We start from the raw sequence: 65,709 nt of genomic DNA on the forward strand, positions 1-65,709 counted from the left end.
CTTAAAGATACTTTCCCTTATCTCGATAATATAACTATTGCAGGGAAAGACCAAGCTGAGCATGACGAAAATGTACAATGGTTTTTAAATGTTGTACATTCTAAAAATCTAACATTAAATGAGGCAAAGTCAATAACGTCAGTATCATCGATTAATATTCTTGGTTATTGGGTTGGAAATTATATAATCAACCCTGATCCAGAAAGACTCCACCCACTCCAAGAGATACCTGTTCCAGCAACATTAAACTCTCTACGAAGGGTTCTTTGTATGTTTACATATTATGCCAAATGGATACCAAATTTTTCTGACAAAATTCAACCTTTGATTAGAGCAAAATCTTTCCCCCTTGACTCTACAGCAATTGGTGCCTTTACTTCTTTAAAGAAACAATTGGAATCTGCGACATTACACGCCATCGATGAGGATCTCCCCTTTGTTGTTGAATGTGATGCCCCTGATTTAGCAGTATCAGCTACATTAAATCAAGGAGGGCGACCAGTGGCTTTCATGTCTCGTACTCTCCAAGGTAGTGAATTGCACTACCCACCCGTCGAAAAGGAAGCTACAGCAATTATTGAAGCAGATAGAAAATTGAGTCATTTCCTTGCTCGCCAGCACTTCACTTTGATAACAGTTCAGTGTTCAGTGGCTTTTATGCTGGATAATCGGAAACGAACAAAGATTAAAAATAGTAAAATTCATGAATGGAGGATTGAATTATCCGCATATAGTTATTCAATTGAGTACTGCCCTGGTAAGGATAATGTTGCTCCGGACACATTAACCCGAGCATTTTGTGCCTCTGTTCATTCTTCTGCACTCACTGATCTTCACAATGGGCTGTGTCATCCTGGAGTCACTCGTTTGTTACACTATGTTCCTTTGCAAAAACTTACCTTTCTCTACAGAAGATGTGAAGATGACGTGTGCTTCATGTAGAATCTGTGCTGAATTAAAACCAAGGTTCTTCCGTCCTGAAGAAGGAAGATTGATCAAAGCTACTCAACCTATGGAACGATTGAGTATTGACTTCAAAGGGCCTGTACCATCCTCCTCTCAAAATGTTTATATACTTACCTTAGTTGACGAATATTCGAGGTTTCCATTTGCCTTTCCTTGTCCAAATATTTCAGCTGCTACTGTTATCAAATGTTTAGATCAACTGTTTTCATTCTGTGGATTTCCAAGTTACATACATTCTGATAGGGGCACTTCATTCATGTCAAACGATTTAAAGGACTACCTTTCTAAGAGAGGAATTGCAACAAGTAAAACAACACCATATCATCCTATTGGAAATGGTCAGGTTGAGAGGTATAACGGAATCATTTGGAAAGCAGTGAAACTGGCTTTAAAATCGAATGATATACCAGATCAGCAGTGGGAATGTGTTCTACCAGATGCATTACACTCCATCAGATCTCCACTGTCAACTGCTACCAATACTACTCCACACGAGCAGTTCTTTAACTTCAAACGGCGTTCTTCTAGTGGTACTTCTCTGCCATCATGGTTGAATAGCCATGGGCCTGTGTTGCTTCATCGTTATGTCCGATTAAATAAGAATGAACCTATTGTTGATGAAGTTGAACTGACTGATGTCAACCCTTCTTATGCAACTATCAAGTATCGGGATGGACGTCAGTCAACTGTCTCACTTCGTGACCTTGCACCATGTCCATCTTCTCCATCAGCTCCGTCACTTCTTGATAACACTAATCGGGAACTTCCTGCAATACTTCCCGCATCCTCTATGGAAACTTCTACAAGAAATTCTAAAATTGAAAATCTAAATAACAATATGAGTGAAGTTGATGACCAAGCAATATATCTAGCCCCAGCTATTGAAACACCGGTATCTCCTGAGGCTCCAGTGCTGCGACGGTCATCAAGACGTATTAAACCTCCTGACCGTCTCAACTTATAAATAGGAGGGGAGAATGAAGTGAGCGCATGTGCGCATGTGCGGAGCTCTTCTAGAGTGTGCGCATGCGCAGGACATTTCTAGAGTGTGCGCATGCGCAGGACATTTCCGGAGAGTGCGCATGTGCGAAGTATTTCGGGCGGGAAAAGCCTGCGGAATCAGCCATGTTTGCCAGACGTTTCTGAGTTTGTGTATTGCAGAAATAAGTTGCTTAAAGCTTAAATAAAGTTAAGTTAATTACGAGTAGTGAAAGTTTCATTTATCTCACAACACATGGTATTATATAGTGTTTTTTTGTCACCTTAGCACATTCCACAAACATTAGTCATGGTCAGAGGTACAGAGAATAAAGATTACTACAGGATGCACCCGAGTGGTCTCGTCACATCAAAGGCATCTTGTCATATGGTACAAGGACTTTACATATCAAAGGTATCGGACATTTGGTGCAAGGCATCTTACATATCAAAGAGATCTGCCATTTGTTATTGCCCCTTAATGAGATCAATCTAGCTTCTTCTCTGCTTCCTCTCTCGTCACTTGGGAGACAAATGTTATAGTATTCATTATCTCAAAACACAGCAACCCGAGGCGAACCTAAACTTGACTTTCCTACAAAATGTTATTCAAAGCACAACCTTTTTTACATATTCCGGTAGAGATTTACCCCCTGGTGTCAAAAATCAGCTTAGCTGAAAATGGTGTGCTTTATTTCTTGAGTAATTAATAAAAATGTTCACAAATCCGATCCAATTTTCAATTCAAAACGCCCATTTGTTTTTAGTTTTTTTCGCTGATGACTTGACAATGGATCTTCCTGCCATCTGTTCGCGCTACGATTGGCGTCACCTCCCACCCCTCCCTCCTCCCCCCGTTGTTCAAACATCGCCCTGTTGACTGAAGATGTTCGCACGCTCGCGACTCAGCTCGGGCCCTGTACCCGGGAGCTTTGGTCAACGTCCGCTACCGCCCTCCCGCGAGCTGCCGCCCTCACCCCCATGAGCTGCCGCCCTCCCCCCCGCATGCTGCACCCCAACGCGAGCTGACGCCCACCCCCCCCGCAATATTTGAACATTACAAAATCCAGCTGCCGTGAGGAGACGACCCCCCCGCGAGCTGCCGTGCAGTCACCCCCCCCCGCGAGCTCTTGACTACAGGCCACCCGAAAATTAAACCGCGAGCTATGACAATTGGGGCTGTCATAGATTGTCGTAGCTTGTCGCCAGGTTAACGTAACTTGTCACTGGTGCTGACTTTGGTGAATTCCATTGTCCTAGTCGCTGGCAATCACCTAAAAATCACCTAAGTGTGACAGGCCCAGTGTACCAGGCCCCAGGCCCAGTGTGACTGGCCCAGTGTGACAGGCTCAGTGTGACAGGCCCAGTGGGTAGGCCCAGTGTGACAGGCCCCAGAGTGACAGGCCCAGTGGGTAGGCCCAGTGTGACAGGCCCAGTGTGACAGGCCCAGTGTGACAGGCCCAGTGTGACAGGCCCAGTATGACAGGCCCAGTGGGACAGGCCCAGTGGGACAGGCTCAGTGTGACAGGCCCAGTGTGACAGGCCCAGTGTGACAGGCCCAGTGCAGTTTGACAGGCCCTCAGTGTGACAGGCCCAGTGTGACAGGCTCAGTGTGACAGGCCCAGTGACAGGACAGGCCCAGTGTGACAGGCCCAGTGTGACAGGCCCAGTGTGACAGGCCCAGTGTGACAGGCCCAGTGTGACAGGCCCAGTGTGACAGGCCCAGTGTGACAGGCCCAGTGTGACAGGCCCAGTGTGGCAGGCCCAGGGGGACAGGCCCAGTGTGACAGGCCCAGTGGGACAGGCCCAGTGGGACAGGCCCAGGGGGACAGGCCCAGTGGGACAGGCCCAGTGTGACAGGCCCAGTGGGACAGGCCCAGTATGACAGGCCCAGTGGGCCGGCCCAGTGTGACAGGCCCAGTGTGACAGGCCCAGTGTGACAGGCCCAGTGTGACAGGCCCAGTGTGACAGGCCCAGTGTGACAGGCCCAGTGTGACAGGCCCAGTGTGACAGGCCCAGTGTGACAGGCCCTTTACTGAAATACAGATGATTGTTCACTATGAAAGGTTTGGCAGTAACTCTGCATTCTGCTGCTTCATAGAGCAAAATTATTTCTGAAAAAACAGGATGTCTCCTTTGCTGTTACAGCTGATATGTTCCACTTAGTATTCAACCCCCTGTTGCCATAATTGTTATTTTGTCATTTGGTTTCAAAGAATCAGCGCTCTAAATCACTTTTTGCAAATGGTTCTTCGAAAAAGAAAAACTTAAGGACACCGACTGGTTTGAGGCATACTTATGTGAAATGTCACGTATCATTGAAGCTGAATGCTCTGCACACCTTGCACATGATGTACAACCGAACCCCCAGCATGTGAAGAGGTCTAGAGCTTGCAAAAGCAGCCACACAGGTTTTGGAGTGACTTGGCAAAGAAATCCAAGCTGCACGCAACTATGGGAACTTTTGTGCCGTGTAAGATGGCATAGAGCAATACCATGTCCAAAATTGCTTCTCTGAAATCTGCAGACCTCACCATCATCACTGACAAACGAAGCGGGTGGATCACTGTGTCGAACATCATTCTCAGCCACATTCATGCTAGGCTGACATCTCCACCGCAGCTCTTGATGCTCTCCCTCAGGTGCCAGCGATGAGTGAGTTTAGATTGAGAAATAGAGAGGGAAACAGGCCTCTTCGGCCCATTGTCTAATGAAGAGCCTGAACTCTGAATATGCAGACACATACTGCAGCTCACCTACAAATATTGGGGTGACATTGGTTCTTGAGTGGAAGTTGTGAAGGTTGATAGTTTTTCATCAGCCCTGTGGATTAGTAACATTCCAGTGGAATGCTTATTATTTGCCCCTCTGATTCCATGCCCTCCCATCTGCTTTGGAGACTTGGACTAGCCACAGCCGCCATCTAAAACCACTGGTGAGGGACCACTAAAAATGACTCCACAAAAATCTTCCAATGAACAGTTTTGGGCTTCATATCTGAGGAAGGATGTGCTGACTTTGGAGAGGGTCCGGAGGAGAACAATCCCATGGATATTCGGGTTAACAGAGAAGGTGCGTTTGAAGACTCTGGGCCTATACATGCTGAAGTTTAGATGGATAAGGAGGGATCTCATGGAAACCCACTGGATCGTGAAAGGCCTAGATTGAGTGGATGTGGAGAGGATGTTTCCAGTAATGGGAGAATCTAGAAGCAGTTGGGGAACAGCCTCAGAATAAAAGGATGGACCTTCTAAATGGAGTTGAGGAGGAATTTCTTTAGCCAAAGGGTGGTGAATCTGTGGAATTAATTGCCATAGATGGTTGTGGAGGACAAGTCATTGGGTATTTTTAAGGCAGAGATTGATAGGTTCTTGATTAGGGAAGGCATCAAAGGTTATGGAGAGAAGGGAAGAGAAAGGGGTTGAGAGGAAAAAAAATAGATCAGCCATGATTAAATGGCAGAGGAGACTCAATGGGCTGAATGGCCTAATTTTGTCTCTATGGTTTTATGGTTTTCATCTATCGGAAGGTAAAGCCAATTATTGTCTACTCTCAGTATTTTTGGTATTGTGGTCCAAGGTACACCTAGTCTGCTCCATCAGATAGACCACATTGTACAGAAGCCTGACAATACACTCTCAAACCAGATTAAAAATTCTAAGCTCCGTCATAGTAAGAGACACTGAGTTACACAAAGGTTCAGGGATGGTTTTCAAACTTGCTTGAAAGGATGCCACATTTCCACTGATTCCTGGTCCATTAGTACTCAAGGTGGAAGGGATTCCAGATGATCATATAATCCTTGAGTCCATGTGTTGGGAGCCTCTATGAGCCCAACATAAATGATGGACAGAGCACATCACCTCTGACACTACACACTCGCTGGTCCCATTAATCCAGAAATGCTGCCTGACCCGCTGAGTTACTCCAACATTCGGTGATTTCTTCGGTATAAACCAGCATCTGCAGTTCCTTCCTACATACTCACTGTGGTGGATGTTAATTTGTGTTTATTGTGTGTTTTGTTGTTTATTATTATATGTATGTCTGCAGGCAACGATATTTCGTTCAGACCAAAAGGTCTGAATGACAAATAAAGGATCTAATCTAATCTAATCTAAAAATCTAAACCTGGTGCGTAGGGAGTGGATGAGAAAGTGGGATAACATAGAACTAATGTGAACGGGTGATCATTGGGCGGCATGGACTCGAAGGGCCAAAGGGCTTGTTTCATCTTAAGAGAGTGATATTCTGTGAGTGGATTAGCTGTCTGATCTGTTCCAACCGGTTCTGGCTGTTGAATAAAACAAAAAAACAGCCTTTTGTCGAATTAGAGGAACTGAAATGAATCTTCTGGGATTAGTAGAAATCTTGTAAATTACCCATAGATCGCAGAATTCCCCTTTGTATCTGCTTCAGATTTTACAGTAAATGGCACTCTGGTGCTTTAGAACTCTGGTCTTTAAGGCAGTAACAGTTAGTTTCTATACTAACTTTTCATTCTTCTGAACATAAAATATACAACACTACTCTGCAACACTGATCTGAATGTGGGCTGAATTTATCATGCTGTAGGAAGCAACCTAGACTTTAATAGAGTCGGGCCAAGTCCATGGACACTTTCACCAGGTCTTTCCTGCTTATTTGCTTGTGTTGAACAAAGGCCAATAACATTTTATAATGCTGGATTTATCAGCAGTAATCAGTTTGATAGTACAAGAGCTGCTGCATTAATCTGTGCACTGTCCATGAAGGTCCAAAGCGTTTGCATTTTTCAGCTTAAATTGGGGCAATCTGGTGCAAACTGTGACAAGTCTTTTATCTTAAACTTGAATGCAATATTTATGCTTTAAATTGGATTAGCTATAAATAAGATTAGGCTAAATTACATTCCTAATTACATTCCACAGTAGAGCCAGGCTCTGATCAACAGGTGCAGCACATGAATGATCTTAGTGTATTCATAGATACATAGAAAATAGGTGCAGGAGTAGGCCATTCGACCCTTCGAGCCTGCACCGCCATTCAATATGATCATGGCTGATCATCCAACTCAGTATCCCATCCCTGCCTTCTCTCCATACCCCCTGATCCCTTTAGCCACAAGGGCCACATCTAGCTCTCTCTTAAAAATAGCCAATGAACTGGCCTCAACTACCTTCTGTGGCAGAGAATTCCACAGATTCACCACTCTCTGTGTAAAAAATGATTTTCTCATCTCAGTCCTAAAAGATTTCCCTCTTATCCTTAAACTGTGACCCATATTTCTGGACTTCCCCAACATTGGGAATAATCTTCCTGCATCTAGCCTGTCCAACCCCTTAAGAATTTTGTAAGTTTCTATAAGATCCCCCCTCAATCTTCTAAATTCTAGCGTGTACAAGCCAAGTCTATCCAGTCTTTCTTCATATGGAAGTCCTGCCATCCCAGGAATCAGTCTGGTGAACCTTCGCTGTCTTTCCTCAGATTAGGAGACAAAAACTGTATGCAATACTCCAGGTCTGGTCTCACCAAGACCCTGTAGAACTGCAGTAGAACCTCCCTGCTCTTATACTCAAATCCTTTTGTTATGAATGCTAACATACCATTTGCTTTCTTCACTGCCTGCTGCACCTGCATGCCTACTTTCAATGACTGGTGTACCATGACACCCAGGTCTCGTTGCATCTCCCCTTTTCTTAATCGGTCACCATTCAGATAATAGTGTACTTTCCTGTTTTTGCCACCAAAGTGGATAACCTCACATTTATCCACATTATACTGAATCTGCCATGCATTTGCCCACTCACCCAACCTATCCAAGTAACCTTGCAGCCTCCTAGCATCCTCCTCACAGCTAACACTGCCCCCCAGCTTCGTGTCATCCGCAAACTTGGAGATGTTGCATTCAATTCCCTCATACAGATCATTAATATATATTGTAAATAGCTGGGGTCCCAGCACTGAGCCTTGCAGTCAAGAGCGGAACTCGCTATCAAAACATGGAGGGGACGGGGGACACAATTTTTTGGGGGCCACGCGTGCATGCGCACACTCACACACACACGCGCGAGGCTTCGGAGGCTCAATCCAGCGCGAAAAGCGGAGATTTTAAAATTGGGATCACAAAAACTTGGGGGCGATGTCCCCCACCTCTCAAAACATGGGGGGGACGTGTCCCCCCTGCCCCCCCCGGGTTTTCTGCCCCTGCTTGCGGTACCCCACTAGTCACTGCCTGCCATTCTGAAAAGGACCCGTTTACTCCTACTCTTTGCTGCCTGTCTGCCAGCCAGTTCTCTATCCACATCAATACTGAACCCCCAATACCGTGTGCTTTAAGTTTGCATACTAATCTCTTATGTGGGACCTTGTCGACAGCCTTCTGAAAGTCCAGATATAACACATCCACTGGTTCTCCCTTATCCACTCTACTAGTTACATCCTCGAAAAATTCTATAAGATTCATCAGACACGATTTACCTTTCATAAATCCATGCTGACTTTGTCCAATGAATTCACCACTTTCCAAATGTGCTGCTATCCCATCTTTAATAACTGACTGCAGAATTTTCCCCACCACCGATGTTAGACTAACTGGTCTGTAATTCCCCGTTTTCTCTCTCCCTCTCTTTTTAAAAAGTGGGGCTACATTAGCTACCCTCCAGTCCTCAGGAACTACTCCAGAATCTAAAGAGTTTTGAAAAATTATCACTAATGCATCCACTATTTCTGCAGCTACTTCCTTAAGTACTCTGGGTTGCAACGTATCTGGCCCTGGGGATTTATCGGCCTTTAGTCAATTCAATTTACCTAACACCACTTCCTGGCTAACCTGGATTTCACTCAGTTCCTCCATCTCATTTAACCCCCGGTCCCTTGCTATTTCCGGCAGATTATTTATGTCTTCCTTAGTGAAGACAGACCAAAGTAGTTATTCAATTTGTCTGCCATGTCCTTGTTCCCCATGATCAATTTGCCTGTTTCTGACTGCAAGGGACCTACATTTGTTTTAACTAATCTTTTCCTCTTCACATATCTATAAAAACTTTTGCAGTCAGTTTTTATGTTCCCTGCCAGTTTTCTTTCATAATCTATTTTCCCTTTCCTAATTAAGCCTTTTGTCCTCCTCTGCTGGACTCTGAATTTCTCCCAGTCCTCTGGTAGGCTGCTTTTTCTAGCTAATTTGTATGCTTCATCTTTTGTTTTGATGCTATCCCTGATTTCCCTTGTTACCCATGGATGCACTACCTTCCCTGATTTATTCTTTTGCCAAACTGGGATGAACAATTGTTGTAGTTTATCCATGCAGTTTTTAAATGCCTTCTATTGCATATCCACCGTCAACCCTTTAAGAACCAATTGCCAGTCTATCTTGGCCACGTCTCATACCCTCAAAGTCACCTTTCTTTAAGTTCAGGTCCCTTGTTTCTGAATTAACAATGTCACTCTCCATCCTAATGAAGAACTCAACCATATTATGGTCACTCTTGCCCAAGGGGCCACGCACAAAAAGACTGTTAACTAACCCTTCCTCATTACTCAATGCCCAGTCTAGAATAGCCTGCTCTCTCGTTGGTTCCTCTACATGTTGGTTTAGGAACCTATCCCGCATACATTCCAAGAAATCCTCTTCCTCAGCACCCCAGCCAATTTGATTCACCCAATCTATATGTAGATTGAAGTGACCCATTATAACTATTTTTCCTTTGTTGCATGCATTTCTAATTTCCTGTTTAATGCTATCCCCAACTCCACTACTACTGTTAGGTGGCCTGTACACAACTCCCACTAGCATTTCTGCCCCTTAATGTTTCGCAGCTCTATCCATATCGATTCCACATCCTCCAAGCTAATGTCCTTCCTTTCTAATGCGTTATTCTCCTCTGTAACCAGCAACGCTACCCCGCCTCCTTTTCCTTTCTGTCTATCCCTCCTCACATATTCATGTATGGAAATCAGATTATAATCAAGCACTTGGCCCATGTTGACCAACCTGGGTCTCACTGCACTACTGGCACTACTCCTGACCTTGACTGCAGTTGCATGCCTTCTCTCATTCCTGACCCTGAGTCCAGCCTTACACCTGGCCCCCTATTCTACCCTGATCATAGCTGCTTACCTGCTTAGGTTCCCAGTGCTGAACACTCCCATTGTCCCAGCTTTGACTGCACATCTAGTACTATTCCAGACCTTGACTCTGGATGCACACTTGGCCTTGCTCCTATCCCCTCCACACTGACAATATATCTGGCCCACACATAAAGCTCAATTTCGGACCCCCTGGACTTAACTTATTACGTTAAAGTCCACAGGTGCTTATCTAATGCAGTAATCTTTTATGAATCACTTCACGGACCAATTTTTTATGACAAAATTTGCTCCATCCATTGACTTCCTTGGTATCTAACATGCTAGTTACTTTGTCAAAGAAGTCATCAATTGGTTGAACACAATTTCTCATCCATAAAATTTTACTCACTCAGCTGTATACGTATTCTGTTACCACTTCCTTCATTTTCCTAACAAACTGTCCTGAAATCATTTTCACCCCCAATATTTTCAGTATTTTGCTGTCTTCCTCTCAGCTGGGACTTTTCCGAAATGCAAAGTCTAATAATTATATATTTAAGCAATAATATTCTATTTAATGTGATCTTAAGAGTACATAATATTTTCTGTGGTATTCATAGCACAACAATGATAAAAAGATCTTTGTTTTGAGTGTACCTACCAACATGCGTACATTATTATATTACAGTTAATATGTACTGAGGGCAAATTTTTGTTCCAATTCTCCCCATTCCCAATTACATTTACATTGAAGTGATTGAAATCCAACTGAAGTTTAAATGACATCAGAAAATTAAAACCTCCGGATGGATGATATTCATTACGTGGTTGGTTGGAGTCAGTATCAGCACAATTACTATATTAAACTTTGAATCATCAGATGTCCTGGTTCAAGCTGAAACTAAAGAGAAATAATAACCACCTCACATATTCCCCTACAAGTATCTCTGTCATTCCTTTAAAATATGCCCCTTCTAAAATAAATTAACTTTTCCCAAATGTCTCACCCATTTGTGATAAATGTCAGTCACAAGAAGCTACCATAGCGCACTCTTTTGTTTTTTGTATAAAAATCCAAAAATTCTGGAATGAAATATTTGAAATCTTCACAAAATTATTAAAAATAAAACTTGTACCAAAAGCAGAATGGATCATTTTTGGAATATCGGAAGGTAACACCGAATTAAACGTGTTTCAAAAGAACTTACTTAATTACGGGCTAATAATGGGAAGAAAGCTTATACTCAAATTTTGGAAAAATGCTCCAATACCAACAATAAAAATGTGGATTTCAAACATGTTCGAAACACTACACTTGGAAGAGATGAGACTCCTTCTAGCAGGCAAAGCAGACCACTTCCAAAAGACGTGGTCTGCATTTATGGAACTATTACAAGTATAAGGTGCTATAGTAATCTATATTACTAAAACTCTGTTCTTGACCGGTTTCGGCTTTCTGTGCTGCAGTTTCCGAGAGTACGCCGCCACCTACGGCCGTCATTTTTGGCCACCTCACTCAGAGCCCCCCTCCGCCGCAGGTGTGCCGAGGATATTTCCCATCGATGAAAATTGACAAAGATATTAATGTTTTTACAACATTCCCCATTCTCTCTGCTGCCCCTGCTGGAGGGAGGGGGAGCGACTATAAAACCAGGAAGTGGTGTGCCTCAATCAGTCTCTGCAAGTGGTGGTTGCCTCACTCAGAGCTTTGAATGACACTGACAAATGTCTACAGCACTGCGAGTACCCTTAATTTGGTTTGAAAATGAAAATATGGTTAGAGGTAAAAAAGCACTGCCTGCAAATAGTTGTTTGGGTTCGGGTTGAAGTAAAAAGGCACTCTTTATATAAGGGTTTTAGGCATTTTCTTTCCTTTTTAGTTCTAGAGAACTATATGTTTTTATAGATTATGTGTCTTCTGTGTGTCTTTTTAACTTGACTTGACTCTGAACAACCGCACAAGAGTTCCTATGTGTGTAAGCACAAATGGCAAATAAAGTTTTTGACCTTGACCTTTGGAACCGGCGGGGGGGGGGGGGGGGGAGGGTTGGGAGAAATAGGCTTTTTGATTTGATGTAAACAAAGAATAATAGTTGAGTGGCAAATGACAAATAGTGCTACCATCCCCCAATATTTAACTGAAGGACCAAAATAATGAGTTGTCGGAGCTGTATGTTGTGACAGACAGCCCGACACATTGCATGTCATTTTAATATTACACTTATTCCAGCTTGCACTGAGGCTGCTCCATAGCTGGAGCTGCAGTGAGAGACTCGCCAATCCGGCAAACACTCACCAGCCCCGGCTCCCCACCAACATCTACCCCGCCGCTGCTTCTGCTTCCATCCCTCCCACCACCCCGGACCATGCAGTTGATATTAGTTTTGAAATTCTTGTTGATCACAGAATTGTTGGTCACAGAGCGCGAGAAATTTGTTACAGCATGAGAGCGTGAGCATTTGGTGAAATGCATGATTCTCACGCTCAATGCGTGAGAGTTGGCAGCCCTGGTATATTCAAAGACGACCTCCATGCCTGTCTAGGGCAGAAAATTCCAAAGATTCACAACATTCTGAGAGCTAAAATCTCTCCTTATCTCACACGTACTTGTCTGACCCCCTATTCCTGGCTGGTGATCCTGGGAATAATCTTCAGTGTGGAAATAAACACTATCCAACTAGTCTAAATAAACACAAAGACCTCAAAACGACTCTACTCCTCAAATGTTTCCACTCTGTTGTACTTCATAATCTTTATAATTGCATTATCAAATCATTACTTTATTTTCTGTTTCCTCCTCCCATACTCTTTTTTTAAATCATTGGTGATATCCTATATACACGGCCTTTGACCTATATGTGTCAGTAACTCATTTTAAATGATAAGAATTTTAAAGGCAGTCATTTCGGTCTAATTGATATTCTATATCACAATTTCTTTGGGATACCAGGTTCCCAAGAGGTTGTGCAGCTCGTATAGTTTATTTTTGCTGCAGCTCAAAAGTGTTTGTTAAATCAAAGTTGCTCTCCATATATTAAATTTCATAAACGTAGAAGATTTAGAAAGCTAAACTCTAAACAAATAAACTTGTCACATTTACAGTAAGCGCTTTGACTGAACCTATAGAGTAACATTGCTGTGATTATATTTAAATCTCAGACCATCAGGAATCACAGACTATCATGAGAAAGAGCTCAGATAATTATACAGTTTATTAAAACCCGCAACATTAGTCAACATAATCAGTAGTACAAGTGTCCACACAAGTTCTCAGATATTCACTCGCTTTTAGAACCAGCCAAATCATTCATTCTAGACATGCAATCTTTCCTGGACTGACAGCATTGCAAAATGTACTGGAACTGAACTTTATTTACAATAGTAAAATTCTAATTGTGAAAAATCTTTGCTAATATTTTAAATTACTTAATTTGAGAGGTGTATTCAGTCAAAAAATAAATACTATTTTAATGAATTTGTTTAGTCTACATTATTGCAGGAAAAATTATTGAAATAACATGTGTGGACAGTAATGCAAATTGAGTTTAACAATAGTTTAGTTCAATGAGTACAATTCATTTGGTTTGGATTTCCGGTTCCAGCTTCAGAAAACGGAGTCACCAACCAATGGTCCTCAGCTGAGAGTTCAGTACCTAAACCAGCACACAGTTCCGAGATTCAGCCACAATGGAAGATGTCCCAGTTCAATGTGTAGGGAATGCACTGCAAAAGTGGTTCAAATGTACTGGGAAGAACGCAGAACAGTAAGTGTAAAGTGCCTTGCTCCTGGCTCACATATTGCCTCCCATTACCCACAGGGGAAGGATGGGATCAAGTCCAGCACCATTTTGCATCTGAAAAAACTAGATCTGTTTCACTGAAGAATGCTAATAGTTTGAATTGTTCCTGGCACATGGGAGAGAGATATCAAAAATGGATTTGTTTAGGCCAGAGAACTTTTTGAAGTGAATTGTTTGTGCACTATTTCCTTAGCTAGGTACTATTCCTTGCAGAACGCCAACACATTCAAATTACAGAGTAAAGTGCCCTAAGTTTGTCTACTGTACACTTTTTAGATAGCAGCTGTTGGTAATGTGTTGAATCGTGTTATAACCCAACACCTTTATTTCCCAACTCCCTGCCCCTAGCAGCACAGTCCCAGAGATTGATCGGTGCTAGAAGTGTGAATGTCCATTACTTCGATCCTTTGTTTACACTTCACAGTATCTCTCCTGCTATTTTGTAAGATTTTATCAAGTTGCTTCTGCGAAAGGCATAAAACAGAGCAGAACATATCAGTCCTGCTGATACAAGTGCGGCTCCTATACACACTGCTTCCAGAACACCCGCAGGATTCTCGGCAGGAGTTGCGATATCAGGTATTTTTTCTGCAAAGAGACAGAAGAATATTTTTTAAAAACAATATCAGTAAAATACATTCTCCACACAACAATTCTCAATCTATACTTTTTTTTTTCACTTAAATTTTTATTGATTTTTCAGTGATATATACAAACCAGTGCAACACCATCACCATAAATAAAACAAAATAAGAAAAACAGCAATCAATATAAAAAAATAAGTAGATAGGGGGGGGAAAAAAGTAAATAAATAAAAAAAATGGAATAAGACCGAGTGATTCACTTACCAAATAAAAAAAGAAAATACATTACATTGATTAGTTATCTGGAGATAATTCAATATTCATACAAACATACCATCTAGTCATATATAACACAATCTTCCCATATCTAGCTTGGCATTTATCTAATTTGTGTCATGGCTCAAATAAATGGTCCATTTTCCTCAGATCTTCTCAAATGAATTATCCTTGACTCTCAAGGAATATGTCAATTTCTCCATATTAAAGATATCTCGCACAATTTCTAACCACTGTTCCTGTTTTGGACTTTTTTCATTAAGCCACTGCCTGGTAATGGCCTTCTTACTTGCTGCAAGCAAAACTTTAATCAAATATGTATCTTCTATTTTTTACAATATCTTTAATACGCCCCAGATACTTCACAGGGCAGGTCAATCTATACTTAAACTTACCGATAACTTGTATTTCCACAAATCCTGTCTGTTTCCCAAGTTTATTAATCGCTTTGACCTTACAAAGCCCAGCGTCACTTGGTGTATTTTTCATGGATTGTAAAGTTATCGTTACGGAAGGACAGCACATTTTCACTTTTGTTCACTAGTTTCTTCCAGGTGAAATTGGCTAAGTGGATGTTATGAATGGTGCAGCCAATGGTGACCTTTTCTCCTTCATCGACCAGTTTGGAAGGATGAGCCCAAACAGTGAGGTCTGGTGATGAGGGGGAAAATACATTTCCATTGACTCTATACATCTACCTGATCTATACATCTCATGATGTCTATTAATGATTGTTACAATCATAGATTATTGCAATGTATAATAATCGCCATGACTTGTCAGCTCAAGTTTCTGTTCAAGGAATTAGGCACAAAAAGCTAGAAAGTCTCTCCAGTCCTGTGCCAAAGGATGGTAGCAGTTAGTTACACTTTCACATACGTTGTTAAATTAAAGCCTCCTCTAGTTGACATAAAAGATTTTGTAACACAATTTTAAATTTAAAGTGCCAGAGTTCTGCCCAGTTTATTCCTGCATCCTGGTCAATATTTGTCACTAAACCAACATCAGTCTGAAGAAGGATCCCAATAAAATTTGTTTTTCTTCATCATTACAACTAATTGGTTTTCCTCACATTGCTCTTTGTGAGAATGTGCTGCACCACATTTCGTTGCTTCACATGTCAAAGTAACTTTATTGGTGATAAAGTGTTTGCGTAGTCCTGAATGGTATGAACGTTCCCCCATAAATCCAAATCATTCTTGTCCCCCCTCGTAGTAATTCAAGTGAAAATACTTTTCACATTCAGTTCCTGTAAATTTCTCATTAATTTCCATACAAACCTTGAACCTGGAGTTTGGTGATGTTGATCTGCTTCCCCAGAGCATTAGTGGCCTCACATTGATACAGCCCTGCATCAGCTGGCTGGACATCACGGATTGTCAATGTCCCATTCTCAGAGTCTAGCTTGCTCCATCCGCTCGATGACTGCCTCCTCAGTACAAGGTGGGCAGGGGGGTTGGACTGGGTTGTGCAGCTGAACGTGACCCTGTCTCCTTCCTTCACAGCAGAGGGGGTGATGGAGAGAGTGGTGTCCCTGGGGCTACCTGAAACCAGAGGCGTGAGAAATTAATGAATTGCAAAATGTTTAGACAAATCCGTGCGAAAAAATTGTCATAAAATGATACAGTGTTGAAACACGTCTTTCGGCTCAACTTGCCCAAACCAGCCATCATGTCCCAGCTACACTAGTCCCGCCCGCCCGTCTTTGGCCCATGTCCCTCCAAACCCATCCTATCCATGTACCTGTCTAAGGTACACAGGAATGCTGGAGAAACTCAGCGGGTGCAGCAGCATCTATGGAGCGAAGGAGATAGGCAACGTTTCGGGCCGAAACCCTTCTTCAGACTGATAGGGGGTGGGGGAAGGCGGGGAGAAGAAAGGAAAAAAGGAGGAGGGGCCCGAGGGCTGAGGGAGAGATAGGAAGGGGAGGAGACAGCAAGGGTTAACAGAATTGTGTGAATTCAATGTTCATGCCCCCAGGATGCAGACTCCCCAAGCAGAATATGAGGTGCTGTTCCTCCAATTTCCAGTGTTGCTCACTCTGGCCGTGGAGGAGGCCCAGGACAGAGAGGTCGGATACGGAATGGGAGGGGGAGTTGAAGTGCTGAGCCACCGTGAGGTCAGGTTGGTTAGTGCGGACCGAGCGGAGGTCTTCGGCAAAACGATCGCCAAGCCTACGCTTGGTCTCACCAATATAGATCAGCTGGCATCTAGAGCATTTGGAGGAGGTGCAGGTGAACCTCTGTCACACCTGGAACGACTGCTTGGGTCCTTGAATGGAGTCAAGGGGGGAGGTAAAGCGACCAGTGTGTCGCATCTCTTGCGGTTGCAAGGGAAAGTGCCTGGGGAAGGGGTGGAGCGGGAGGGAAGGGAAGAATTGACAAGGGTGTTACGGAGGGAGCAGTCTTTGTGGAAGGCAGACGGGGGGGGGGGGGGGGGGAGATGGGAAGATGTGGCGAGTGGTGGGGTCACGTTGGAGGTGGCGAAACTGACGGAGGACTATTTGTTGTATGTGCCAGCTAGTGGGGTGAAAGGTGAGGACCAGGGGGACTCTGCCCTTATTGCGAGTGGGGGGGCATGTACCTGTCCCTTAAATGTTGGGATAGTCCCAGCCTCAACTACCATGGGTGGTATGAATGTTCCCCCATAAATCCAAATCATTCTTGTCCCCCCTCGTAAGAATTTAAGTGAAAATACTTTTTACATTCAGTTTCTGTAAATTTCTCATTAAGTTCCATACAAACCTTGAACCTGGAGTTTGGTGATGTTGATCTGCTTCCCCAGAGCATTAGTGGCCTCACATTGATACAGCCCTGCATCAGCTGGCTGGACATCACGGATTGTCAATGTCCCATTCTCAGAGTCTAGCTCGCTCCATCCGCTCGATGACTGCCTCTTCAGTACAAGGTGGGCAGAGGGGTTGGACTGGGTTGTGCAGCTGAACGTGACCCTGTCTCCTTCCTTCACAGCAGAGGGGGTGATGGAGAGAGTGGTGTCCCTGGGGCTACCTGAAACCAGAGGCGTGAGAAATTAATAAATTGCAAAAAGTTGAGCCAAATCCGTGCAAAGAAACATAATCATAGTCATAAAGTGATATAGTGTGGAAACAGGCCCTTCGGCCCAAATTGCCCAAACCAGCTACACTCGTCCCACCTGCCCGCATTTGGTCCATACCCCTCCAAACCTGTCCTATCCATGTACATGTCTGACTGTTTCTTAAATGTTGGGATCGTCCCTGCCTCAGCTACCTCCTCTAGCAGCTTGTTCCATACACCCACCAACCTTTGTGTGAAAAAGTTACCCCTCAGATTCCTACTAAATCTTTTCCCCTTCACCATAAACCTATGTCTGGTCATCGATGCACCCACTATGGGCAAAAGACTCTGTGCATCCGCCCAATCTATTCCTCTCATGATTTATACACCTCTATAAGATCATCCCTCACCTGCTCTCCAAGGAATAGAGTCCCAACCTGCCCAACCTCTCCCTATAGCTCAGACCCTTTAGCCCTAGTGACATCCTGGTAAATCTTCTCTCATCCCTTTCCAGCTTGACCACGTCTTTCCTATAACAATGATAGTAAAATTACAATAGTGAAACAAACGCACCTTGAACGTGGAATTCCACCTCCTTGGTGATTGTCCCCAGTTTATTGCCGGCTTCACAGCGGTACATTCCCGTGTCCCCGAACAGGGCCGGTGACAGGTGCAGAATCGCTCGGTCCTCGGCCACGACTGACCAGTTGCCGGCAGATAACTTGCTCCACACTATCGTGGCAGCGGGGCTGCTGTCTGCAGCACAGGTTAGCCGAACATCCTGACCCTCTCTCACTGTGGCAGAGGGCTCTGCAGTAATGTCAATCCCCGTGGGAGCATCTGTAGAAGGAGATGGGATAATTCACTACATTAAAGGCGGGCGACTTAAACCATTGCCCAGACTACGTCTATGACTGTGATTCCGTTCTCAATGTTATATCTCTGTCTCCATACTTACAGTGAACCTGTAACGTTAGCGACCCCTCGGCCTTGCGTGGTTGGTTCTCCGTGAGTAATTGCACTCGGCATGTCAGCTCTTGTCCCGAGTCTCGCAATTCAGCCGTCAGTTCGTAGGTGAAGTTCATCGCCGTTTCTTCCTCTGTGTAGTCACGGAAGCTGTCGGTCTTCAGCAATGTTGTTCCTTTCAGCCACTCCACCTCCACTTGAGCGGGGTAGACTTTGGGGACCGTACATCTCACGGAGCCTCTCTGACCAACTTCCAGGCTGCCCACAGTCTCCACGATGAGTGTGTCGGACAGAGCTGCAACGACACGTGGATTCAGGAATCAAACAGGGAATCAGGGTGGAATGTACAGCGCCCAAGGTGCCCATCGATTTAGTCAGAGGGTGGTGAATCTGCGGAATTCATTGCCACAGAAGGCTGTGGAGGCCAAGGCAATGGATATATTTAAGGCAGAGGTAGGCAGATTCTTGATTAGTACGGGTGTCATAGTTTATGGGAGAAGGCAGGAGAATGGGGTTAAGAGGAAGAGATGGATCAGCCATGAGTGAATGGCGCAGTAGACTCGATGGGCCGAATGGGCGAATTCTGCTCCCATCACTTATGATTTGTTACTAAACTCTCGTTCCAATCTGCAAAAGGACAACTTTCATGTCAGAAAACATTCATGAATCTGTTAACTAAAATATTTGTTGAAGACCAAAACAAAGGCAATCGTTGGAAGGCCCTGAACAAAACAGCATGTGCTGGAAATACTCATCTGGCAGGCAGTATTGGTGGAGAGAAAACAGAGGTGATTCTTGTCGGTTAGAGATCTTTGCTCTCCCCAGATGCTGCGCTACAATGAGTGAAATCTCCCCAGAACAATAACCTTTCAGTGTTAGGAAAGAACTGCAGATGCCGGTTTAAACCGAAGATAGACACAAAAGGCTGGAGTAACTCAGCGGGACAGGCAGCATCTCTGAGAGAGAAGGAACGGGTGAGGTTTCGGGTCGAGATTCTGTTTCTCTCTTCGTGGAGGTTGCACGAATAATTGAGTATTTCCAGTATTTTTTTACTTTTATCTGGACGGCAAAGTTGCGACAAGTTTCCATTCAGGAGATGGGCTAATACTAGGTATGTTACAAAACCTAGTATTAACATGGGGGGAGGGGGGTTAAAATGTGTTTTTTCTCCTGCCTGTCCTGGATATATTTTCTAGGAGTGCAAGCTTTTGCTGAAGAATTGTTCCGACGGCCATTCTGTGAATTTTTATTTTTTTAATTTTATTAAATCGCCCAACAATTTCAGCACTGGAGTAATTTAAAAATCAGCTTCTAAAGCCGTCAACGCCGACAATGGGGACGGATTTCAGGTACAGGACAGGTAAAGGAAAGCCGTTTATTTTACATATAAACGTGCTTCTTAGGATGATTACGTTGCGAAACGGTGATTTAGGCCCCATACGAACCGGCAGTATTTTACCTGCTGATATGGGGTGTAAATTCACCGCAACCGCAACGTTCCAAACGATCGCGTTCCTCAAAAACCCACTCGCAAGATGATTAAAATGGCCATTAATTTATGGGAATTAAACACTAAATTTGGCCTATAAATCCATGACAATGAGATTTAGAAATCATGTTATGGTGTGAATTCTTGTGTGAATGTTATTTGGACACTTAGGCTATTTAAAAATGCTAATCTTTTCTTAAGAAATGGATAGATGTTTAGATCTAGTAATGAATTTTGTAATTAACTACGGGTTTAGGCCCCATATGACACCGGCAGGATTTTACGTAGATTAGGTAGGTGCTGATCCCGGAGACCGGGGAGAATCATTGCATAAATGTTAGGTTAGTAAATTCACCGCAACCGCAACCGTTCCCAATGATCGGCCGCGTTAGCTCAGACCCCGGCAACTCTACCCTGGCTGCGAGGGCGCTCCAAATCCAGCGCGGCCCGCGGCCGCCGGACGTCCCAGCTCCATGTCTTCGCAGATGGGATACCAGCGGGGAGCGGGCAATGCCTTACCGGGTCGCCGTATTTCCGGAACGCTGTGGGAATTAAATTCACTAAATTCTTCCATTTGGCCTATAAATCCATGACAATGAGATTTAGAAATCATGTTATGGTGTGAATTCTTGTGTGAATGTTAGGGGTAGAGTTGCCAGGGTCGGATCTACAAACGGCGCCGCCCGCAGCGCCAGCATTTACTGCACGGCGACCCGGTAAGGCATTGGCCGCTACGTCCCTCCGACCAGGTAGGGGGACTAAGAATTTAAAGTTTACCCTTCACATAAAAGCCCTCCAAACTATAACTGACTAACATTTAAAAATGATTTACAGATGTTAAGCGTCTTCCGGTTCCAAGAAATGGATAGATGTTTAGATCTAGTAATTGAATTTTGTAATTAACTACAATTGGGTAACTAACTAATTATATGCTTTAATTTCAGGTCATCCAAGTAAACTTGTTTTATATTTGTTTCAGAATGCTTCAATCTATAATAACTGAACATTTCTCTCAGTTCTCTTAATTTTTAAGAAAGTTATGGGCTTTTGACTGTCCTTGATCACAGCTTTTGTGCTAAGTCAATGGAAAAGCAATAGGCAGTCGGGTCACGACCCATGACTCTGTTGCTACGCTACTCCAAATGGAGTACACGCGATGTACTACAGGTAGGCACTTACCATTGTTTCCAACGTAGCGGGCCCGTTAAAACCCGCCAAAAATGGCAATTTTTGCGCTGCAAATAATGATGGAAATCGGGATAAGCGTGTGAGACATTTAGCCTACTTCAGAATTCCAAAAGTGAGGAGAAATGACGGTAGATGGAAGTGAGAGCTGAAGGGACAACAACAGACAGAGTGCTTAGCGAACATTGGCCGTTTGCTCACTGCATTTCATCAACTAAGGCATTATTTGTGTTTTTTCTTGATTTCTTTGGCATCTAAAAAGTTTCAGAAGTGATAAATCTCGTGGGGTTTACATACAAAATGAAAACGCATCTGAAGGAAAATTTACAGCCAGATTGATCACTTCTGAGACTTTTTAGATACCAAAGGAATCAAGAAAAAACACAAATAATGCCTTACTGTTGATGAAATGCAGTGAGCAAACGCGATAATTCCAATATTTTCAATTACGATATCTGCACGGCCAATGTTTACCAAGCACTTTAGCTGCTGTTGTCCCTTCAGCTCTCGCTTCTCTTTACCTTCATTTCGCTTCACGTTTGGAATTCTAAAGTTGGGTACATGTCTCTCACACTTACACCGATTTCCACAATTTTTTACAGCGCAAAAATTCATCATTTTGGCGGTTTTTAACAGGTAGGAAAGTACGCGTTTTTTGCATTAATAACATATACCGGAAGTGACGGATGTCCTCCAGATGGATTGAGCGGCTCCATGCGTCAAGCCCTATGACCCAGTGACCTTACGTGCAACCCCCCTATAGGGAACAAGATGCTAATTTCCGAGTATGAAAATGGCTATAACTTTTTTAATACTGCAGATATGAAAGTGAAATATAGGTGTCAAATTAAACTTCTTTTTATGCTTTATCTGATGGGATAAATTGCAGACATGATTTTTAAAATCTCAAAATGTTGTAACATTGCTATTAATACTCACAGAATATATTGAGGTTGGCATATTTTCTTTTTTCTTCTGTGCCGCATTTTGCGGAACAAGTGTACTTGTGTTGGTTCTGCGTAGTAACCGCGGAGATGGTGAACTTGGACACCGAGCCCCGAGTTGTGATTGTTCCGCCCAGGGGGTTATCGGTCCCGATTCTCCACGTGAAGGTCGGAGACGAGCAGCTCTTCGCCTCACAGTTCAACTCCAGCGAGTCCCCGATACGAGCCCACACGTTTCTAGACGGGTTTAACTCCAAATTGAAGGCGGATCCTGCAGTTTTGAAACAACACACAAGCAATATTATTTTTTAAAAGCTTACAAGTTTAACGCTTTAAATATTCACCTCTTCATTTCTTTAAACAAACAGATACCAAAATTGATACTTTGGTGCCTGATATTTAACACAAAACGAATCGTTAGAAAATGCAGATTATTAGTGGTGTAAAATAAATGAGAAACCTGTGGCGAGCATCAATGCAAGAGTAATTGTAGCGGCTGGGTCGCATCTGTCTCCAGCCATGGTTCAGCGGCACTCGGACACACACACACACACACACACACAAGCCGAGGTTGACTTCACTTCTGCAAGGGGCGTCAGGCTCTGGAGCTGTGAGCCTGGGCTCCGCCGCCCCGCTTTATAACCCCGTCTGGAAGAGCAGGGAACTTCCCTTGGCTTCAGGCGAGCAATCCCCACCACGTACCGCTCACTGGCTCCTGGTCTTTCTCTGCTGAGGGGAATTTACCACAAAGGGCATCGCAGTTCAAATAACCACAGGATTTCTTCACAAGTTTCCCAATTCCATATCTTGCAGATCATAACCAGCCACTTATGGAAGCGCAGAATCACGTAATCTTTTTTTAATGCTTTTTACGCACGAACGAGAGCCACTCGGCCCATTGAGTTCGTGCCAGCACATTCATTTGGGTCCCACTGCCGCCCCTCGCCCCATGGTCTTGCAAATCCTTTCCTTCCATTAATGCTCTTGGAATGCAAACACGGAATGTGTTTCGTTTCTCTCATGTCACTATTCATTATTTGCCAATCGCCTTCATTCTTTTTCACCTCCTTTTTGACGCCAAGACCAATTTATTTTCGACTTTCAACCATCTTCACTGACCTGTGCCCACATCAGTTTCCTCCCGTGTTATGTTTCAACGAGACTATAGAAGGACACGTATAGAATGTAGCACAGGGTGGGAGGTCATTGAGCCCACTGTGTCTTTTCCAACTCTCTACCAGAGCACTTCATAAGTCAGATCATACCCCAAGTACCTCTGCTCATGCACCTCTTTTGGGACAGGATGCTTCATTCCACATTGTCCTGCCCACCAAACTGCAACTGTACATTTCTCTGCATGAGGATCAAAGGAAATATTTTAGGAGTGGATCATTTGTCCCCTCGAGCTTGCTCTGCTAGTCATCAAGATCATAGCCGATCTTCTAACTCCATCTAATTTTCTCTGACTATTCATGAATCCCTTCCTTCCCTGAATATCTGAATATTACTCCTCATCTGAGTCCTAAATTATCTAATGTTGTTCTGGTTCAAATTCCTGAGAAGGAAAACATCCTCCCTGCATCCTCTTATTCTAATCTTGAGAGAAAAAAAAAGTCCAGTCTATTCACTATCTCCTCCTAATGAAAACTTTTGCTTCATAAATTCTGCTCTAACTCCATTTACATGTTTGTAGATGATACCAACATAGTGGATCGAATCTCGAACAATGATGAGATGGAGTACAGGAAGTAGAGAGCTTAGTAGTAGGGTAGACACAAAATGCTGGAGAAACTCAGCGGGTCAGGCAGCATCTCTGGAGATAAGGAAAGGGCGACGTTTCGGCCCGAAACATTGTCTATTTCCTTCGCACCATAGATGCTGCTGCACCCGCTGAGTTTCTCCAGCATTTTTGTGTACTTTCCTTCTTCAGACTGAATGGCACGGGAAAGGGAAATGAGAGATATAGGAATCGTAGAAGCTTATCTATGCAAAGCAAACTACCATAGAAAAGCAAAAGGCATTACCACAATAGTGAGATGATATGCATAGACATTGATTTGGTTCCCACATGTACCTCTGTACTATGGCCATAGTTACAAAGCCCTGGACATTGGAATAATCACCTGCAACATGTAGAGGCAATATTAAGCACCGTTTGTAAGTGCTTGGGTGGCACAGTGGCCCAGTTGGTAGAGTTGCTGCCTCACAGCGCCAGAGACACCGTTTCGTTCCTGACCTAGCAGGGCTGCCAACATTGGGTGAGAGTTGAGAGTGAGAAATTGCGAGGGAGCGTAGCGACTGATGGGGGAAGGTGTGAGGGGGTGTCCCCCCTCCCATAGTAGGCTCCGGAGGCGGCACCACTCACCCGGTCCGCTCCTGGATCCGGGCCGGGGTTAAAACTCCATGGGGTGTGGACAGAGCGGTCGACGGACATAGAGCCGCCGGAGGTGAGGGTGGGAGGTGTGTGCTGTGCCTCAGGGGGGAAGGGGGAGGGGGGTTGGTGCTGGGACCACCGCCGCTGTGTCTCACCTATCACACCATCTGTCCCCTCACATGCCCCACACTGCCCTTGTCCCCACACTGTCCCCCTTGTCCCCACACTGTCCCTGTCCCCACACTGTCCCCACACTGTCCCTGTCCCCACACTGTCCCTGTCCCCACACTGTCCCCCACACTGTCCCTGTCCCCACACTGTCCCTGTCCCCACACTGTCCCTGTCCCCACACTGTCCCCACACTGTCCCACACTGTCCCCACACTGTCCCTGTCCCCACACTGTCCTTGGCACGTTACTGTCTCCACATTGTCCCCACTGGCCCCACACTGTCCCTGTCCCCACACTGTCCCTGTTTTCCCCACACTGTCCCCACACTGTCACTGTCCCCACCCTGTCCCTGTCCCCACACTGTCCCTGTCCCCACACTGTCCCTATCCCCCCCCACACTGTCCCCACACTGTCCCTGTCCCCACACTGTCCCCCTGTCCCCTGACCCCACCTGTCCACACTGTCCCCACACTGTCCCTGTCCCCACACTGTCCCTGTCCCCACACTGTCCCTGTCCCCACTGTCTCTACTGTCCCCACACTGTCCCTGTCCCCACACTGTCCCCACACTGTCCCCACACTGTCCCCACACTGTCCCCACACTGTCCCTGTCCTGTCCCCACACTGTCCCCACACTGTCCCTGTCCCCACACTGTCCCTGTCCCCGTACTGTCTCCACATGGTTCCCACACTGTCTCCACAGTTCCTGTCCCCACATTGTCTGCACGTTATTCCCACACTGTCCCCACTGTCTCCACGCTGTCCCTGTCCCCACACTGTCCCTGTCCACTGTCCCCCCACTGTCTCCACACTGTCTCTGTCCACACTGTCCCACACTGTCCCTGTCCCCACACTGTCCCTGTCCCCACTGTCCCCACACTGTCCCTGTCCCCACACTGTCCCTGTCCCCACACTGTCCCCCCTCTCCCCCACTGTTTCCACACTGTCCCACACTGTCCCTGTCCCCACACTGTCCCTGTCCCCACACTGTCCCTGTCCCCACACTGTCCCTGGCCCCACACTGTCCTTGGCCCCACACTGTCTCCACATTGTTCCTGGCCCCACACTGTCCCTGTCCCCACTGTCCCCAGACTGTTTCTGTCCACACTGTCCCCACACTGTCCCTGTCCCCACACTGTCCCTGTCCTGTTTCTGTCCACACTGTCCCCACACTGTCCTTGTCCCCACTGTGCCTGTCCCCCCACACTGTCCCCACACTGTCCCTGTCCCCACACTGTCCCTGTCCCCACACTGTCCCCACACTGTCCTGTCATCACTGTCCTCACACTGTCCCCACACTGTCCCTGTCCCCACACTGTCCCTGTCCCCACACTGTCCCTGTCGCCACACGGCCCCCACACTGTCCCTGTCTACACTGTCCCTGTCCCCACACTGTCTCTACACTGTCCCCACACTGTCCCTGTCCCCACACTGTCCCTGTCCCCACACTGTCCCTGTCCCCACACTGTCCCCACACTGTCCCTGTCTCTCCACTGTCCACACACTGTCCCCACACTGTCCCTACACTGTGGGTGCTGTCTGCTTAGTTTTGTTTATTGTCACCTGTGCCGAGGTACAGTGAAAAGCTTCTCTATTAACATTCTGAGACTCTCTACATAATGGAAGTAATCACATTCGGCCCTTCAAGCTAGCATTGCCATTCAATATGATCATGGCTGATCATACAAAATCAGTACCCAGTTTCTGCTTTCTCCCCATATCCCTTGATTCCGTAACCCCATGAAATTTAAACATGGGAGGCTTTTTATAGTGAAAAGAAACTGCAAGGCACCATTTTTACCATGTGATGATTTTTCCACACGTCGGTAGTTGTTGTTGGCTCAAGAGTAACTCTGGAGAGGAACTGGGTACATCGCAGAAATGAGAAGTAAACAGCAAACTTAGACATACACGTGGGAACTCATTTAAACTTGTGAACATAAACTTGGAATCTCATAGAAAACCACGAGTTTGATTTTTTCTTTCACTCGGGATCACTCGTGCGTGGACTCGTACGTGAGACAGGGGCTTAACCAGTCAGCAGAAAGACAATACATGATAATAATCGAGCCATTTACAGTGTATAGATACATGATAAGGGAATAACGTTTAGTGCAAGGTAAAGCCAGCAAAGTCCAATTAAGGATAGTCCGAGGGTGGATAGTCTGAGGGTCACCAATGAGGTAGACAGTAGTTCAGCACTGCTGTGTGGTGTTTGTCTGTGCGCTGTTTGTATTGTCTCTCTGTGACTGTTTAGGTTTCCTCCTGGTGCTCCAGTTTCCTCACAAATCCCAGACGTTTGCAGGTTATTTGGCCTCTGTAAAATTGTTCCCAATGTGTAGGGAGTGGCTGGGAAAGTAGGAAAAATGAACTAGTTTGAATGGATGATTGATCGCTGGTGTGGACTCGGTGCGCCGAATGGACTAATATATTGCAGATGCTGCAAATCTGAAATAAAGCAGAAAATGAGGAAATACTCAACAAATCAGCAACAGCTGATGGAAAAGCCAGAATTGGAATGGGGCAGGCAGCAGCCATTCAGGCTTTACAGATGATACTAAACTGGCTGGTATCATAGATACCGAATTTGGTTACCACAAGTGACAGCAGGATTTTTATTAGTGAGGCAAGTGGGCTAAGGAATGGTTAATTAAATTTAGTGCAGGTAAGTGTTTCATTAGGGGAAGTCAAACCAGGGCAGGACCTTCACTGTGAATGGTGGTCCCTGGAAAGTATTGTAGAGCAAAGGAATCTATGAGTGCTGGGATATAGTTCCCTGCAAGTGTCGTCACAGATAGATCAGGTGGTCAAGAAGGCTTTCGGTACAATGGCCTTCATCAGTCACAGTAATGAGTACAGAAGTTGGGATAGACCTGAAGAAGGCATAGACTATTTTCTAAATGGGGAGAGAATCCAGAAATTGAAGGTGCAAAGGGATGGAGCAGGATTCCCAAAAAGTTAAACTGCAAGTTGAATCAGTAGTAAAGAAAGCTAGCATTTATTATAAGAGGGCTTGTATACACAAATAGGGACGTAATGCTGAGGCTCTATAAGGCGCTGGTAAGGTCGCATTTGGAATATTGTGAGCAATTTTGGTCACCATATGTGAGGAAGGATGTGCTGGCTCTAGAGTAGGACCAGAGGAGGTTCACAAGAATGATCCCAGTAATGAGTAGGTTAACCTATGATGAGCATTTGACGGCACTGGGCCTGTACTCACTGGAATTTAGATGAGGGGAGGATCTCATTGAAACATACAGAATAGTGAAAGGCTTGGATAGAGTGGATGTGGAGAGGATGTTTCCACTAGTGGGAGAGTCTAGGACTAGAGGTCACAGCCTCAGAATTAAGGGACGTTCTTTTAGGAAGGAGATGAGGGGAAATCTATTTCGTCAGAGTTTTATCAATCTGTGGAATTCTTTGCCACAGAAGGCACAACCTTTGAATCCATCACTGAATTTTGCTGTTGCTGCACCAACCTCTCCTCCCCACCCCCACCTGCATCAATAATCTCTATACTTATAAAACTCTGATCTTGGGTCTTATTTGGGTGTGTGTTTGTGTGTAATCACATCTTTGCAAAAAAAATTCCAGTAGACATATTTCCCCTGGAGTGCAAAATCGCCTTATCTGCAAATTTCATGCTTTATTTGTCGAGTAATTAATGAAAATGTTCAAAAATCTGACAAAACATTTAATTTAATAATGACTGTCTTTCGCTGATGATGTCATAATGGGTCTGCAAGCCTTTTTCCTTGCGCTGCAAGTGACGTCACCTCCCAAAAATTCCCTCCTCCCCCCCCGTCATTCAAAAGACGGAGATGAAGTCGGCCCTGGATTGAAGGTCATAGCTGTAGACTGCAGCATACCAACTTGTGTTCCTTTGGTCGATGCCTGCCCACCCACCCGCTTGCCCGCCCGCCCCGTCACTGCCTCGCCCCCACGCTGCCTAGCTCGGCGCAGGGTAGGGAGGTTGCTGTTATTCTCTGCCTCTGTAGCTGCCCTCTCTCTGCCTCTGCCCTCTGCCTCTGCCCGCTAGCTCTGTAGCTGCCCTCTCTCTGCCTCTGCCCTCAGTCCTCTACCTCCTTCCCTCTGCCCTTGCCCTCTGCCCCTGGACTCTGCCCTCTGTCTCTGCCCCTGCCCTCTCTACACCCCTCCCTCTCTCTCTCTCTAGCTGGGAGCATTGGCTTGTTTGAAGTTGAAAGGCTATCTACTTACTATACTGCAAATCTCTGTGGCTTGGGAGCTTTGGCTTGAAGTTGAAAGGCAATCATTCTTACTGCTCAGATGGTGGCTTTGGGTGCTTTGGCTTGAAGTTGACAAAAGAGATATTAAAAAATCACCATTCTCTCTGCTGCACCTGCTGGAGGGAGGGGGAGGGACTATAAAACCAGGAAGTGGTGTGCCTCAATCAGTCTCTGCAAGATGGATGAAGCCAATGGTCATGTCTCTATGAGCTCTGAATAACACTGAACAAATGTCTACACAACTGTGTACCCTTAATGTGGTTTGAAAATGAAAATATGGGTTGTTTGAAGTAAAAAGGCACTGCCTGCAAATGGTGGCTTGGGAGCTTTGGATTCAAGTTGAAAGGCACTACTTACTGCAAATGGTGGCGGGTGATTTGCTTGAAGTTGAAAGGCACTACTTACTGCACATGGTGGCTTGGGTGCTTTGGCTTGATGTTGAAAGGCACTACTTACTGCAAATGGTGGCATGAAGTTGAAAGGCACTACTTACTGCAAATGGTGGCATGGGTGCATTGGCTTGAAGTTGAAAGGCACTACTTACTGCAAATGGTGGCTTGGCAGCTTTGGCTTGAAGTTGAAAGGCAATTCTTACTGCAAATGGTGGCTTGGGTGCTTTGGCTTGAAGTTGAATTGCACTATTTACTGCAAATTGTGGCTTAGGAGCTTTGGCTTGAAGTTGAAAGGTAATTCTTACTGCAAATGGTGGCTTGGGAGCTTTGGCTTGAAGTTTAAAAAAAATCACCATTCTCTCTGCTGCACCTACTGGAGGGGAAGGACTATAAAACCAGGAAGTGGTGTGCCTCAGTCTCTGCAAGATGGATGAAGCCAATGGTCACGTCTCTATGAGCTCTGAATAACACTGAACAAATGTCTACACAACTGTGTACCCTTAATGTGGTTTGAAAATGAAAATATGGGTTGTTTGAAGTAAAAAGGCACTGCCTGCAAATGGGTGTTTGGGTGCTTTGGCTTGAAGTTGAAAGGCACTTCTTACTGAAAATGGTGGCTTGGATGCTTTGGCTTGTAGTTGAAAGGCCCTACTTACTGCAAATGGTGGCATGAAGTTGAAAGGTACTACTTACTGCAAATGGTGGCTTGGGTGCTTTAGCTTGAAGTTGATAGGCACTACTTACTGTTATGATGGTGGCTTGGGTGCTTTGGCTTGAAGTTAAAAGGCACGACTGCAAATGCACTTACTTCCTGTTTGCACTGTATATTGATTTTAGATAAAATGCTACCACTTATGGCTGTGATTTTTGGCCATCTTACTCAGTCCCCCCTCTGCTGTGCAGGTGCAGATAATGCTTCCCATCAATGAAAAATAAAAGTGTTAGTGTTTAAAAATTGTTGAGAATCTCTCTCCTGTCAATCACGCCCTGAAAGCCGCACCCCTTCCGGTGGGAGCTGGGAGGGATTTTAAAACCCGGAAGTGTGGGTGTGGCTCAGTCTCTGCAAGATGGGGGAGGGAGAAGTCACGACTGTCTGAGCTGTGAATCAACTGAACACTCTGAATGTCTACTGAACTGTGAGTTTGGTGTTTTGTGTGGTTTTATGGTGGTTTCACCCTGCATGAAATGGTATGAAGCTGCATTTGAATTTTGGTGGCCTTCGACCCTGCTTGAAGTGGTATGAAACTGCACTTGAATTTGGTGGCCTTGCACCCTGCTGAAAGTGGTAAGAAACGTGGATTTGAATTTGGTGGCCTTGCACCCTGCTTGAAATGGAATTTCAAGGAATAGTCATGAGTCAACTGCCAGCCCACCAGCCGTGCGTGAGCTGCCAGCAGATCAGGCTTGAGGGACTGAGCTGCCACCCCAAGAATCCATACCAGCACTCCAGAAAGCCCCCCCACTACCACCAATATTGGAATTGGTGGAGAGGTGGAATATTGCGTCGGGGGACCAGCCCTCCCGTGTGAACATGGGACCCAACGGGTCCCACTTAGTCTAGTCTATATTACTAAATCTCTGATCTTGACCGCTTTTGGCCGACTGTGCTGCGATTTTCGATAGAACGCCGCCACCTACGGCCGTCATGTTTGGCCACCTCGCTCAGAGCCCCCCTCCGCCATATCAGTGTGGAGGATTTTTTCTGTCGATGACAAATTAGAGGGATATTAATGTTTTTACAAAATTCCCCATTCTCTCTGCTGCCCCCACTGGCGGCAGGGGGAGGGACTATAAAACCAGGAAGCGTCTCTGCCAGACCAGGAAGCGAGAGGGTCACAGTTCTCTGAGCTGCGAATAACACTGAACGCACGTCTAATCCACGGTGAGTCCCCTCGATGCGCCTGTAAAGTGGCTGCAGTCCTTTTTAAAAAGTTGGTGTTCACAAAATGAATTTTGTTTGTTGGGTGTCTGCAGCCCAATTGCCTTGCCTTGGCTTTTAAAATCGTTGCAGGGAGGGATTATAAAACCCAGAAGTGTGGGTGTGGCTCAGTCTCTGCAAGATGGGGGAGGGAGAAGACTCGACTGTCTGAGCTGTGAATCAACTGAACTGTGAGTGTCTACTGAACTGTGTGTGGTTTACATGTGGTGTTTTGTGTGGTTTAATGGTGGTTTCCCCCTGCTTGAAATGGTGTGAAACTGCATTTGAATGTGGCCTTGCACCCTGGCATGAAATGGTATGAAACTGCATTTAAATTGGGTGGCCTTGAGCCTTGCATGAAATGGTAGGAAACTGCACTTGAATTTGGTGGCCTTGCATCCTGCTTGAAATGGCATGAAACAGCACTAGCATTTGGTGGCTTTGCACCCTGCTTGAAGTGGCATGAAACTGCACTTGAATATGGTGGCCTTGCACCCTGCTTGAAGTGGTCAGAAACTACATTTGAATTTGGTGGCCCTGCACCATGCTTGAAGTGGTAGGAAAGTGCACTTGAATTTGGTGGCCTTGCACCCTGCGTGAAGTGGCAGGAAACTGCACTTGAGTTTGGTGGCCCTGCACCATGCTTGAAGTGGTAGGAAACTGCATTTGAATTTGGTGGCCCTGCCCCATGCATGAAGTGGTATGAAACTGCACTTGAATTTGGTGGCCTTGCACCCTGCTTGGCATGGAATTTCAAGGAATAGCCGTGTCAACTGCCAGCCCACCAGCCGTGAGTGAGCTGCCAGCACATCAGGCTTTAGTGACTGAGCTGCCACACCAAGAATCCATTTGGCCCCCAATGTCCCTACTAGCCCCCTAGAAACCAGTCCCTTCAGCCCACAACACCCATACTAGCACTCCAGAACCCCCCCACACGGGTCCAACTTAGGCTAGTACCCTATAAAGATAGGCCTCATTAAAAACTGGAGGTAAATCCCAGCTGTGAAAGGTTGCACAATGCCTGTTGCTGCACAGTAACATCAAATCTGGAATTAAAGTCGAACAAAATGCCTGTATCAAATTCCACACGCAGATTACTTGAATTTGCTTATTAATTCCCATGTGATATTGAGTTCCTCTCATCCACTCACCTCACCAATCTGTTGTAGAATCTAAATTCGGACCTTACTCAAGTTTTGTACAGAGATGAAATTAAAATATATATTTTACGCTGAGTAATTGTTAACAAAAAAAACCCCTTCAATGACAGAAAATAACAGGTATAAATGTAAAATAAAACAACAACTTCATTTATCCCTGAGTCTCCCATAACTCTTTACCTATTTTGACATTAAGGGCCTGTCCCACTTAGGTGATTTTTTTGGCGTCTGCTAGCAACTGTCATAATGGTCGCCGAAAAACCGCCAACTGGACCCCCCTACAACAATGTCTACGACAAGCTACAATAACCTAGCACCTACTCAACATCAAGCTACCGCAAGCTACCAACAGCGGGCGACCCATTAGGATGTCCACCTAAGACCACACCTACGTCCATCCGCGACCAGCTATGACAAGCTATGACCCTGTCGGCAACAACTGAAGACAACTTCAGCCAATTCAGTCGCCGGTACCCGTCGCTGGTTGAGGGAGATTGACGGAGGTAGTCGCCAATGGAATTCACCGAAGTCAGCACCGGCGACAACCTACGTCACCTGGCAACAATCTACGTCACCTGGCAACAACCCATGTCATCCTGGCGCCAACCTTGGACAACACCTACGTCAGGAGACGTCAAGCTAAGCTCATTGGCATCAAGCTCACTGTCGCCGACTGTCGACCGGAAACTGGTGTATTTTTCAAGGATTGTAAAGCTGTTGTTACTGAAGGACAGCACATTTTCACTGTTGTTCACTACTTTCTTCCAGGTGAAATTGGCTGAGGGGATGTTATGAATGGTGCAGCCAATGGTGACCTTTTCTCGCCATATATAATAATCACCATGACTTGTCAGCTCAAGTTTCTGTTCAAGGAATTAGTCACAAAAAGCTAGAAAGTCTCTCCACTCCTGTGCCAAAGGATGGCAGCAGTTAGTTACACTTTCACATACGTTGTTAAATTAAAACCCCCTCTAGTTGACATAAACGATTCTGCAACACAATTCTAAATTTAACGTGGCAGAGTTCTGCCCAGTTTATTCCTGGTCAATATTTATCACTAAACCAACATCAGTCTGAAGAAGGATCCCAGCTTGAAACGTTACCCATCCATGTTCTCCAGGGATGTTACCTGACACACTGAGTTACTCCAGAACTTTGTGTCTTGTTGTTGTTGTAAATCAACATATACAATTTGTTTTTCTTCATCATTACAACTAATTGGTTTTCCTCACATTGCTCTTTGTGAGAATGTGCTGCACCACATTTCGTTGCTTCACATGTAATAATTCAAGTTAAAATACTTTCACTTTCAGTTCCTGTAAATTTCTCATAAGTTTCCATACAAACCTTGAACCTGGAGTTTGTTGCTGTTGATCTGCCTCCCCAGAGCATTAGTGGCCTCACATTGATACAGCCCTGCATTAGCTGGCTGGACAGCACGGATTGTCAATGTCCCAGTGCCAGAGTCTATCTGAATATCTATTAGACCTCACTATCTCCATCGCAGGTGATAGACGACTGACCGACGTCCACTATAAACCCACTGACTCCCATGACTATCAGGACTGCACTTCTTCCACCCTGCTTCCTGTAAGGACGACATCCCCTACTCCCAATTCCTCCGTCCACGCCACATCTGCTCCCAGGATGAGGTGTTCCACACCAGGGCATCGGAGATGTCCGCATTCTTCAGGGAAGGGGGGTTCCCCTCTTCTATTATAGATGAGGCTCTCACCAGGATCCCTTCTATACCATGCAACTCTTCTCTCACTCCCCATCCCTCCACTTGCAACAAGGGCAGAGTCCATCCACCTTGTCCTCACCTTCCACCCAACCAGCCGTCATATACAACAAATAATCCTCCAACATTTTCGCCACCTCCAACGGGATCCCACCGCTGCCCATATCTTCCCATCTCCTCCCCCGTCTGCTTTCTGCAGAGCCCGCTCCCTCCATATCTCCCTGGTCCATTCGTCCCTTCCCCATCCAAACCCCCCCTCTCCTGACACTTTCCCTTGCAACCACAGGAAATGCTACACTTGTCGCTTTACCTCCACTCATGACTCCACTCAAGGACCCAAGCAGCCTTTCCAGGTGCGGCAGAGGTTCACCTGCACCTCCTCCAACCTCATCTATTGCATCCGCTGCTCTAGATGCCAGCTGCTTTACATCGGTGAGACCAAGCGTAGGCTTGGCGATCTCTTCGCCCAACACCTCCGCTCGGTCCGCATTAACCAACCTGATCTCCCGGTAGCTCAGCACTCCCATTCCAAATCCATCCTTTCTGTCCTGGGCCTCCTCCATGGTCAGAGTTGGGCCCATCCCAGTGGTTTGAACATTGACTTCTCCAATTTTAGGAAGGCCCTGCTTTCTCCTCCCCTCCCCAGCTCTTCCTCAGCCCACTGTCTCCACCTTTTCCTCAGCCCACTGTCTCAATTTTCTCCCCCCCCCACATGTCTGAAGAAGGGTCTCGACCCAAAATGTTGCCTATTTCCTTCGCTCCATGGATGCTGCCTCACCCACTGAGTTTCTCCAGTATTTTTGTCTATCTCTGACAGGGGGGTTGGAGTGGTTTGTGCAGCTGAACGTGACACGGTCTCCTTCCTTCACTTCGGAGGGGGTGATGGAGACAACGATGTCCCTGGGGCTACCTCCCACACGAGCGCAGCTACCTCCCAACCTCAACTACCTCCTCTAGCAGCTTGTTCCATACACCCACCACCCTTGCTGTGAAAAAGTTACCCCTCAGATTACTCTTAAATCTTTTCCCCTTCACCTTCAACCTTTGTTCTCTGGTCCTTGATTCACCTACTCTGGGCAAGAGACTCTGTGCATCTACCCGATCTATACATCCCGTGATGTCTATTAATGATTGTTACAACCATAGATTATTGCAATTTATAATGATTCAGTTCCTGTGTATTTCCCATTAATTTCCACACATACTCATATATTCGTACTTACTTTATGAGCCAAGTATATATTGTAACATACGAGGAATTTTGATTTGCCATACAGTTATACAACTAAAAAGCAATAAAAAACACAAAATACATTTTAGCATAAACATCCAGCACAGTGACTCCTCCACATTCCTCACTGTGATGGAAAGTAAAAAAAAGTTCGATCTCTTCCCTTCTTTGATCTCCAACGGTCGGGTGTCTTTCACCTTCCGTTGACGGGACGATCTTGAGTCCCGTAGCCGGCAGCAGGCCCTACGTCGGGAGATGTCAGTTCCCCGCGCCGGGCGATCGGACCCCGGGTCGGGGCTAGTCGAACATCATGTGGTTTTGGAGCTTCCCGACTTGGTCTCTCCCGAGGCTGCAAGCCCTTGATGTTAAAGTCCACAGGCTGTGGATTGGAGCATCGATGCCAGGCAAAGGATCAGCTCCGATGTCAAGTCCACGCCTCCAGCTCCACGATGTTAGGCCGCAGAGTGACCAGAGATACGACCCGGAAAACAATCGCATCTCCAGCAAGATAAGTGATTTCCCCTGACCCCACTCCCCACATAAACAAACCAGAGAACATTAACACAAATTTTTAAATAATAATAGAAATAACAAAAAAAAGACAAAAGGGGAGACTGTTGGCGAAGCTGCCATCGCGGCACCATCCGATATTGAACATTGAACCTGGAGTTTGTTGCTGTTGATCTGCTGGGTTGTGCAGTTGAATGTGACCCTGTCTCCTTCCTTCACATCGGAGAGAGTGGTGTCCCTGGGGCTACCTGAGAACAGAGGCGTGAGAAATTAATTTATTGCTAAAATAGAATATAGAGTAGAATAGTTTCTTTATTGTCATTGTAACATGAACCATGTACAACAAAATTTACAAATGTCAGCCAGTCAGTGCACCATTCAAACATTTCTAAAAGCTAACGATACATACAAGGTAAAATGTTAAAAAAAGATAAACTAAAATAAATATCATGAAAATAGCACGCATAAACACCCAACCCTACATCCTTCTGTCGATTTCACAGTGTACCACAGTCCCTTAGTATGTATCGCCCCTGCGTTCCTTGGCAGCTACATTTAGTAGTGGGGTAAAAACAGTTTTTAAGTCTGTTTGTCCTTGTCCTTGTAGATCTGTACCGTCTGCCGGACGGCAACAGTTCAAACAGGGAGTGTCCGGGGTGGAAAATGTCCTTTATAATACTCTGATGCAGCGGGAACTGTGTAAGTCCTCCAAGGTAAGGAGAGGGCAGCTGACAATCCTCTGGGCATTGTCAATGGCCCTCTGGAGCGCTTTCCTCTGAGCCGCTGGTGTACCACGCATACACAGTTTGTTAGGATGCTCTCAATGGAGCACCGATAAAAGGACAGCAGCAGTCTCCGAGTGATGTTATTCTTCCCGAGCACCCTCAGGAAGTGCAGTCTCTGCTGGACCTTTTTCAGCAGCGCAGAGGTGTTCACGCTCCACATCAGGTCCTCCTCAATATGGATTCCCAGGAAGCAGAAATCCGCCACCCTCTCCACACAGTCCCCTCTGATAATCAATGGTACCATGTCCGTTTTATTCTTCCTGAAGTCTATTATTATTTCCTTTGTCTTTAAGGTGTTGAGGAGCAGGTTATTTTCTCCACACCACACTGTCAGCTGCTCCGCCTCATCCCGGTAGGCGTACTCGTCCCCCCCGGAGATGAGTCCCACCACCGTAGTGTCATCCGCAAATTTGACAATGGTGTTGCTGTGGTGGGCTGGGGTGCAGTCATGTGTGTAGATGGTGTAGAGCAGGGGGGCTCAGTACACAGCCCTGTGGAGAGCCGGTACTGAGGCTGAGGGCCGTGGATGTGTGATGGCCCACTCTGACTCTCTGGCTGCGACCCGATAGGAAGCTATTTATCCACATGCAGGTGGAGTGTGGAAGTCCCAAGTCCCCCAGTTTGTCCCCCAGTTTGTGGGGAAGGATGGTATTAAAAGCAGAGCTGTAGTCCACAAAGAGCATCCACACGTAGCTCCCCCGCTGCTCCAGGTGGGACAGTGCAGCATGGAGAGCTGTGGCTACAGCGTCCTCTGTAGACCTATTCGCTCTGTGCGCAAACTGGTGGGGGTCAAAGCTTCGGGGCAGGAGTGATGTGATATGACCCCGGACCAGTTTTTCAAAACACTTCATCACCACTGGTGTGAGTGCGACTGGCCGGTAGTCGTTGAGGCTGGAAATGTGGGTTTTTTTGGGCAAGGGGACTATGGTTGCGGACTTCAGACAGGGTGGAACAGGTTTAGCCAAAACAGTGCAAAGAAACATAGAGTCATAGTCATAAAGTGATACATTGTTGAAACAGGCCCTTCAGTCCAACCTGCCATCATGTCCCAGCTACACTAGTCCATGTCTCTCCAAATCTGTCCTACCCATGCACCTGTCTATTAAAGGGCCTGTCCCACTGATGCGACCTTTCAGCAACTGTTTTCAACCTTCAAGCTCGAGGGCACTCGCCTGAAAAACCTCGAGCTGGATCGACCGTCAACGATAAAACCGTGAGCTGGATCGACTGACCGCACACATACATAAACACATCGCAAAGGTGGGGGCCAGGAAAGCGGGGGAGCGCGGTCTGAAATTCATACGTGTGATGAACAGGAAGGTAAAAGACGGTTGCACAGTGTACGGTAAGTCCTTTAGAGAGCGCGCGGGGGGGGGGGGGGGGGGGGGGGAAGGGGGGAGAAGAGGGAGAGAAGTGGGGGGAGAGAAGTGGGGGGAGAGACTTTTAAGAAGCTAGACAACTTATAATAAAGTTTAACATTGCCGTCGGTTTTTTTGGTCCTGAAAACTCCAATAAGCCAATTAAAATGCCCAGTCAGCGAAGGAGATTGCCTATGGCTGCCTGTAACTACATAGCAACGCCACTCCACTGCACTACGAGTTCAAAAGAATCATGCCGACCAATTTTTACATGCGGAAAATTTTTCAACATGCTGAAACATTTTCCTCAACCTAATTGAGGCTGCGAGTATGCAGGAACTTCTCTCGAGAATCTCAAGGAGAGTTCCAGTGACATCATAGGACCTCCTAGGACAACGTGTCAACCATGCTGCACGTTTGAGTTGAGGGCAAACTCTTCTAGAACTCAAGTAGAATGGGATTATATGATTAAAGTATTGCAAAAATTTCAAATGGGAGAGAACTTCATCGCATGGATAAAATTATTATATAACAAACCCACGGCTAGAATATTAACTAATAATATACTATCCACGAAATTCCAATTATCAAGGGGCAATAGACAAGGATGTTCATTATCACCGCTGTTATTTGCTCTGGTAATTGAACCTCTAGCTGAAAAAATCAGAACACACCCGGATATTTACGGTTATAATACAAAATATTCAAATAACAAAATATCTTTATACGCAGACGATGTACTACTGTATATCACAAAACCCCAAATCAGTATACCAAATATTAAAGCAAATTGAGGACTTTGGATCTTTCTCAGGATACAGAATAAACTGAAACAAAAGTGAAATTATGTCGATAAAACCGAGAGACTCAACACTACTCTTGAAATTCCCCTTTAAAATAGCCACAGAAAAATTCAAATATTTAGGAATTGATGTTACTAGAAACTATCACGCTATGTTTAACGCCAATTATAGCCCCTTACTTAAGAAACTAAATAATCTAATCAAATTCTGGAAAACGCTCCTGATGTCTTTAATAGGTCGAATAAATGCTATAAAAATGATCTTTTTACCACAAATCCTATATTTATTTCAATCAATACCTATATATCTTCCAAAAAAGTTTTTCAAAAAACTAGACTCGGACATTACAAATTTTATATGGGATTATAAATGCCACAGAATACAAAGAGCACACCTTAGTAAACCAAAAGAGATGGGTGGTCTAGCGCTTCCTAACTTCATGTACTATAATTGGGAAGTAAATATTAAAAATATGATTCACCTGCTGGACAATTCTGCCCAGCAGGTGGACTGGATTGTAATGGAGAGAGAGGACTGCTCTCTGTGTAATATAGGAGCGACTCTCCTCTCACCAACGAATCTGAATAACAAAAATTATAATAAAAATCCAATGATACATAGCACAATTAGAACTTGGAAACAAAATCTAAAATTAAGAAATCCATCTCTTTTAATGCCAATAGTCAATAACCCATCATTTAAACCCTCAATTATAGATAAATCATTTACACAATGGGAAAGAATGGGAATCAAAACGCTCGGAGACTTGTATGAATTAGGAAAATTATTATCATTTCATCAATTACAACTGAAATATAATTTGAAAAATAATCAATATTTTAAATATCTTCAAATCCGTGCCTATCTGAAAAAATACACAAAAGACTATCATAACATGCCCCCAGACTTATTGGATGAAGCCATGAAGACAAAGGCTGAATCAGCAAATCTAATATCATACTTATACAACATTATTTTAAATATAGAAATACCTACAACCGATGGTATTAGAAGAGACTGGGAACAAGAACTACGCGATAGTGAGAGTAGGAATGGAGCGAGGTGGAGGATAAATGCATGGCTGAAAGACTGGTGCAGAGGGCAGGGATTCAAGTTTCTGGATCATTGGGACTTCTTTTGGAGAAGGTGGGACCTGTACAGAAAGGATGGATTGCACTTGAACCCGAGGGGGACCAATATCCTGGCGGGGAAATTTGCAAAGGCTACTGGGGAGACTTTAAACTAGAATGGTTGGGGCGAGGGACTCAAATAGAGAAAGCTAGTAGACAGAATGGAAGGCAGGAAGCAGAAAAGGGAAACACTCGGACACAAGAGGAGAAAGAAGAACAAGGAAATAAACAGAGAATAAGAGGCGGGGGGTTTCTTAAATGTGCATATTTTATAGCTAGGAGCATTGTAAGAAAGGTGGATGAGCTTAGAGTCCGGATAGACACCAGGAAGTATGATGTTGTGGCGATCAGTGAAACATGGTTGCAGGAGGGCTGTGATTGGAAACTAAATATTCCAGGATTTCGTTGCTCCAGGTGTGATAGAATTGGAGGGGCAAGAGGTGGAGGTGTTGCATTGCTAGTCAGGGAAGATATTACAGCAGTGCTTTGGCAGGATAGATTTGAGGGCTCATCTAGGGAGGCTATTTGGGTGGAACTGAGAAGTGGGAAAGGTGTAGCAACACTTATAGGGGTGTATTATAGACCGCCAAATGGGGATCGAGAATTGGAAGAGCAAATATGTAAGGAGATAGCAGATATTAGTAGTAAGCACAAGGTAGTGATTGTGGGAGATTTCAACTTTCCACACATAGACTGGGAAACACATTCTGTAAATGGGCTGGATGGTTTTGAGTTTGTAAAATGTGTGCAGGATAGTTTTTTGCAGAAATACATAGAGGTACCTACTAGAGGAGGGCAGTGCTGGACCTCCTGTTAGGAAATGAGATGGGACAGGTGGCGGAGGTATGCGTTGGGGAACACTTCGGGTCCAGTGATCACAATACCATTAGTTTCAATATAATTATGGAGAGGGTCAGAACTGGACCTAGGGTTGAGATTTTTGATTGGAGAAAGGCTAACTTTGATGAGATGCGAAATGGAGTGAACTGGGACATTTTGTTTTATGGGAAGGATGTAGAAGAGAAATGGACTACATTTAAAGGGTACAGAATCTTTATGTTCCTGTTCGGTTGAAAGGAAACAGTAAAAATTGGAAAGAGCCCTGGTTTTCAAGGGAATTTGGACATCTTGTTCGGAAAAAGAGGGATATCTACAATAATTATAGGCAGCATGGAGTAAATGAGGTGCTTGAGGAGTATAAGGAATGTAAAAAGAAACTTAAGAAAGAAATTAGAAAAGCTAAAAGAAGATATGAGGTTGCTTTGGCAAGTAAGGTGAAAGTAAATCCAAAGAGTTTCTACAGCTATATTAATAGCAAAAGGATAACAAGGGATAAAATTGGTCCATTGGAGAGACAGAGTGGACAGCTATCTGCAGAGCCAAAAGAGATGGGGGAGATATTGAACAATTTCTTTTCTTCGGTATTCACCAAGGAGAAGGATATTGAATTATGTGAGGTAAGGGAAACTAGTAGAGTAGCTATGGATACTATGAGTTTCAAAGTAAAAGAAGTACTGACACATTTGAAAAATATAAAAGTGGATAAGTCTCCAGGTCCTGACAGGATATTCCCTAGGACATTGAGGGAAATTAGTGTAGAAATAGCCGGGGCTATGACAGAAATATTTCAAATGTCATTAGAAACAGGAATAGTCCCCGAGGATTGGCGTACTGCGCATGTTGTTCCATTGTTTAAAAAGGGTTCTAAGAGTAAACCTAGCAATTATAGACCTGTTAGTTTGACTTCAGTGGTGGGCAAATTAATGGAAAAGATACTTAGAGATAATATATATAAGCATCTGGATAAACAGGGTCTGATTAGGAACAGTCAACATGGATTTGTGCCTGGAAGGTCATGTTTGACTAATCTTCTTGAATTTTTTGAAGAGGTTACTAGGGAAATTGACGAGGGTAAAGCAGTGGACGTTGTCTATATGGACTTTAGTAAGGCCTTTGACAAGGTTCCTCATTGAAGGTTGGTTAAGAAGGTTCAACTGTTGGGTATAAATGCAGGAGTAGCAAGATGGATTCAACAGTGGCTGAATGGGAGACGCCAGAGGGTAATGGTGGATGGCTGTTTGTCGGGTTGGAGGCAGGTGACTAGTGGGGTGCCTCAGGGATCTGTGTTGGGTCCTTTGTTGTTTGTCATGTACATCAATGATCTGGATGATGGTCTGGTAAATTGGATTAGTAAGTATGCAGATGATACCATGATAGGGGGTGTTGTGGATAATGAAGAGGATTTCCAAAGTCTACAGAGTGATTTAGGCCATTTGGAAGAATGGGCTGAAAGATGGCAGATGGAGTTTAATGCTGATAAATGTGAGGTGCTACACCTTGGCAGGACAAATCAAACTAGGACGTACATGGTAAATGGTAAGGAATTGAAGAATGCAGTTGAACAGAGGGATCTGGGAATAACCGTGCATAGTTCCTTGAAGGTGGAATCTCATATAGACAGGGTGGTAAAGAAAGCTTTTGGTATGCTAGCCTTTATAAATCAGAGCATTGAGTATAGAAGCTGGGATGTAATATTAAAATTGTACAAGGCATTGATGAGACCAAATCTGGAGTATGGTGTACAATTTTGGTCGCCCAATTATAGGAAGGATGTCAACAAAATAGAGAGAGTACAGAGGAAATTTACTAGAATGTTGCCTGGGTTTCAACAACGAAGTTACAGAGAAAGGTTGAATAAGTTAGGTCTTTATTCTCTGGAGCGCAGAAGGTTAAGGGGGGACGATAGAGGTCTTTTAAAATGATGAGAGGGATAGACAGAGTTGATGTGGACAAGCTTTTCCCTTTGAGAATAGGGAAGATTCAAACAAGAGGACATGACTTCAGAATTAAGGGACAGAAGTTTAGGGGTAACATGAGGAGGAACTTCTTTACTCAGAGAGTGGTAGCGGTGTGGAATGAGCTTCCAGTGGAAGTGGTGGAGGCAGGTTCGTTGGTATCATTTAAAAATAAATTGGATAGGCATATGGATGAGAAGGGAATGGAGGGTTATGGTATGGGTGCAGGCAGGTGGGACTAAGGGAAAATAATTGTTCGGCATGGACTTGCAGGGCCGAGATGGCCTGTTTCCGTGCTGTAATTGTTATATGGTTATATGGTAATTAGCTATAAAAATTTCAAAAGAGAGCTGGGATAAACACTTACTATATGTGCATAAATGCTCGATAAAGGTACGACATACTCTAATGCAATTCAAAACATTACATAGACTATATTATTCAAAAACTAAAATAAATAACCTTTTTCCCAATGTCTCACCCATTTGTGATAAATGTCAGTCACAAGAAGCTACCATAATAAGGAAAATAAAAGAGAACTTCAGCGGATAGAACAGAAGATAAAATTACTAGAACTGGACAATGCAACTGACCCAACCATAAATAAACATAATAAGATAACTTTACTGAAATATAAAGTCAATAGAATATTATCGGCTAGAGTAATAAGATTATTCCAAATTACAAAACAAGCTCACTTCGAATTTGGGGATAAGCCACATAAACTGCTTGCGAGGCAACTGAAGCAACGAGAAAAGGAAAAAACTATTACAAAAATTAAATCGGACAAGGGTGAGTTTCTAACATTGCCTAAGGATATTAATAAGAGGTTTGCCCAATTTTATCATAATTTATACACATCCAAAATAAAGACAGATGTAAGTAAAATTACAAATGTTTTAGATAATTGCAAGCTGCCAAAATTGGATAGTTTAGAACAAGAGCAATTAGGAGCACGTATTACTAGTGAAGAAATAAAACTAATAATAAACTCATTGAAAAATGGGAAGACCCCAGGACCAGATGGCTTTAGTAATGAATTTTATAAAAGATTTCAGGAGTCAATTGTACCAAGATTATTTAACTTATACACGCAGGCTTTTACTGAAAATAAACTACCAGAAACCCTAGCAGAAGCAACAATAACGCTTATACCAAAAAAAGATAAAGATTTAGATGAGCCTGGTTCTTATAGAGCTATATCACTTCTAAATACGGATCAGAAAATTTTAGCAAAGATTCTAGCTAGAAGGCTAAATAATTATATTAACAATTTAATAAATACGGATCAAACGGGATTTATACCCAAAAGACAATCATTTAATAATTTGAGAAGGCTTTTTAATATAATGTACTCTCATAAGAAGGACAATGAAGATATCTCAGTGGTCACGTTGGATGCAGAGAAGGCATTTGATCAAGTAGAATGGCAGTATTTATACAAGGTACTCCAAAAATTTAATATGGGAGAGAATTTTATTAGATGGATTAAACTACTTTATGATAGACCTACGGCAAGAATATTAACTAACAATACGCTATCTCCAAAATTTTACTTATCAAGGGGTAATAGGCAAGGGTGTGCCTTATCACCATTGCTATTTGCCCTTATGATAGAACCGCTGGCCGAAAGGATTAGAAATCACCCGAATATTCACGGATATAACAGTAAGGACTCAAAGAATAAAATTTCATTATACGCTGATGATATCCTTTTATATATTACTAATACACAAACGAGTATACCCACCTTATTAACACTAATTGAGGAATTCGGCTCTTTTTCAGGATATAGAATAAATTGGAATAAAAGCGAAATTATGTCTTTAAATCCACAGGATTCGAGACACTTACTAAAATTCCCCTTCAAAATTGCAACAGAAAAATTCAAGTACCTGGGTATTAAAATTACGAGAAGACACAAATCATTATTTAGTGCCAATTTTACACCACTATTAAATAAACTGAATGATACGATTAAATTTTGGAAAACGCTTCCACTCTCATTGATAGGTAGAATTAACGCTATAAAAATGACTTTCTTACCACAATTAATATATTTGTTTCAAGCGATCCCAATATATATTCCAAAATATTTCTTCAAAAAATTAGATTCCACTATCACTAATTTTATATGGGACTACAGAACACATAGAATTCAACGAAAGCATTTGTGCAAATCTAAAGAAGTTGGGGGTTTATCATTACCTAACTTTATATATTACTACTGGGCAGTGCATATTAAGAACATAATATACTGGCTGGATAGTTCCACTCAGCAGTTGGAGTGGATAAGAATGGAGAAAGAGGAGTGCTATCCGCATGATATAGGAACGATCCTGCTCTCACCGATAAAATTGAATAGTATAATATATAAGAAGAACCCAATTATTCACAATATAATAAGAATTTGGAAACAAATAAAAGTATCCTTGAAATTAAATAATTTATCAGTACTAACTCCACTACTGAACAACCCCGCATTCAAACCTTCTCTCATTGACAACACATATCAACAATGGGATAGACTGGGGATTAGGAAAGTAGGGGACATGTATGAAGTGGGCAAACTGTTATCATTTCAACAATTAAAATTAAAATTTAAATTGAAGGATAATCAATATTTTAAATATATACAGGTATGTGACTTTATGAAGAAATATACACATAGATTTCAAACTATATTTTTAGATCCTTTAGAAGAAGCAATGAATATTAAGGCTGATTCACAAAAATTAATATCATACTTTTATAATAATATATTAAATAGAGAATCACCCTCAACAGAAGCATTAAGGGAAGATTGGGAACAAGAGTTAATGATAAAGATCTCGAAGGATAGATGGGAAAAGTATTTGATGAATACACATAATTGTTCTATTAATGCAAGACATAATTTAATTCAATTCAAATTATTACATAGACTATATTATTCAAAAACGAGGTTGAATAAATTTTATCCAAACGTCTCTCCCAGATGCGATAAATGTTTGTTTCAAAACGCTAATATAACACAATCATTTGCTGGATGTACAAAGTTGAATAAATTTTGGAGTGATATATTTGATATATTTACAAAGATTTTCAAGTCAAGAATAGAACCTAAAACGGAATGGATTATATTTGGAATAATAGGAGAAGATACCAATTTAAATAAAGATCAAAATGATTTTTTTAATTATGGGTTAATAATTGGAAAGAAATTGATACTTAAATTTTGGAAAAATACAACCACACCAACTGTTAAAATGTGGATTAGGAATATGATGGACATAGCACGCCTTGAAGAAATGAGACTCCGACTAATAGATAAATATGACCAATTCTTAAAGAGTTGGTCTCCTTTCATCGACTTTTTGGAATCATGTGATGCAGCGGTGCCGTAAGGATTGCTGATTTCAGTTCATGACGCGGATAGAGTTACATCTCCGAATACAGATTTGAAAAATTCTCTTTTAAGGGGCCTTCTCTTCTATTTCTACTTTCCACTTTCTCTCTTCCTTTTTTTATTTTTCATATACACACTTCACGTTTTTCTACTCTCTACCATCTATTTTTCCACTTTTTCCCCTTTCTATTGTTTTCTTTTTCTTGTTCTGCTTACTTCCTTCTTATAACATAAAACTAGAGGTTGTACATAGAATGGATTACGGTATTACATAGTTGGCACCTAAAATTAGGTGCCACTGTACTGTTTTGTGCTGTATTAACTTCTTATAAAATAAACAAAAAAAAAACAAAACAAAAAAAAAACAAGAAGCTACCATAGCGCACTCTTGTTTTTTGTATAAAAATCCAAAAATTCTGGAACAAAATATTTTAAATCTTCACAAAATTAATTAAAATAAAATTGGTACCAAAAGCAGAATGGATCATTTTTGGAATATCGGAAGGTAACTCCGAACTAAACGCGTTTCAAAATAACTTACTTAATTACGGGCTAATAATGGGAAAAAAGCTTATACTCAAATTTTGGAAAAATGCTCCAATACCAACAATAAAAATGTGGATTTCACACATGTTCGAAACATTACACCTAGAAGAGATGAGACTCCTCCTAGCAGGCAAAGCAGACCATTTCCAAAAGAAGTGGTCTGTATTTATGGAACTATTACAAGCATAAGGTGCAATAGTAATTTAAAAGATAAATGGTACCAGGATCTGGTAATGGGGGGTAAAAAAAAAAAAAAAAAAAACATGGTTGGAATATCCTTTTTCGCAAAGTTTTGTGTTATAATAGAGCGATTGTTTCTCCTTTTTTTTCTTTCTAGGGTCTATTTCCTTTCTTTACTTCCTTCTCTAACTTCTTCCCTAAGGGGCTTTCTTTTCCCAACACTTTCCTGCACCTTCACGACTTGCTTACTTTCCTTACTTCTTTTATTTCTACCTTTTTTAAAGCTCGAAAAACGAAGTGGTACAACAAATGTAATAAGATATACATGATGTGTATTACTGTAATTTACTGTACTTCTAATAAAAATTAATTTAAATAAAATAAAATTTAAATAAAATTTAAATAAAATAAACTTACCAAATAGTGAAAAAAACCAAAAAGAAAAACCTCTTCTATACTCCCAGATTAGGTCGCCGCAGTGCGACAGCCCCTTTACTGTTCCTTAAATGTTGGGATCGTCCCAACTACCTCGTCTAGCAACTTGTTCCATACAACCAACACCTTTTGTGTGAAAAAGTTACCCCTCAGATTCCTACTATATCTTTTCCCCTTCACCATAAATCTATGTCTGGTCATCAATGCACCCACTGATGCATCCGCCCAATGTATTCCTCTCATGATTTATACACCTCTATAGGGTTATTTCACGAAAGGATAGATCCTCACCCACGTGACAGCAAAATTTAACTGGGGTACAAACGTCACTTCCAGTACATGTTATTGATGCTGAAAACGCGCACTTTCAAACCTGTTAAAAACCGCGAAAACGGCCCGTTTTTGAGCTGTAAATAACTGTGCCAGTCGGGGTGACCGTGAGACACAGTTATCCTGCTTTAGAGTCCAGAAGATAGATAAAAACGAAGGTAAAGACAAGAGGGAGCAGAAGGAAAAATTACAACGGAAGTTGTTGGCCGTGCAGATATAAAAATAGAAAATATCGGGAATTATCACGTTTGCTCTCTGCATTTCATCAAAACATCAATAATGCCTTGAAATGCAGAGAGCAAACGTGATAATCCGCGATCCATATACCTGTGTAAGGTACACAGGAATGCTGGAGAAACTCAGCGGGTGCAGCAGCATCTATGGAGTGAAAGAAATAGGCAACGTTTCGGTCCCAAACCCTTCTTCAGACTGATAGGGGGTGGGAAGAAGAAAGGAAAAAGGAGGAGGGGGAGCCCGAGGGCTGAGGGAGAGGTAGGAAGGGGAGGAGACAGCAAGGGTTAACAGAATTGTGAGAATTCAATGTTCATGCCCACAGGACGCAGACTCCCCAAGCGGAATACGAGGTGCTGTTCCTCCAATTTCCGGTGTTGCTCACTCTGGCCAAGGAGGAGGCCCAAGACAGAGAGGTCAGATATGGAATGGAAGGGGGAGTTGAAGTGCCGAGCCACCGTGAGGTCAGGTTGGTTAATGTGGACCGAGCGGAGGTGTTCGGCGAAACGATCGCCAAGCCTACGCTTGGTCTCACCGATATAGATCAGCTGACATCTAGAGCAGCGGATGCAATAGATGAGGTTGGAGGAGGTGCAGGTGAACCTCTGTCGCACCTGGAATGAACTGCTTGGGTCCTTGAATGGAGTCAAGGGGGGAGGTAAAGCGACAAGTCATCTCTTGCGGTTGCAAGGGAAAGTGCCTGGGGAAGGGGTGGAGCGGGAGGGAAGGGAAGAATTGACAAGGGAGTTACGGAGGGAGCAGTCTTTGCGGAAGACAGATGGGGGGGGGGAAGATGGGAAGATGTGGTGAGTGGTGGGGTCACGTTGGAGGTGGCAAAATTGACGGAGGACTATTTGTTGGATGTGCCAGCTAGTGGGGTGAAAGGTGAGGACCAGGGGGACTCTGCCCTTATTGCGAGTGGAGGGGCGCATGTACATGTCCCTTAAATGTTGGGATAGTCCCAGCCTCAACTACCATGGATGGTATGAATGTTCCCCCATAAATCCAAATCATTCTTGTCCCCCTTCGTAATAATTTAAGTGAACATACTTTTCACATTCAGTTCCTGTAAATTTCTCATTAATTTCCACACAAACCTTGAACCTGGAGTTTGGTGATGTTGATCTGCTTCCCCAGAGCATTAATGGCCTCACATTGATACAGCCCTGCATCAGCTGGCTTGACATCACGGATTGTCAATGTCCCATTCGCATAGTCTAGCTCGCTCCATCCGCTCGCTGACTGCCTCCTCAGTACAAGATGGGCAGGGCGGTTGGACTGGGTTGTGCAGCTGAACGTGACCCTGTCTCCTCCCTTCACAGCAGAGGGGGTGATGGAGAGAGTCGTGTCCCTGGGGCTACCTGAGATCAGATGTGTGAGAAATTAATAAATTGCAAAAAGTTGAGCCAAATCCGTGCAAAGAAACATAGTCATAGTCATAAAGTGATATAGTGTGGAAACAGGCCCTTCGGCCCAACTTGTCCAAACCAGCTACACTCGTCCCACCTGCCCGCATTTGGTCCATGTCCCTCCAAACCTGCCCTATCCATGTACCTGTCTAACTGTTTCTTAAATGTTGGGATCGTCCCTGCCTCAGCTACCTCCTCTAGCAGCTTGTTCTATACACCCACCAACCTTTGTGTGAAAAAGTTACCGCTCAGATTCCTACGAAATCTTTTCCCCTTCACCATAAACCTATGTCTGGTCATCGATGCACCCACTATACCCAATCTATTCCTCTCCTGATTTATACACCTCTACAAGATCATCCCTCACCTGCTCTCCAAGGAATAGAGTCCCAGCCTGCCCAACCTCTCCCTATAGCTCAGACCCTTTAGCCCTGGTGACATCCTGGTAAATCTTCTCTCATCCCTTTCCAACTTGACCACGTCTTTCCTATAACAGTGATAGTAAAATTACAATAGTGAAACAAACGCACCTTGAACGTGGAATTCCACCTCCTTGGTGATTGTCCCCAGTTTATTGCCGGCTTCACAGCGGTACATTCCCGTGTCCCCGAACAGGGCCGGTGACAGGTGCAGAATCGCTCGGTCCTCGGCCACGACTGACCAGTTGCCGGCGGATAACTTGCTCCACACTATCGTGGCAGCGGGGCTGCTGTCTGCAGCACAGGTTAGCCGAACATCCTGACCCTCTCTCACTGTGGCAGAGGGCTCTGCAGTAATGTCAATCCCCGTGGGAGCATCTGTAGAAGGAGATGGGATAATTCACTACATTAAAGGCGGGCGACTTAAACCATTGTCCAGACTAGTCTATGACTGTGATTCCGTTCTCAATGTTATATCTCTGTCTCCATACTTACAGTGAACCTGTAACGTTAGCGACCCCTCGGCCTTGCGTGGTTGGTTCTCCGTGAGTAATTGCACTCGGCATGTCAGCTCTTGTCCCGAGTCTCGCAATTCAGGCGTCAGTTCGTAGATGAAGTTCATCGCCGTTTCTTCCTCTGTGTAGTCACGGAAGCTGTCGGTCTTCACCAATGTTGTTCCTTTCAGCCACTCCACCTCCACTTGAGCGGGGTAGACTTTGGGGACCGTACATCTCACTGAGCCTCTCTGGCCAACTTCCAGACTGCCCACAGTCTCCACGATGAGTGTGTCGGACAGAGCTGCAACACAGAGAAAACAGAAGGAAAACTGCTCTCTTCAGACGCTGCGCTATAACGAGTGAAATCCCCCCAGAACAATGACCTTTCAGTGGAACAGCAGATGCTGGTTTAAACCGAAGATAGACACAAAAAGCTGGAGTAACTCAGCAGGACAGGTAGTATCTCTGAGAAAGAAGGAACGCAGGGCTGGGCTGGGCTTAAGCCCATTAGACCGATTGCTACCAATTGGGCCGCGCCCCGACGGGGGCAGCGCTGGAGTCATCCAAACATAGAAACATAGCAATTATGTGCAGGAGTAGGCCATTAGGCCCTTCGAGCCTGCACCGCCATTCAATATGATCATGGCTGATCATCCAACTCAGTATCCCGTACCTGCCTTCTCTCTATACCCCCTGATCCCCTTAGCCACAAGGGTCACATCTAACTCCCTCTTAAATATAGCCAATGAACTGGCCTCAACTACCCTCTGTGGCAGAGAGTTCCAGAGATTCACCACTCTCTGTGTGAAAAAAGTTCTTCTCATCTCGGTTTTAAAGGATTTCCCCCTTATCCTTAAGCTGTGACCCCTTGTCCTGGACTTCCATAACATCGGAAACAATCTTCCTGCATCTAGCCTGTCCAACCCCTTAAGAACCTCCGCTCTAGGATCCGCTCCGCTCTAGGATCTTTGGAGAAATCTACTCTCGGCTCGGGTAGATCTACCCCGGGTGGAGGGAGAGTAGAGGGATGGAGGGGGAAGAAAGGGATAGATGGGGAGGGGGTGTGAGGGGGAATGGGGAAGGGGAGAAGGGGAGGGGGTGGGTCGTTCCATCACGGTCCCGGGATAGCGCACCCGCCCCTCCACTCGCCGTGCTTCATGTACACATCCCCGGCTCCACCCCTCTCTCTCCCCGGGGACACGTGGTGAACAATACAGGGCCGGCCGGGGGTTGGAGCAATGTTTACAAACCTCGGCCTCAGCTCACACCCATCCGCCCAGACCCCAGCATCCGCTCATGCCGCCTCCCTCCCTTCTTTTCTTCGCTTCCTCCCTTCTCTCCTTTCCTTTCCTTTCTCTCCGCTCCATCCCTTCTTTCTCTCCTTCCCTCCATCCTTTGTCTACTTCCCCTCCCTGCCTTCTGTCCTTCCTCCCTTCTCTCCTTCCCTCCCACACACACACATAACGCACAGACAACTAACACACACACAACTAAGTTAGGATGGGGTAGATGCCCAAATGGTAGGATGGGGCTGAACCCCACAATTTAATGCCTGGACTGGTTTTTCACGAATGGTTATTGGTTTTCCAGGATCTATTTAATTAAATTACTTTTTTTTCTTCATTTCACTGCCACTAAAACAAGTGGTATTGTAACGATGTACTTTTCAGAGGTGATCTACACATTTTGTTTGTTACTTGTAGGCTTACATGTATGCAATTTTATATTAAAATGTAGCTTAGATCTGTTTGGTCCATTAACTCGCAGGCACATTTTAAGCGCACATTTTGACTACTTTCCATTCTACCATAGAGATATAAAGTCTATAATAGACTTTATTTGTATTTCTATGATTCTACAGACCTTGGCTGGGATCCTGGGACTAACCAAAAGTGTCCCCAATTGGGCCCCGCACCTCCTAAGGCCGGCCATGGAGGAACGGGTGAGGTTTCGGGTCGAGATTCTGTTTTTCTCTTCGTGGAGACTGCACGAATAATTGAGTGTTTCCAGTATTTTTTTAAACTTTTATGTGGCCGGACAAAGTTGCAACAAGTTTACAGTCGGGAGATGGGTTAATACTCACAGAATATATTGAGGTTGGCATATGTTCGTTTTTTCTTCTGTGCCGCATTTTGCGGAACAAGTGTACTTGTGTTGGTTCTGAGTAGTAACCGCGGAGATGGTGAATGTGGACACCGAGCCCCGAGTTGTGATTGTTCCGCCCAGGGGGTTATCGGTCCCGATTCTCCACGTGAAGGTCGGAGACGAGCAGTTCTTCGCCTCACAGTTCAACTCCAGCGAGTCCCCGATACGAGCCCACACGTTTCTAGACGGGTTTAACTCCAAATTGAAGGCGGATCCTGCAGTTTTGAAACAACACAAAAACAATATTATTTTTTTAAAAGCTTACAAGTTTAACGCTTTAAATATTCACCTCTTTGTTTCTTTAAACAAACATATACCAAAATTGATACTTTGGTGCCTGATATTTAACACAAGACGAATCGTAAGAAAATGCAGATTATTAATGGTGTAAAATAAATGAGAAACCTGTGGCGAGCATCAATGCAAGAGTAATTGTAGCGGCTGGGTCGCATCTGTCTCCAGCCATGGTTCAGCGGCACTCGGACACACACACACACACAAGCCGAGGTTGACTTCACTTATGCAAGGGGCGTCAGGCTCTGGAGCTGTGAGCCTGGGCTCCGCCGCCCCGCTTTATAACCCCGTCTGGAAGAGCAGGGAACTTCCCTTGGCTTCAGGCGAGCAATCCCCACCACGCACCGCTCACTGGCTCCTGGTCTTTCTCTGCTGAAGGGAATTTACCACAAAGGGCATCGCAGTTCAAATAAACACAAATAAAAAACATATTTTTCCCAGGTTTTCCAATTCCATATCTTGCAAATCATAACTAGACACTTATGGAAGCGCAGAATCACATTTTTTTGTTAAATGCATTTTACGCACGAACGAGAGCCACTCGGCCCATCGGATTCGTGCCAGCACAAACTAAGGGCCATCCATTTGGATCCCACTTGCTCCTCTCCCCATGATCCTGCAAATCCTTCCATTAATGTTTCCAGCTTTCTTGGAATGCAAACACGGAATGTGTTTCGTTTCTCTCATGTCACTATTAATTATTTGCCAATCGCCTTAATTCTTTTTCACCTCCTTTTTGACGCCAAGACCAATGGGTCCATTTATTTTCGACTTTCAACCATCTTCACTGACCTGTGCCCACATCAGTGTCCTCCCGTGTTATGTTTCAACGAGACTATAGAAGGACACGTATAGAATGTAGCACAGGGTGGGGGTTCTAAAGCGGGTCTCTACCAGAGCACCTCATAAGTCAGATCATACCCCAAGTACCTCTGCTCATGCACCTCTTTTGGGACAGGATGCTTCATTCCACATTGTCCTGCCCACCAAACTGCATCACTGTACTTTTCTCTGCTTGAGGATCAAAGGAAATATTTTAGGAGTGGATCATTTGTCCCCTCCAGCTTGCTCTGCTAATCATCAAGATCATAGCCTATCTTCGAACTCCATCTCATTTTCTCTGACTATTCATAAATCCTTCCCTGAATATCTGAATATTACTCCTCATCTGAGCCCTAAATTATCTAATGTTGTTCTGGTTCAAATTCCTGAAAGGGAAAACATTCTCCCTGCATCCTCTCATTCTAATCTAGAGAGAAAAACAGGTCCAGTCTATTCAATATCTCATCCCAATGAAAACTTACCATTCCTGGAAGCAGTCTGCTGATTTTATTTTTGCACTCCCTTTATACAAGAACATGTCTTTTGGTTACAGAGAACAAAACTGAACATAATGCCCCATGTGTGGTCTTCCTAAGGATCTTTATAATTGCAGAAAGACATCCTATGCCTGGACTCAAATACTCTCATCATAAGGTTACATACTTTTGCTTCCTAAATTCTGCTCTAACTCCATTTACATGTTTGTCGATGATACCACCATAGTGGATCGAAACTCAAACAATGATGAGATGGAGTACAGGAAGTAGAGAGATTAGTAATAGGGTAGACACAAAATGCTGGAGTAACTCAGCGGGACAGGCAGCATCTCTGGAGAGAAGGAATGGGCAATGTTTCGGGTCAAGACAGGTAGGTTTGCCACTGCTACACCGGTGGTTTTAAACTGAATAAGGGGATGGGGTGTCAAATGGGATAGTCGAGGATGGAGTTAAAGGGAAAGCGAGTAAAGGGATGGTTAATGACCTCAATATTAACAGGAAAGGAAGCTCACAAAGGGATAGGAGAGTATGGACAAGTGTAATAAGCATCGATGTGAAAGGTGAGATGTGTAAGGAATTAAAAGTATTGTATATGAATGCGCAAAGTATAAGAAGTAAAGTAGATGAGCTCGAGGCTCAGTTAGAAGTTGGTAGATATGACATTATAGAAACATAGAAACATAGAAATTGGGTGCAGGAGTAGGCCATTCAGCCCTTCGACGTTGTGGTAGAAATGTGGTTGCAGGAGAATCAGCCTGGGAACTTAATATTCAGGGTTATACATCCTATAGAAAGGACAGGCAGGTGGTCAGAGAAGGGGGGGTAGCTCTGCTGGTGAGGAGGGAGTTCAGTCTCTTGCGAGGGAAGACATAGGGACTGACGAGTTAGGGTCACTGTAGATTGAGTTGAGGAATTGTAAAGGCAAGAAGACACTAATTGGTGTTATTTCAGACCCCCAAATAGTAGCCCGGATGTAGGGTGTAAGTTGCAGCAGGAGTTAAAACTGGCATGTAACAAAGGTAATGCCACTGTGGTGGTGGGGGATTTCAATATGCAGGTACACTGGGAAAATCAGGTTGGTTCAGGACCCCAAGAAAGAGAGTTTGTCGAATGCCTCCGAGATGGATTCTTCGAGCAGCTTTTAATGCAGCCGACCAGAGAAAAGGCAATTTGGGATTTAGTGTTGTCCAATGAACCAGATATGATAAGAGAACTCGAGGAAAAGGAACCGCTTGGAGGTAGTGATCATAATATGATTAGTTTTAATCTCCAATTTGAGAAGGAGAATGTTAAATCGGAAGTGGCAGTGATGCAGTTGAACAAAGGGGACTATGAAGGCATGAGAGGGAAGCTGGCCAAAGTAGACTGGAAAGGGATCCTAGCAGGAATGACGGTGGAACAGCAATGGCAGGAATTTCTGGGCATAATCCGGAAGACGCAGGAGCATTTCATTCCAAAAAGGAAGAAAGATTCTAAGGGGAGCAGGAGGCAACCGTGGCTGACAAGAGAAGTTAGGGATGGAATAAAACAAAAAGAAAAGGGGCCAAAGATATAAGCAATGTTCCAGGCTTGTTGTTGCACGCAGCAGGATTTATTCATCGTTTTGGGTGGCACAGTGGCACAGCGGTAGAGTTACTGCCTGACAACACCTGAGACCCAGGTTCAATCCTGACTACTAGTGCTGTCCGTGTGGAGTTTGTACATTCTCCCTGATTTCTGTGTTGGTTTCTCTGGGTGCTTCAGTTCCCTCCCACACTCCAAAGACGTGCAAGTTTTGTAGCTTAATTAGTTTCTGTAAATTGTCCTTAGTGTGTAGGATAGAACTAGTGTATTGGTGATCGATGGTTGGCGTAGTGGGCCGAAGGGCCTGTTTCTACGCTGCATCTCTAAACTTAACTAAAACTAAACTATATTTATATTACATCCCCTTCAAAATAAAAATGTAACTTCCTTTACTTTATTTGACTTTACCTTATTCTGCTGCATCCTGTGTTCATTACATAGTTAGTCTCTGTCCCTGGTTCAAAATATGCATTGATAGAGAGAGAAATACAGTTCTTAGCTCAAGTTGATTCATTTTCTTCAGAATTGAGGAAAGTTAGCAATTTATTGTGACAGTAAAGATTTTGCTGTTTTGATTTTCTCATTTATAAACTCAGCCATAAACTCGTCCAAAATGGAAAGTGGGCTTGTCCTGTTTAATAGGTACACAAAAATGCTGGAGAAACTCAGCGGGTGCAGCAGCATCTATGGAGCGAAGGAAATAGGCGACGTTTCGGGCCAAAACCCTTCTTATACTGCTCAAGATGTGAATGTGCAAAAATAGTAAGATTAAACGAGAACTTACCAGTTTGAAGTTTGATCTGTATTTTATGAGGAGTTACGATGAGGGATTACGTGAAGAACCCGCCTCAGCACGCATGCGCGGCATACTTCAAAGCAGCGGTGTGGAATCACAGATAGACACAGTTATTTGAAGTAAACATAGTAAAGACAAGGAGACATCAGTTTGCTAGTTTGACCCATATTAATGAGGGTGGGAGCGGAGGGCACGTAATCCCTCATCGTAACTCCTCATAAAATACAGATCAAACTTCAAACTGGTAAGTTCTCGTTTAATCTTACTATTTTACTTCGGAGTCACGTGAGTGACTACGTGAAGATTTCAAAGCTCTGTGATTTCAAACCGTGTAACAGTTATTACTACATCACTGCCGAAGTCTTTGAGGGAGGAAGTGTGTTATCGTAATCAACCAATGAATCTGTTTGTAGAAAAACACAATGGTATTTTTTACAATAACAATGAAGAAATTTAAAATGCTCCCCTGGGCTTAATTTAAATATTTGCAGACTGGAATCTTTCCTGCAAATAAAACAGGTTTTGTCAACAGCTTATAATATTTTTTTTCTGAACGTTTTACCCCCACCATTCTGCTGTAGCCAGGATGTGGTTTATAGGCACGTCCATTCTTTTTGCCGTTGACGTGGAAGCTTGTCCTGTGGAATGAACTTTGTACATGTTAGTTTTATCCCAGCAGCTTTAGTACCTGCTTGAGCCATCCCGAAATGGCTCGTTACCCGACCACAAGGTTTTTTGTGACTGACCCACAAGGCTTTTCATCTCCCTCGAATATTTAGGTTGTGTCTATGTAGGATAATAGGGTCATGGCACATTACCGTGTTTTCTGGCGGGTAAGCCCGGATTCCACGACTGGATTAGGTGTTCCTGGTCTGGTTTGACCATTCCCTGGACAATGATAGAGATCTGGTCTGGAGCTATGAGCATGGTGTCCAGTTGCAATAGGAGTAGTGACTGGACCCTCTGTGCAGCTCCAATTGCCATCAACATATGTGTTTAGAGCATAGATGGTTCAGGTTGAGGGAGCTGGCTGGTGGGCATCCCCTGAGGTATGGCAGTACCACACTGTCATCCCATATATGGGTGTACCTGGTCTAGGGGTTTAGAGTTGTAATACCCTTCATAGATTTACCACCAGCCAGTGGGACCCCATGGCCTGTTGTCCTGGAGCTGTTTTGAAAAGACAGGCAGGGCAATTCTAGCTGTGTTGATGGTACTGTAGCCGAATCCTTCATCATGGTGAAGGTTCACCAGGAATTCCAGTACGTAGTAACTGTAGCGGTTGAGTAGGTTGTCCCTGTATCCATGCAGTACTTCTCTTGATGCTGGACAAGTGCTGTAGTCCAGTGGATGTTCAGAGGGATGCTGACATGGTGTCGACGGTTCGTTATGATAATCCCAGTCCCAGAAGTGGTTTGTGCAGAATCTGCAACCCAGGAGCTTGAATTTCCCATGGCACGGATGGCTTGTGCCCGACTCCGAGTGTTAATAATTCTGGGTCACTGGGGAATACCATCGAAGTTTCAACAACCATGTCATGGAGTATTGGGAACCATGGCTGCGTAGGCCAGTCGGGTACTATCAAAATACCCGAAGCAGAGTCCATTTGTACTGTGCGTAGTCCCCGACTGATGAGGCAGAAGGGAAGAAATACATAGAAAAATAATTTCCCCAATCCAGCGCGAACGCATTTGCTGCTGCTGCCTCAGGGTCTGGTTCCCAAGCGACATACATAGGACATCAACCCAAACACCTGGTGATTTAGCGTTGATGCAAATAATCGATATCTGGCGTGTCATATAGCTTGATAGTTTTATTGAAACTTTTTTATAAAAACATCTAATCGATGTTGTCATTAAATTTATGTGACCTGGTGTCTGTCACTGTATTTAGCTTACCTGGCAGGTAAGTTGCTGATAGTCAAATACGTCTTTGGACACACCATTGCCAAATTGTGTTGACCAACTTGTCGCATGATACCGACTTTATGCCGCCCATATGGTTAATGTAGGCCACCACCGTAGTATAGTTTATTTATAACCGTACATGCAAGTGCTTTAAAGCCATAAAATTCACCCAAACATTTTTAGATAATTAATGCCCAGTGTAAGTGGTAACCCCACCACTGTCTTTCTGATATTACTTCAGTGGGTAACTTCATGAGACGCTCAATGACGACCTGTATGTCGTTTTTGATACTAAGGTCCGAATTATGTAGCCAGAAATGCTACCATTTTCCCAATTACTCTGTTACTTGTCGAGTAGTTGGTAGTTTGTTGACCATTAATTTGTTGCATGTTTGTGCCAATTCAACTATGTTGGCTCTTGGCAACATTATAGTCACACAGACTGAATTAATTATGAAGCCCAAGATAGTCCAAGAAAGAGCTCTATATGCTGGTAGGAACCAGATCCACCAACCTCCATGGCGATTCTGTTTTTTCATTTTCCTGAATGTTCTGTTCTGACGACGTGCTGGCGATGTTGGGGGGAGGCGCATTTTCCAGGGGGTCCGCTGCGGGCCCTGATCTAAAAAAGATCTTTGGGGATAATGTGCGGCCCCAAGCGTTCACCAGTCCCATATTCCGGACGTCGACTGGTGGATGCCGTGGGGTGCTGCCGCTTGGGTATCGGAGGTCTTGGTTTGCTCGTCCCGGGGCCTGCCCTCATTAGGCCGAAGGTTTTTGATGCCTCATCCATCTCCTTCAGCTTTATTAAGATCTTTCCCAAATAGCAGTGAGTCAGCCTCCGCAGCTGGGGCTTTACACAAGCCAGCAAATTTGGGATTGAGGGCAGGTCTTATGATTTCCCTCCGGAGATTGTTGATCTCGAATTGTGTGGTACACATTAATGCCAGCACATCCTGCTGGCATGTATTCATCTCCGTCGTCTCCACGGAACGAGCAAAGGCTGTGATGGCTGACGTCAGGAGCCTTAGGATCCGCTGTAGCTTGAGTTCTTGGGTCCGGATGTGTGCCCCCACATGCCCCCGGATTAGGCTGTTGAAACTTTTTACTTTGAGGGCCTCACAGTTTTCTGGTGCTGTGGTTAATACTGGCTGCCATTTTTGGCTCCAGCGGTGTTCCAGCCCGTGGGGTTGCTACAAAACGGTCCATCACACCCAACAGCTGTTCCTGTTCCTGCACCCCTAGCATACTCCCGAGTTTGTCCGCCTGCCCCTGTTCCAGACCAGCCCTGCCCTGGTCACCAATGCTAGCCTCCTGGTATGAGGGAGCAAAGGGCAGTGCACAAGACACTGTGGAGGAGGTACCTGTCCTTTGTCCCCGGGAGCGCTGCTGTTCCCGGTGGACCATCTCCTCCAGGAGCTGCTGAATGCAGCTCAGGCGGCTGTCTCTCCTCCGCTTTGGTGGAGACATGTCCCCCTCCGACGAATCGGAGATGACCGGCCGATTGGTCTTCCTGGCCGCTTTCCCAGTCCGCCGTGCAGGCTCTGGCGAGACTGGGCTTGGCTCGGTCTCGGGGATAGCGAACCGCTCTGAGAGCGACGCTGCCGCCGGTTGCTGCCCCGCTGGTAGAGTTGGAGCGGGGCAGTTTCTCTTTGAGAGTTTTCTGCGTTGTGACATGTTTTCTGAAAGCCTGCAAAACACAACTGCAACTCTCCTCTGTTATTCCAATGCCCAAGAGCCGCTCCTGCAGCTCAGGCGGCTGTCTCTCCCCCTCCTGGGTGGAGAGACGTCCCCGTCCGATGTCGGAACCACCGGCCGGTTCTTGCATATACATCCAGCCCGCTGCTCAGGCGCTAGCGGGGCTGGGCTCGGTCGCGGTGTCGGGGTAGCGGACCGCCCGGTAAGCGGTCCTACCGCCTGTTGCTGTCCCCGCAATGAGACGCTCCTCCGTGGTCGAGCGGGCAGGTGCAGGCGGCTGTCTTTCTACCTGGGGGTGGAAAAAACGTCCCGTCCTTCGAGTCGGAACCACCGGCCCGACGCCTCCGTGGCGTTCTTCCCAGCCCGCGCTGCTGACGGGATGGCCTTGGCGCAGTGTCGGGAGCGGAGCGCTGGTTAGCGGTCCTGCCGCGGTGATGCTTCCCCCTGCGATGGAACGGTCTTCCGTGGAGTCGAGCGGGGGCAGGACTGCACCGTTGTTGCCCCCTGGATGAAGGTGAGTCGTGCGGGGACAGGTCTCCCTCGTTGCTGCCCCCGCGAGAATGGGCTCGAGCGGGGACAGGTCTCTCTCTCACCGTTGCCGCCCCTGTGTGGAGTGGCACCGGCACCGGCACAGCTCCCTGTCCGTGGACCGCAGCGTGTGCGGTCCTGGTGGCGTCTTTCCCCCCCTTCCGCGAACGGAACAATCCTTCCCCGGAGTCCAAGGGGGCCGCTTGCGTGTGGAGTGGCACCGGCACAGCTCCCTGTCCATGGACCGCAGTCCTACGGGGAACAAACAGACGCGAGGGGCTGTTAGAGTGAAGGTAGTAATTACCTAAAGCTTCGTCTTTCAGGTTGTAGCGGGAGCCCTGACTCCCGCCTGCCGCTGTTGCCTGCTGAATCGTAATGCCGCGCATGCGTGCTGAGGCGGGTTCTTCACGTAGTCGCTCACGTGACTCCGAAGTAAAATCATTATTTTATTTGGCTTTTGGACAAATTTACAATTATTTTAATGGAAATTAGTCTGATTTGGTGTCAAACATGGATTCATTCACTTTCTTGTTTTTACTTGTTCCTCAACTGCCTCTAGAATTCCTTGCAAAATGTTATTCAAAGAAAAACTGCTGACTGGACCCCCCTACGACACTGTCTCCAACACGTTACAACAACCTACCACCTAGTCGACATCAAGCTACTGCAAGCTACCAGCAACCGGCGACCCTTTAGGAAGTCCATCTACGACCACACCTACGACAACCTACGTCCACCCGCGACAAGCTACGACCCTGTCGGCGACAACTGAAGACAACGTCAGCCAATTCAATCGCCAGTACCTGTCGCCGGTTGACGAAGGTTGACGTAGGCAGTCGCCAATGGAATTCACCGAAGTCAGCACCCGGCAACAACCTGCGTCACCTGGCGACAACCTGCGTTACCTGGCGACAAACTGCGTGATCATGGTGACAACCTACGACAGCACCTACGTCAGGAGACAGCACCTAAGTCAAGCTACGCTCATTGACATCAAGCCCACTGTCGCCCACTGTCGCCGAAAATTTTTGAACATTTCTAAATCCAGCGGGGACCAGAAAAATCTCTACAATTCTTTGGGCGACTGAGGAGACGACTCACGACCATACAGGCGACACCCTGGCGACTATGTGGCGACAGCCTAGTCCCCTATAGTCATGTGAAAAATCGCCTCGGGCCTGTCCCACTTAGGCGATTTTTTAGGCGACTACAGTCGACTGCCGAAAATTTTTTAACATGTTGAAAAATTTTCAGTGAGAGTGGCGACAATTTGGGCTGTCATAGATTGTCGTAGCTTGTTGTAGGGGCTGTCATAGGTGCTGCCGTAGCTTGTCGCCAGGTTAACGTAGCTTGTCGCCAAGTGACGTAGGTTGTTGCCGGGTGCTGACATTGTCCTTGTCACTGGCAGTCGCCTAGAAAAATAACCTAAGTGTGACAGGCCCTTTACTGAAATACAGTGGGACAGGCCCAGTGTGACAGGCCCAGTGTGACAGGCCCAGTGTGACAGGCCCAGTGGGCAGGCCCAGTGTGACAGGCCCAGTGTGACAGGCCCAGTGTGACAGGCCCAGTGTGACAGGCCCAGTGTGACAGGCCCAGTGGGCAGGCCCAGTGTGACAGGCCCAATGTGACAGGCCCAGTGGGACAGGCCCAGTGTGACAGGCCCAGTGTGACAGGCCCAGTGTGGCAGGGCCAGTGGGACAGGCCCAGTGTGACAGGCCCAGTGTGACAAGCCCAGTGTGACAGGCCCAGTGTGACAGGCCCAGTGGGACAGGCCCAGTGTGACAGGCCCAGTGTGACAGGCCCAGTGGGACAGGCCCAGTGTAACAGGCCCAGTGTAACAGGCCCAGTGTAACAGGCCCAGTGGGCAGGCCCAGTGTGACAGGCCCAGTGTGACAGCTCTGTGTGACAGGCCCAGTGGGCCGGCCCAGTGTGACAGGCCCAGTGGGCAGGCCCAGTGTGACAGGCCCAGTGTGACAGGCTCAGTGTGACAGGCTCAGTGTGACAGGCCCAGTGGGCAGGCTCAGTGTGACAGGCCCAGTGTGACAGGCCCAGTGTGACAGGCCCAGTGTGCCAGGCTCAGTGTGACAGGCCCAGTGTGACAGGCCCAGTGTGACAGGCCCAGTGGGACAGGCCCAGTGTGACAGGCCCAGTGGGACAGGCCCAGTGGGACAGGCCCAGTGGGACAGGCCCAGTGTGACAGGCCCAGTGGGACAGGCCCAGTGGACAGGCCCAGTGTGACAGGCCCAGGGGACAGGCCCAGTGACAAGCCCAGTGTGACAGGCCCAGTGTGACAGGCCCAGTGGGCAGGCCCAGTGTGACAGGCTCAGTGTGACAGGCCCAGTGTGACAGGCCCAGTGTGACAGGCCCAGTGTGACAGGCCCTTTACTGAAATACAGAGGATTGTTCACTATGAAAGGTTTGGCAGTAACTCTGCATTCTGCTGCTTCATAGAACAAAATCATTTCCGAAAGAACAGGATGTCTACTTTGCTGTTACAGCTGATATGTTCCACTTAGCATTCAACTCCCTGTTGCCATAATTGTTATTGTGTGATTTGGTTTCAAAGAATCACTTTTTGCAAAAGCTTCTTCGGAAAAGAAAGAAGTAAGGACACCGACTGGTTCGAGGCATACTTAGATGAAATGTCACTCATCATTGAAGCCATAGGTCCAACCATGTCCAAAATTGCTTCTCTGAAATCTGCAGACCTGACCATCATCACTGGCAAAAACAAGCAGGTGGATCACTGTGTCGAACATCATTCTCAGCCACATTCATGCTAGGCTGACATCTCCTCTGCAACTCTTGATGCTCTCCCTCAGGTGCCAGCAAACCCGAGTGCTCAGTTGCCGGAAACAGGCCCTTCGGCCCATTGTTTAATGAAGAGCCTGAACTCTGAATATGCAGACACATACTGCAGCTCACCTACAAAATATTGGGGTGACATTGGTTCTTGAGTGGAAGTTGTGAAGGTTGATAGTTTTTCATCAGCCCGGTGGATTAGTAACATTCCAGTGGAATGCTTATTGTTTGCCCCTCTGATTCCATGCCCTCCCATCTGCTTTGGAGACTTGGACTGACCACAGCCGCCATCTCAAAGCACTGGTGAGGGACCACTAAAAATGGCTCACAAAAATCTTCCAATGAACAGTTTTGGGCCTCATATCTGAGGAAGGATGTGTTGACTTTGGAGAGGGTCCGGAGGAGAACAATCCCATGGATATTCGGGTTAACAGAGAAGGTGTGTTTGAAGGCTCTGGGCCTATACATGCTGAAGTTTAGATGGATGAGGAGGGATCTCATGGAAACCCACTGAATAGTGAAAGGCCTAGATTGAGTGGATGTGGAGAGGATGTTTCCAGTAATGGGAGAATCTAGAAGCAGTTGGGGAACAGCCTCAGAATAAAAGGATGTTCCTTCTAAATGGAGTTGAGGAGGAATTTCTTTAGCCAAAGGGTGGTGAATCTGTGGAATTAATTGCCACAGATGGTTGTGGAGGACAAGTCATTGGGTATTTTTAAGGCAGAGATTAATAGGTTCTTGATTACGGAAGGCGTCAAAGGTTATGGAGAGAACACAGGAGAATGGGGTTCAGAGGGAAAAAATAGATCAGCCATGATTAAATGGCAGAGGAGACTCAATGGGCTGAATGGCCTAATTTTGTCTCTATGGTTTTGTGGTTTTAATCTATCGGAAGGTAAAGCCAATTATTGTCTACTCTCAGTATTTTTGGTATTGTGGTCCAAGGTACACCTAGTCTGCTCCATCAGATAGACCACATTGTACAGAAGCCTGACAATACACTCTCAAAACAGATTATAAATTCTAAGCTCCGTCATAGTAAGAGACACTGAGTTACACAAAGGTTCAGGGATAGTTTTCAAACGTGCTTGAAAGGATGTCACATTTCCACTGATTCCTGGGAATACCTGGTCCATTAGTGCTCAAGGTGGAGGGGATTCCAGATGATCATATAATCCTTGAGCCCATGTGTTGGGAGCTTCTAGGAGCCCAACATAAATGATGGATAGAGCACATCACCTCTGACGCTACACACTCGCTGGTCCCATTGATCCAGAGTTGCTGCCTGATCCAGGGTTGGTGTCGGTTCCTTTAAATGCACTCTGACCCATAGGTACATTTACGTTAATCTCTCCAACACCCCATTCTATTCTTATCAATATGTCACAGATCGTCACTGTGATCGTTACCATGCTGAAACCTCACTCCAGGATACTAGACTTGGTTTAGAGGTTTGTTATTACTATCCTAATAGCCAGCTCTTCTGCCTCCTATAGAGGCCTAAGTTGCCATGAGATTCGACCCACTGTTTCTTACTTCGTTTTTTTAGTTTAGAGAGATACAGCATGGAAAGAGGCCCTTCGGCCCACCGAGTCCGTGCTAACCAATGATCATCCATACACCAGTTCTATCCTCTACGCTAGGGGCAATTAATCTACAAACCTGCACATCCCTAGGACATGGGAAGAAACTGGAGCACATGGGGAAAACCCGTGCGGTCACAGGGAGAGCGTACAATCTCCGCACAAACAGCACCCATAGTGAGGATCGAACCTGGGTCTCAGGTGCTGTATGGCAACAACTCTACTGCTGAGCCACTGCATAACGTTGAGCTTTCCTTTACTAGTGGAGATGGTCACACCATGCATTAATATTTTGTAGTCATCGTCTCATTAACATTCTACCCTGTCCCAACCTCTTTGTTTCATCTAAGAATGAAGGGAGGGGTAGTCCGTGTGCCTTGGCTCCACCATCAATTTGATGTTGACCTCAAATGCATTTTACCGCCCATTCCCCATAACCCATGACTCTTGTATAGTACAAAAATATCAACATTAAGCTTGAATATATTCAAAGACGGTCTCCAAAGATTCACAACATTCTGAGAGCTAAAATCCCTCCTTATCTCACACGTACTTGTCTGACCCACTATTCCTGGCTGGTGATCCGGGGAATAATCTTCAGTGTGGAAATAAACACTATCCAACTAGTCTAAATAAACACAAAGATCTCAAAACAACTCTACTCCTCAAATGTTTCCACCCTGTGGTACTTCATAATCTTTGAAATTGCATTATCAAACCATTACTTTATTTTCTGTTTCCTTCTCCCATACTC

At 45.0% G+C, this 65,709-nt stretch overlaps 1 protein-coding gene across 1 annotated transcript; it reads right to left on the reverse strand.

Annotated features, from left to right (window-relative positions):
• Nucleotides 1–13,136: 13,136 nt before the first annotated feature.
• LOC129700660 (vascular cell adhesion protein 1-like) lies at nucleotides 13,137–53,109 on the reverse strand. Its single transcript, XM_055641240.1, has 13 exons — nucleotides 52,871–53,109; nucleotides 52,404–52,680; nucleotides 50,319–50,656; nucleotides 49,935–50,201; nucleotides 49,093–49,356; nucleotides 36,066–36,262; nucleotides 33,140–33,395; nucleotides 22,268–22,543; nucleotides 18,647–18,949; nucleotides 18,262–18,528; nucleotides 17,398–17,661; nucleotides 15,934–16,197; nucleotides 13,137–14,381 (listed from the first exon to the last, which is right to left on the reverse strand). The coding sequence occupies exons 1-13, from the start codon at nucleotides 52,929–52,931 to the stop codon at nucleotides 14,212–14,214; spliced, it is 3,204 nt and encodes a 1,067-aa protein (XP_055497215.1). The 5' UTR covers nucleotides 52,932–53,109; the 3' UTR covers nucleotides 13,137–14,211.
• Nucleotides 53,110–65,709: the final 12,600 nt, after the last annotated feature.

The sequence above is a fragment of the Leucoraja erinacea genome, chromosome 10 (genome assembly GCF_028641065.1).
Source record: "Leucoraja erinacea ecotype New England chromosome 10, Leri_hhj_1, whole genome shotgun sequence".
Taxonomy (NCBI): domain Eukaryota; kingdom Metazoa; phylum Chordata; class Chondrichthyes; order Rajiformes; family Rajidae; genus Leucoraja; species Leucoraja erinaceus.

Coding starts and splice junctions, on each gene's coding strand:
- LOC129700660 (XM_055641240.1), bottom strand. CDS start 52,931: ATGGCTGGAGACAGATGCGACCCAGCCGCTACAATTACTCTTGCATTG. Junction 22,544..33,139: donor TGACGTAGGTGTTGTCCAAG/GTTGGCGCCAGG, acceptor TCAAAACTGCAG/GATCCGCCTTCAATTTGGAG. Junction 14,382..15,933: donor CACCAAACTCCAGGTTCAAG/GTTTGTATGGAA, acceptor GTCTCTTTGCAG/AAAAAATACCTGATATCGCA.